The sequence below is a fragment of the Dendropsophus ebraccatus genome, chromosome 3 (genome assembly GCF_027789765.1).
Source record: "Dendropsophus ebraccatus isolate aDenEbr1 chromosome 3, aDenEbr1.pat, whole genome shotgun sequence".
In the NCBI taxonomy this organism is placed as follows: domain Eukaryota; kingdom Metazoa; phylum Chordata; class Amphibia; order Anura; family Hylidae; genus Dendropsophus; species Dendropsophus ebraccatus.
In genome coordinates, this window is record NC_091456.1 from 41,926,311 (window position 1) to 41,998,399 (window position 72,089).

Below are 72,089 nucleotides of genomic sequence, written 5' to 3' on the forward strand. Positions count from 1 at the left end.
CAGAGCCTGGTTATATACAACATTGTCAGTGTTATATACAGCCTGATTATATGCAACATTGGCAGTGTAATATACAGCCTGGTTATATGCAACATTGGCGGTGTTATACAGTATACAGCTTGGCATACAACATTAACAGTGTTATACTGAGCCTGATTATGTACAACATTGGCAGTGTTATATACAGCCTGGTTATATACAACATTGGCGGTGTTATATACAGCCTGGTTATGTACAACATTGGCAGTGCTATATACAGCCTGGTTATATACAACATTGGCGGTGTTATATACAGCCTGGTTATGTACAACATTGGTAATATTATGCTGAGCCTGGTTATATTGTAAATTGTAGCTAAAAAGTTTAAACATCCTAAATACCTAATAGCCAAACTGAGATGTCATGTGATCAGACTGAATACAGAGCCTGGTTATATATAGCATTGACAGTTTTATATACAGAGCCTGGTTATATACAACATTGTCAGTGTTATATACAGCCTGGTTATATGCAACATTGGCAATGTAATATACAACCTGGTTATATGCAACATTGGCAGTGTTATACAGTATACAGCCTGGTATACAACATTAACAGTGTTATACTGAGCCTGGTTATGTACAACATTGGCAGTGTTATATACAGCCTAGTTATGTACAACATTGGTAGTGTTATGCTGAGCCTGGGCACCCAATGTATCTGTGGGGCTAATTTGGGGTCAAACGGTTCAGGCGTTTGGAAGTCTATAGAGGACAGACAGACAGACAGACAGACTTTCAGTTTTACGATATAGATAACCACTTAATACAAGACATTTAAAAACACTAAAAAACAAACATATAACATGGACAGAGCCTGGTAAGGTTCATTTTGCACCACCCACCTCCCAACAATACAACTAGGCACTGTCTGTAAATGACCTGTGTGACATCCCACACTCCACCAGGAGTACGGTCAGCTGGGTATTGATTTACACCGCCACCTCGTCCACGTGGGCACAGGAAGACTGGTAAAGCTGCCACCAGATATAATAATACTATATCGGGCCAGAAGCCAGCCCCGAGTGATAGCTTTAGCTTGAGAACAAGGGCGTGTGGGTACGTTGATCGAGACAAAAGAACAGCCATAGATTAAATAGGATATTTAATTGCCTTAAGGGCGCACTAAACAACACAAAATATACACAGACTAATATATACAGTGGTCAGAGACAAAGTACAGGTGGTAGCACAGACAGTGTTAGCAATTGATCGTTACCGTAATTTGGGTGGTAAAGCGAAGCATGGGAGGCGTGTGCTTGCTGCGTTGGTTTTCAGGAACTTCTCTGACCTATTGTCATGGCCTCCCCGGACAAAGAACAATGGGTCCTGCTTGGCCCCTGGGATATATACACCTGGCCAACACGCCCCCCTCCCAGGTGTGGGCTGGTCTCAGCTACTCCCCCTTGGGCTTACAGCCCAAAACCCCTGTAACCCCAAAGTGGGTCATATCTTCCTAACACTGGGTCATAGCGAGATGGTTCTGGTACCATTGGGTCCGGCTGGGCCCCTAAAACGTTTGGAGACCAAGCACGACTCCTTTACCCAGCTCGGTCTACCAGTTCTCCGTATCTCCCTATCCCGGGCTCCCAGAGAGGAGTGAGATGCAGAGGGACATTCGGGTGGGTCAGACGATTTAGAAAATATACTTTTCATATGACTAGGCCGCACAGAAATTCCATAACTCGTTATGTAATTATTGTGCCATTCAGTCTGGAGATATTTGCTATGATCTAGGTAGGGGGAATTTGTTATCAGGGTTTTGGATGCCTGTTGGCCTTCAGGAGTGATACTTTTCACACTTAGGGACCTGGAGGGCTCTGGACACTAGACCCCCCTGCGGAGTATGGCTTCCTGGCAGATGGTGAGCCATGGGCTTTATTGATATATAGTTATATCAATATATCGATGAACCATACTCCCTTTTCCTCACAACCTGTGATGTGGCCAATTAAAAAACTGTATGTGGTACAGGGTGGTCCAAAAGTAGTTGGACAGTATGTGTAATAGGGTTATAAGGGGGGAGATTGATCAAACATGGTGTAAAGTGAAACTGGCTCAGTTGTCCCTAGCAACCAAACAGATTCCACCTTTCTTTTTCCAAAGAGTCTGTGGAATCTGATTGGTTGCTAGGGGCAAGTGAGCCAGTTTCACTTTACACCATGTTTGATAAATCTCCCCCTTTATAACCCTATTACACATACTTTTGGACCACTATATATGTATGTGTGTGTGTGTGTATGTAGTTAAACATATTTTCTCTGTTTGTGACAGAACTAATGGGTACCAGATGGTCTCATTCCGTATGGAGGGTTGCATACCTTTGCACAGGACCTTATCTGTGTTTTCCCTGGTATTTTTAAGCTTCTTTGTTTCCATATTACTTATACTTTCTTTTTGTCCTCATATAGCCTATCTTTATGTATGCATACATCATATATAATGGCCAGTTCAGACTGGAAGCAGTATCCTTAACCTCTTAAGGACATAGGACGTACCGGTACGTCCTATGTCCTCACTTGCACTTCAAAGCGGGGCCGCGCGGCGGCCCCGCTTTGAAGTGCCGCGATCCCGGGTGCCGCGTGTAGCCCGGGACCGCCGCTATTAGCGGGCACGGTCTGATCGCCGTGCCCGCTAATTAGCTAATCGGAGGCAGCTGTCAAAGTTGACAGCTGCCTCCGATTACCGGAGGCAACGTTTCCCTGGTGTCTAGTGGGGGAGATCGCTCCTCCGGGACCTTGTCCCGGAGGAGCGATCTCCGTTACTGATGCCGGCCGGGGACGCGTCCAAGATGGCGCCGTCCTCGGCTCGGCACTCGTTCACTTCCGGCTGCAGCAGCCGAAAGCAAACGAGTGCCGATCTCATGGATCTCTGCAGCATATCTATGCTGCAGAGATCTCAATGAGAGATCACAGTGTATATACTAGAAGTCCCCCAGGGGGGCTTCTAGTATATGTGTAAAAAAAAAAGTGTTGTTAATAGTAAAAAGCCCCCTCCCCTAATAAAAGTCTGAATCACCCCCCTTTTCCCAGGTTTTAAATAAAAGTAAACAAATAAATAAATAAATAAACATGTTTGCTATCGCCGCGTGCGTAATCGCCCGAACTATTAATTAATCACATTCCTGATCTCGTACGGTAAACGGCGTCAGCGCAAAAAAATCCCAAAGTGCAAAATTGCGCATTTTTGGTCGCATCAAATCCAGAAAAAATGTAATAAAAAGCGATCAAAAAGACGTATATGGGCAATCAAGGTACCGATAGAAAGATCACATCATGGCGCAAAAAATGACACCTCGCACAGCCCCATAGACCAAAGGATAAAAGCGCTATAAGCCTGGGAATGGAGCGATTTTAAGGAACATCAGATACAATATAAGTTATACATGTTATATATCGTTTTAATCGTAACGACTTGAGGAACATGCATAACAAGTCAGTTTTACCCCAGGGTGAATGGCGTAAAAACACATTTCCCCCAAATAAAAGAAATGCGTTTTTTTTTTCAATTTCACCACACTTCGAATTTTTTTCTGGTTTCGCAGTGTACTTTATGCAAAAATTCAGCCTGTAATTGCAAAGTACAATTAGTGACGCAAAAAATAAGGGGTCATGTGGGTTTCTAGGTGGAAAAATGCAAGTGCTATGACCTTTTAAACACAAGGAGGAAAAACCGAAAACGTAAAAACGAAAATGGGCCATGTCCTTAAAGGGTTAAAAAGTCACTGTCGTATTTTTTTTTTTTTTTTGCAGAAATCAATAGTCCAGGCGATTTTAAGAAACTTTGTAATTGGGTTTATTAGCCAAATCTGCCATTATCTGCATGTAAAAAGCCTTTTCCCAGGTCCCCCCCTCCTTCCTCTTTTTCATCCACTCTGAAAAATCTGAAAATTGTGACTTGTTGCATGAGTCGTACCCTGTCCGAGGAGGAAGGAGGGAGTTAGCCGGCAGCAGAAAGCAGATAACAGAGGATTACAGGCACGGAGCTGGGTGACAGCTGTAATCCGAGCTCAGACAGGTCACTGGTGACTGTCACAGGAGATATCCCGTATCTCTCCATAGGAGAACAATGAAGACAGGGGGGAGAGCTTCAAACTGCTTTTTCATGATAAAAATGCATTTTTCGGATAATAAACCCAATTACAAAGTTTCTTAAAATCGCCTGGACTATTGATTTCTGCAAAAAAAAATTTCACGACAGTGACACTTTAAGGCTGAACCCAATTGGATGGACGGCAATTTGAAATGTAAAGACACATTCCAGAGCTCGTGCCTATAAATAAAGCTGATTTTTGGAGGTCAAGGGGAGAAGAGCATGCACATGCTAAAGGAGCGATGTGTCTGTCTTCCTGGCCAGATTAACCCTTAGGGTATGTTCACACTGAGTAAAACAGGCGGAATTCTGCAGCAGAATTTTCCGCAGCAGAATCCCGCTTGTCTCAGTGTCCCATACCCCATCTATGGGAGAGCGCGCGCTCCTCCATAACCGCAGCTGTCCGCTCAAAGAAGTGATATGTCACTCCTCGAAACGGAGAGCGGCGGCAGCGGAGGAGCACACGCCCTCTCATTCACTCACAGTGGGACACTGAGCAAGGCGGGATTCCGCCGTATTTGCTCAGTGTGAACATACCCTTAAGGCCCTATTCCATCAACAGATCTGACGACAGATTATCTGCCAAAATTTTGAAGCCAAAACAAGGAATAGATTTGAAAAGAGGAGAAATCTCAGTCTTTCCTTTATGACCTGTTCTCTGATTATAGTCTGTTCCTGGGTTTGGCTTCAAATCTTTGGCAGCTAATCTGTCGTCAGATCTGTTGGTGGAATAGGGCCTTAACCCTCCAGAAGGGTCTTTAAGAATGGGAAAGCACACAGACAATATGGTGACATCCCAGGGTTGTAGGATCATTACCAAATATTACCAACCTGCAACCAAAATGACAATGCTTCTACAGTGATAAAGTGCCCTAGTGCTGTAACAATACAATTAGTATCATGATAAAATATAAGAATATGATCCAAGGTGTACAGGAAGTACTAAACGTCACAAGTTATTACCCTACAACAGGTTACAAAAAAAGAAGACAAAATACAAAGACAAGAATCACAAAAATTAAGAAACCATTTAATAGGTCACATGGTCCAGCTAGCAGAGGGGTGAATGGAATGGCTATAACATGTCAGAAGTTTGTTTAGATTATAGGTACACTTTATAAAAATCATTGCCAGAAATAAATCACTTTTCCAGAAACAGCACCTCTCCTGTCCTCAGTTTGGGTGAAGGTTTTGCAGCTCAGTTCCATTGAAGTGAATGAAGCTGACTTGTAATACCACACACAACCTGAGGGCAGAAGTGGTGATGTTTCTGCAGATAGAAAATTAGCTTCCCCCCCCCCCCCCCCCAAGCCTGGATAACCCTTTTAACATCCATTTACATCCTGTGGCTTTTTTTTAGCCATTTACAGCTCTGTTAGTGTCCGACTTCTTCCTCTGCAGTCTTTATCCATTTACTGGTTCCCACTTCTAATAGCAGATATATCATCAGAAGATGTGGATTAAAGATGTGGGATGTTTTGCCCTGTTGAATGTCTGTATCAGGATTCTGTATCTGTTTTTTGTTGTATCTGTTCAGTCAGGGCCGGATTAAAGGGAGGGCACCAGGGGCACGTGCCCTGGGGCCTCCACCACTTAGGGGCCCCCACCAGCTCGAACCCTAGCAGAACAGTGCTGCTTACCCAGGATATCAGGCCATGTAATAGGGCCCTAACACAGTGGGCAACAGCGCGCAGAAAGTGCTGTGTTCTCACATTGCGTTATTAACACAAACACAATGTGAGAATACACTCTGATACTTAGTCCACCCCCCGACCCCCCTCTGCTCCTGTCTCTAGGGCCTGGCATCTTCCCCTGTACTGCAGCCTCTAGTGACCACGTGCATAACAGAGGAGGATGCTGACCCATACAGCCAGGAGCGAGGAGGGGCAGGGCCGTCTTATCCATTGGGCAGGGTAGGCGGCTGCCCTGGGGCCCTTGCGTCCTAGGGGGCCCCTGCCCTCTGTCACCTGTATTTTTAGCTTTATAAGACGCACTTATAAAACTAAGTGCGTCCTATAAAGCAAAGACGGCTCCCAAGCAGTGCCGAGCACCGCAAGGAAGCCGTCCCACCCGCCCCCTCTATTGCCGCTCACTAAGCATATGCATAGTGAGCGGCCCTGAGAGACCCCCTCCGCCCGCCCCTTCTATCGCTTCTCAGCTGACAGCCGATCAGAAGCCCAGGAAAGTGCAATGAGCAGCACTTTCCTGGGCTTCTGATCGACTCAGCTAAGCGACGATAGAAGGGGCGGGCAGTCCAGGAACTCACCCGTCCGGCGGCCCCAGCAGCTCCTCTCCCGGCAGCGCGCACTCCCGACATCCTCCGGCACAGGCAGTGGGGTACAGAGACGCTGCCTGTGTCCTGGATGTGTCATGCAGCAGGTCACTTCCGGCACAGGCAGTCTCTCTGTACCCCGCTGCCTGTGCCGGAGGATGTCGGGAGTGCGCGCTGCCAGGAGAGGAGCTGCTGGGGCCGCCGGATGGGTGAGTAACTGGTTTGTTGTTTTGGGGGTCACTGGATACTATGGGGGCACTGGCTACTATGGGGGGCACTGGCTACTATGGGGGCACTGGCTACTATGGGGGGCACTGGCTACTATGGGGGGGGGACTGGCTACTATGGGGGCACTGGCTACTATGGGGGCACTGGCTACTATGGGGGGCACTGGCTACTATGGGGGCACTGGCTACTATGGGGGGCTCTGGCTACCATGGGGGCACTGGCTACTATGGGGGGCACTGGCTACTATGGGGGCACTGGCTACTATGGGGGGCACTGGCTACTATGGGGGCACTGGCTACTATGGGGGCACTGGCTACTATGGGGGGCACTGGCTACTATGGGGGCACTGGCTACTATGGGGGGCACTGGCTACTATGGGGGCACTGGCTACTATGGGGGGCACTGGCTACTATGGGGGGCACTGGCTACTATGGGGGCACTGGCTACTATGGGGGGCACTGGCTACTATGGGGGACACTGGCTACTGTGAGGGGCACTGGCTACTATGGGGGGCACTGGCTACTATGGGGGACACTGGCTACTATGGGGGGCACTGGCTACTATGGGGGTCACTGGCTACTATGGGGGCACTGGCTACTGTGAGGGGCACTGGCTACTATGGGGGCACTGGCTATTATGGGGGGCACTGGCTACTGTGGGGGCACTGGCTATTGTGGGGGCACTGGCTACTATGGGGGGCACTGGCTACTATGAGGGGCACTGACTACTATGGGGGGCACTGGCTACTATGGGGGTACTGGCTACTATGGGGGACACTGGCTACTATGGGGGCACTGGCTATTGTGAGGGGCACTGGCTACTATGGGGGGCACTGGCTACTATGGGGGCACTGGCTACTATGGGGGGCACTGGCTACTATGGGGGGCACTGGCTACTATGAGGGGCACTGACTACTATGGGGGGCACTGGCTACTATGGGGGGCACTGGCTACTATGTGGGCACTGGCTACTATGGGGGGCACTATATGGGGGGATTGGCTACTATGGGGGGCACTATATGGGGGGGATTGGCTACTATGGGGGGATTGGCTACTATGGGGGGCACTATATGCAAAGATGTGGGGGATTTGATGGTGGCGGTTGGGGGGGGCCAATTCGCACCTCTGCCCAGGGGCCCATAATACTGTTAAGACGGCCCTGAGGAGGGGCCTGTGCTAATTCACCTACAGTAAGCAGCCATCTGTATAGATCGCGGTATAGTTTATTTATTTTTTTTGGGGGGTGGGGGATTATCGCCCGGGGCCTCCACCAACCTTAATCCGGCCCTGTGTTCAGTATTTGAACTCAACCATTTGTCCAGTAGATGCAAATTTAGTCTCATCAACTCTTGAATTTCTCTTTCCTTAATTCCAGTGATATCATTATGTCTTTTGGCAACTATATATAGAGGTTTAGCACCCGGATTCTGCATATTGGGTTGTACATCCCTTAGCCCTTCCTTTGTGTATCATTATGTCTTTGTTCACATCCTCCACAAAAGTTACAGTTTCTTACATTTAGGCCATGTTCACACTACGTATTTTTTTTTAAATTAAACAACGGCCGTTGTTGTAGGTTTGCAACAACAGCCGTTGTTTAATCACAGTGGCCAACTGCATTAACCCCTATGGATTACCGGCCGTAGTGTATAGACACTGTATACACTCTAGCCGGGATTCCCTGCGGCCGCACAGAAAACTGCCATGTCTATTTTGTGCGGACGCTATTTAGTGAACACTGGCCGCACCAAATAGACTGTGCACACAATGTAAAGCACGGCTTCCGGACTTATTTACATTGTCCGCTATGGCTATTTGAAGTGCGGGCACACCCTAATGCAGTGCTTCCCAACCTTTTCCACCTTGGGGCACCCCTTGGAAAAAAAATTTTCCTCGGGGCACCCCTACTAAATAATGTTCTACAAAATAAGAAAACCGTCATACAGTGACTCACAGGTGACATCTTCTTTGATCTGAGGAGTTACTTTCCCCTTTCCTCTCCATCCGCCATGATGATTTCTTCCAGCTACTTTTCATCTCTTCAGAACCTGCAAGACAAACAATTTAGGCTCCGCCCATTTCTAGCAACTTCCTTTCCTTTCTCCCTCCTATAGGCTCCCGAAGTAACTGCGCTGTTTGGTGTTATGTGCAGTAAAGCGAGTAGGAATGTGGGATTCCCCCTGTATGTAGGATCCCCTGCTGTGCCCCCATGAGCTAATAATGCCCCCAGAGGTGCCCCCATGAGCTAATAATGCCCCCAGAGGTGCCCTCATAAGCTAATAATGCCCCCAGAGGTGCCCCCATGAACTAATAATGCCCCCAGAGGTGCCCCCATTAACTAATAATGCCCCCAGAGGTGCCCCCATGAACTAATAATGCCCCTAGAGGTGCCCACATGAACTAATAATGCCCCCAGAGGTGCCCCCATGAACTAATAAAGCCCCCAGAGGTGCCCCCATGAACTAATAATGCCCCAAGAGGTGCCCCCTATGAACTAATAATGCCCCCAGAGGTGCCCCCATGAACTAATAATGCCCCCAGAGGTGCCCCCATATACTAATAATGCCCCAGAGGTGCCTCCATGAACTAATAATGCCCCCAGAGTTGCCCCCATGAACTAATAATGCCCCCAGAGGTGCCCCCATATACTAATAATGCCCCCAGAGGTGCCCCCATATACTAATAATGCCCCCATGAACTAATAATGCCCCCAGAGGTGCCCCCATGAACTAATAATGCCCCCAGAGGTGCCCCCATATACTTATAATGCCCCAGGGGTGGCCCCCATATACTAATAATGCCCCCTGAGGTGCCCCCATGAACTAATAATGCCCCCAGAGGTGCCCCATATACTAATAATGCCCCAGAGGTGCCTCCATGAACTAATAATGCCCCCAGAGTTGCCCCCATGAACTAATAATGCCCCCAGAGGTGCCCCCATATACTAATAATGCCTCCATGAACTAATAATGCCCCCAGAGGTGCCCCCATGAACTAATAATGCCCCCAGAGGTGCCCCCATATACTTATAATGCCCCAGGGGTGGCCCCCATATACTAATAATGCCCCCTCAGGTGCCCCCATGTACTAATAATGCCCCCAGAGGTGCCCCCATATACTAATAATGCCCCCAGAGGTGCCCCCATATACTAATAATGCCCCCAGAGGTGCCCCCATATACTAATAATGCCCCCAGAGGTGCCCCCATATACTAATAATGCCCCCAGAGGTGCCCCCATGAACTAATAATGCCCCCAGAGGTGCCCCCATATACTAATAATGCCCCCAGAGGTGCCCCCATATACTAATAATGCCCTCAGAGGTGCCCCCTATGAACTAATAATGCCCCCAGAGGTGCCCCCATGAACTAATAATGCCCCCAGAGGTGCCCCCATAAACTAATAATGCCCCCAGAGGTGCCCCCATATACTAATAATGCCCCCAGAGGTGCCCCCATAAACTAATAATGCCCCCAGAGGTGCCCCCATATACTAATAATGCCCCCAGAGGTGCCCCCATATACTAATAATGCCCCCAGAGGTGCCCCCATATACTAATAATGGCCCCGAGGTGCCCCCCATGAACTAATAATGCCCCCTGCTCTGCCCCTAAAAACAAACAAACATCCTAATCCGCGCTGTATGGCTGCAGGCAGCAGCTCTTCCTCCTCTTCGGGCTCCATCTTGCGAGCTGCGGGGACGGGACGTCCGGCAGGCGTGATGACGTCACATGATCACGCCTGCCGGAGAGGTCACGTCCCGGCCTCCCATAGGCTGCTGGCATGAAGTGCCGGCGGCCTATGGGAGTGAATATAGGAGCAGGATGCTGACACTTCCTGCTCCTGCTGCTTACTTTAAGGTTCCGCCCGCTCACAGTGCAGGCGGAATATGAAAGTGATCTGTGCATCCCGAGAAGCTGCGCGTCCGCAGCTTCTCGGGATGCTTAAAGAGACATCGCACATTTCCCACCGGGATCCTGCGGCACCCCTGGCAGGTTCTCCCGGCACACCAGTGTGCCGCGGCACCCCGGTTGGGAAACGCTGCCCTAATGTGTCGGCATTCCAATTAATTTTAAGTGATGTTAACTCACTGCAGTATCGTCCGGGTTGAACATCTCAGAACGGCCGCTGTTTTGCCATGTGTAAACATGGCCTAACTCTGTTTTGGACCCTTTGCAGTTGTCACTGTATGTAAAGGGAAAGTGTTCCACGCAATATGAATAAATGGACACAAATGTATATGTGTCCATATATTCATATATCACCAAGGCCACCTTTCCCAAATCTTCCTGTCTATGTGCCATACCCCCTACTTTACACAGCATCTCTAGATCTTCTGACCTTCTGACCCCTTTGTCTCATCAGCTGTTGGGTGCCGCTCTGCTTGATGCCCGCTGTTCTCATCAAACAGACGTCATGGAGGAAGGAGGCCGGGGACGTCTTAGTTTGGGGATCATTTCTGTCTGTGTCTGTCCAGTGGGGTACCTGGGGCCCACCAGAGGAAATGATCCTTGGGGCCCACCAATATAGAACCCGAGAGACACGACATGCTGACCCGCTGCTTTCCTGGATTCATCTGTATCTGTGACAAATCCCTTGTGAACAACATTTTCAGTCAAACTAAAACTCTCATAACCCCTACATTTATACAGCTCTCAGGGTATGCTGGGAGTTGTAGTTTCTGAGGGCACAACCTTATAATAAATCACTGTGTGCAGAGTCTCCTGGTGGCTGCAATCTGTGGGTGACAACCATCAGCCCTGAAGGTCCAGCAATACATCTGTCTAAAGCGGCAGTTATCAGAGGATTGCACTACTGTACTACAATTCCCAGCATATCCTGAGGGCTGCAGACTGTAAGGACATGCTGGAAGTTGTAGTGCCTGCAGCTGTTGTAGTTGGGTCCTAGGTGCATTATACACTGGATGCTTTGTGGCATATAAAAATACATAGATCTATGGGGGCTCAGTGTAGGGAAGTGACCCCAGAACAGCACTAATAGGTGATAGGGGGAGATGTTTTTGTTCTATCCCCTATTAGTGATGTTCTGGGGTCACTTCCCTGCACTGAGCCCCTACAGATCTATGTATTATGATCTCCCACAAAGCACCCAGTGTACAATGCACCTAGGACCTAACTACAACAGCTGCAGGCACTACAACTCCCAGCATTTACTGACAACGTGCAGCCCTCGGGATATGCTAGGAGTTATAGTGCCTGCAGCCGTTGTAGTTGGGTCCTAGTTTAAAAGTCTGCGCTAGTGTACTGTAGTTACCACGGTGCTGTTTCCGTAAACTACCGCAAACAATACACTGACCCATTTAGACACTAATGGTACACAGGCTCTGCATGCTTTAGAAGTGATTACAGTGCAGTTACTAATGACTCACAGGTGAAGTCTTCTCCGATTGCCGTCTCTCACTTTTTGCTTTCTTCTCCATCTGGTGCAGCCATCATGAAGACTTCTCCAACCACAACTCGTCTTCAGGCGGGCAACTGGGGGTGACTGGGGAAGGGAGGCAGCTTGGGGTGGCAGGGAGAGCTGCTGGGGTGATGGGGAGCAGCTGGGGGTGACTGGGGCAGGATGTCAGCTAGGGTAACAGGTTAACAGGGGAGCAGCTGGGGTGACGGGGAGGGATAGCAGCTAGGGGTGGCAGGGGGAGAATCTGAGGAGGCAGGGGGAGCAGCTTGGGGGGGGGGGCAAGGGGAGCGGCTTGTGGGGCAGGGGGAGTAGATGGGGCAGGGGGAGCAGCTGGGGTGAAATGGGGCAGGGGGAGTAGCTGGGGGGCAGGGGGAACAGCTGTGGGGCAGAGGGAGCAGCTGTGAGGGCAGGGGGAGCAACTGGGAGGGCAGAGGGAGTAGATAGGGGGCAGGAGGAGCAACTTGGTGCGACAGGCAGGGGGAGCAGATGGGGGGCAGCTAGGGTGGAAGGGAGAAGATGAGGGCAGCTGGGGAGACAGGGGGAGCAGCTGGGGTGGCAGGGGAGAAGCTGAGGGCAGGGGAACAACTGGGGTGTTAGGGGAGAAGCTGGGTGGCAGGGGGAGAAGATGGGGGCAGGGGGAGCAGCTGGGGTGGCAGGGGAAGCAGCTGGGGTGGCAGGGGGAGAAGATGGGGGCAGGGGGAGCAGCTGGGGGACAGCTGGGGTGACAGGCAGGGGGAGTAGATGGGGTAGGGGGAGCAGCGGGGGGCAGGGAGAAGATGGGGGCAGCTGGGGTGACAGGGGCAGGGGGAGCAGCTGGGGTGTCAGGGGAGAAGCTGAGGTGGCAGGGGAGAAGCTGGGGTGGCAGAGGGAGAAGATGGGGGCAGGGGGAGAAGATGGGGGCAGGGTTAGCAGCTGGAGTGGCAGGGGGAGAAGATGGGGGGCAGGGGGAGCAGCCTGGATGGCACCAGGAGTAGATGGGGGGCAGGAAGAGCAGGTCGGGTACAGCTTGGGTGACAGGCAGGGGGAGCATATGGGGCAGTGGGAGCAGCAGGGAGGCAGCTAGTGCGGCAGGGAGAAGATGGGCCAGCTTGGGTGACAGGGGGAGCAGTTGGGGTGGCAGGGGAACAAGGGAGCAGCTGGGGGGATTGGGAGGGGAAGCAGCTAGGGGTGGTTGGGGGAGAATCTGAGGAGGCAGGGGGAGCAGCTGGGGGGGCAGGGGGAGTGGCTCGTGGGGCAGGGGTAGTAGATGGGGGCAGGAGGAGCAGCTGGGCTGAAAGGGGCAGGGGGGCAGCTGGGGGGCAGAGGGATCAGCTGGGAGGGCAGGGGGAGCAGCTAGGAGGGCAGGGGGAGTAGATAGGGCAGGGGGAGCAGCTGGGTGCGACAGGCAGGGGGAGCAGTTAGGGGGAAGCTAGGATGGCAGGGAGAAGATGGGGGCAGCTGGGGTGACAGGGAGAATATGGGGGGGCAGCTGGGGTAACAGGGGCAGGGGAGAAGATGGGGGCAGGGGGAGCAGCTGGAATGGCAGGGGGAGAAGATGGGGAGCAGCTGGGATGGCAGGGGGAGTAGATGGGGGGAAGGGGAGAAGCTGGGGTGGCAGGGAGAGGAGATGGGGGCAGGGGGAGCAGCTGGGGTGGCAGGGGGAGAAGATGGGGGGCAGGGGGAGTAGATGGGGGGCAGGAGGAGCAACTGGTGGACAGCTAGGGTGACAGGCAGGGGGAGTAGATGGGGGGCAGCTAGGGTGGCAGGGAGAAGATGGGGGCAGCTGGGGTGACAGGGGCAGAGGGAGCAGCTGGGGTGGCAGGGGAGAAGATGGGGGGGCAGGGGGAGAAGATGTGGCAGGGGGAGAAGATGGGGCAGGGGGAGAAGATGGGGGGCAGGGGGAGAAGATGGGGGGGCAGGGGGAGAAGATGGGGCAGAGGGAGAAGATGGGGGGCAGGGGAAGCAGCTGGAATGGCAGGGGGAGAAGATGGAGGGGCAGGGGAAGCAGCTGGGACATCAGGGGGAATAGATGGGGGGCAGGAGGAGCAGCTTGGGGACAGCTGGGGTGACAGACAGGGGACCAGATGGGGCAGGGGGAGCAGCAGGGGGGCAGCTAGGGTGGCAGGGAGAAGATGGGGGCAGCTGGGGTGACAGGGGCAAGGGGAGCAGCTGGGGTGGTAGGGGAGAAGCTGGGGAGCAGGGGAGAAGCTGGGGGGGCAGGGGGAGTAGCTGGGTGACAGGCAGAGGGAGCAGATGGGGGGTTCAGGCGGAGAAGCTAGGAGGTGCATGGGGGGAAGAAGGAGCAGCTGGGGATCATCCAGGGGGCAGAGGAAGGCAGGCAGGCTGGGTCCCCCGCCCATGCAGCTTCGGGTTCGGGGTGAGCTTCCTGCAAAGACAGCCGCAAGCTCACAGCTGCAGCCCGCGGTCCCGACGTCATCGCGCCAAGCAGGAGAGAAGTTTGGGGGGCTGCAGCTGTAAGCAGGCTGTCTGTGCCAGAAGCTCACCCTGGCCCCGAAGCTGCACCCCGGAACCCCCCCCCCTCCCTCGGGCGTGGACTAGGCACCCGTGGTCCGGTGCCTATGGTGGTGGGGGCTAAAAAAAATTTTTGCAAAAAATTTTAATTTGTTCGCTGCGGGTGCCGGACCACGGACCACGGGTGCCTAGTGGCAAATACGACCTTGGATACATCCCCTGGATGGAACTTTGAGCTAGAGCATGTAAACCTCACAGCCTGTGGAATTGGTGTTAGTGGTCAAAGCACAGGTAACAGCACAGGAATATAAAATGACCATATAAAAGATCACAAAACCATGTATAAGAGCGATCAGTGAGGTGTTTTATTATTTAGTGTTTTATACGATGATCATGTTGAAATTCCTTTTCTTCAGGTCTCTTCTCTACATAATTGTCTTCACAACTTAAGACACTCTTTATGGCATGTTTTACCTGTTCATTTTTTAGAGTGTAGATAAATGGGTTTAAGAGCGGCGTCACAATAGAATTTAGAATTATAGCCACTTTGTTAAAATCTATAACAGAGTTTTTAATAGCCCGTAAGCTCATAAACACGTTGCCAGCATAGAATATGAACACAACTAAGAGGTGAGAGGAACAAGTTGTGAAAGATTTCCATCGTCCCCCTGATGAAGGTATCTTTAATATTGCAATAATTATATTTATATAAGATACGATTATCAATATAAGTGATCCAAAGACAATCACTGCAGAAACCATGAAGTTTAACACATTTAGATACCGAGTATCCCTGCAGGCCAGTTTTAAGAGTTGTTCTACGTCACAAAAAAAATGGTTAATTCTATTGGAGCCACAGAAGGTAAGCTGGGCTACTAGTATGGTTGGGGCTATGGTGTCCACAAAGGCACATACCCAAGAACCCGAAACTAGATATAGACAGACTCTGGGGCTTAACACTGCCATGTAACGTAAAGGATAGCATATAGCCATAAACCTGTCAAAAGACATGACTGCTAGAATTAATATCTCTGTTGAACCTAAAAGGAAATAGCTGTAGCACTGTATCATGCAGCCGACATAACTTATGGTTCCTTTTCCATTTGCCAAGATGGAAAGGAACTTTGGTGTTATGGAGGTAGTAACCAAAATGTCTAAGATGGACAAGTTGATGAGGAAAAAATACATTGGTGTATGTAGGTGTTTATTCTTAGAAATGATGAAAACTATGACAATATTTTCCAACACGGTGATGGAGTAGCCAATCAGGAGGAGGGAAACAAATATAACTGTACTCCCTGGAGAATGGTGGAACTCCATTAGGAGAAAACCATCACTCTTGTTAAACATGTTCATATCTAGAAGGCAAAAGTGGTTTGAACTGTGAAATAATATATTATTTATTCAAGAAAAACCAACAAACACAATTTAAGGGTCAGAATAGGACCTATAACCATTTTGTGGCTACACAGCATCATATGAAGCCATTTGTGACGCACTATTGACACCTTTTTAGCTGTAGTCAACATGAATCCCTTAACATAAAAAGTACAAGCCTGTCATCGGCATGGTGTGGTTCTCTGAGAATGCTATATATGAACAGCCAGGCTCCTGCAGTAACGGACCAGATTAGAGGTAACTTGCCGCCTAGATGCTTCCATCATTGGTGACTATGGCATCTGCAGGATAAGATGGGGGGGGGGGGGGTATCTATTTCTGTAACCCATCAAAGGCTGGGCAGCCTTTTAACAAGCTTTAAGGCTATGGAAATGCATAATGCCTTAAAATCATGGGGGGATGAGGGGGGGGGGGGGTAAAATTACGCTGAGAGCGCAATTGACTTAACCCCCCAGGGGCCAGACTGTCACTTTGTGAAATTTTTCAATGGGGCTTGTTACTCGAGTCGAGCACCCGAGCATTAAACAATGCTCGACTCAAGTAACAAGCGTTCAGGTATTTTAGTGCTCGCTCAACTCTACCAGCGATAACTGTATGCTTGTTGAGCTGTACCTTATAGATTGCGATCAGTTTACTATTATTAAGTGAACTGAGTAAGCCAAATCACTGTTTCATCTATGAGAGAATCATATCATGACCTCCCTAAAGGGACAAATAAACATTTAAATAAAAATGTTTGGAAAGAAAAAACAACAACATGATTTCATAATATCCTTGAGGCTATGTTCACACTACGTATATTTGAGGCTGTATATTTCAGGCTGTATAGCAACCAAAACAAGGAGTGGATTGAAAACACAGAAAGGCTCTGTTCACATAATGTTGTAATTGAGTGGATGGCCGTCATTTAATGGCAAATATTTGCTGTTATTTTAAAACAACGGCTGTTGTATTGAAATAATGGCCGTTATTTACCGTTATATGGCGGCCATCCACTCAATTTCAACATTATGTGAACAGAGCCTTTCTGTGTTTTCAATCCACTCCTGGTTTTGGTTGCTATGAGGACCTGACATGAGGACCAAATACAGCCTCAAATATAGAGTGTGAACCCAGCCTTAGGGTGCGTTCACACCTACAGGATCCACAGCAGATCCGCAGCAGATTAGATTTGTTGCTGTGTTCAGTTATGTAAATGAAATCTGCTGCAGATCTGCTGCGGATCCGCAGCAGAAAATACGCTGCGGATCCGGTAAGTGTGAACGTATCCTCAGACTTACATGTCAAGTGTTTAAATGTGGCCACCCAGTGGTTGTCATGGGAATTGCGGTCTGTTAAGGGTTTTGCTAGAGAATCCCGAAAGGCATAGGTGGCTACATCTAAACATATTTCCATTATCACTAGGACCCATATAATATAATTATGAAGACAAATACAATGTGGGAATTTTCACCATTCCATGAGGCAGTCTTAAGTAAACTCCCACCTTACAGCCAGTTCATGCCACAGGCTCAGGAATCCACACCAAATTGCAGTGAATTTAGCATGGAGGAAAGCAACATATTGTATGAAGCCAAATATGTATGATGGGTGCAGGGCTAAATAAATTTCTCTAACTATTAATAAATGGCAGAACTGCCCCCCCCCCCCCAAAAAAAAAAAAAAATATATAAAGCTAAGCTATTACAAAATAGTGCTACTAAAAAAGTAAAAAGTGATTATGGTAATTCAGCGATGGCTTATAAAGTAAAGAAAATCAAATATATTTATGCTGCATGTTGAATGGTACCAGGTTTAAGATGCAGAAGAAATTGTCAGAGTTGCTGTTCTTTTACATTACCCCAGAAAGAGTTAATAGGTAAGTGGGTCAGAAAAGACGTAGGCCAAGACCTACTGTATATCTGTATAAGACCTACTGTATAGATTGGCTCTCTGACTTCAATGGGTTTTCTGTTTAAAACCTTTTTTTTTTACAGCGTGTGTTGTGCAGTATAATTAATGATATACATTAATGATATACATTGGGTTATTACGGACGTGGCGATACCAAACATGTATAGGTTTTGTGTTTTTTAGGTGGTCTTATGTAACAGTTTCTTATATATAGGGAATATAATGCATTTTTATTATTTTTATTTTTTGTGTGTGTTTTGGTGCATACTTTTTTTTTACTAATACACTTGTGTACACTACCCAGTGATCTTTTCATCACTGTTACAATACACTGCACTACTACTGTTGTGCAGTGTATTGTCTTTGTCAGCACTGAGCTGACAGGCAATCTACATAGCAATGCCAGAGGCTTCACACTGACAACCCCGGGGTTGCCATGACGCAGATTGGACGCCGGACATCAGAGCAGAACTTCCGATCAGGTAAGTATACTACCACACCTGACCGGAACCAACTACATGCCGCTGTGATCACTTGACACGTCATCACGTGATCACTTGGGTTAAAACTACCCGGAGCGATAAATTACAGGTAGTTGGTGCAGGAGATCAGCTGTCATACTGACAGCTGATCTGCGGGACTGGCGCTCCTGCACAGGAGGCACTTATTCTGTCCCTGCCGGAAAAAGCTTATGGGGACAGAATAAAGCCCAATAGTGACTGCCGTAAAAGGCCGTATTGGCGGTCACTAAGGGGTTAAAGAGGTTATCCAGCAAAAGTCTTTTTCTTTCAGTTTAACTGGTTTCAGAAAGTTATATAGATTTGTAATTTACGTCTATTTAAAAATCTCAAGTCTTAACCATACTTAACCATACACAGTGGCGTAGCTACCATAGAGGCAGGGTAGGTAGTTGCTATCGGGCCTCTGCAGGAGGGGGGCCTGGGGGAGAAGGTAAGAGCGTGTGTGCTTCTGCTTAACCCCTTACGTACTGCAGTGTGTAAGTGACCCAGTGTTTACTTACATGCTGCAACACAAAAAAGGGTTAACAAGCTGAATAAAGAGACCTCTGCTTCACTGCACAGATAACCTCTGACCTCTGTTCTCCAGCTGAGCAATCAAGGAAAAAAATGTGCAGAGCTCCATGCAGAGGTCAGGGGTTATCAGTGCACTAGCAGTAAGGCAGATATCTCATTGTCTTCTGGACTTATGGCTACTTATACATTGCAGTACATAAGGGGTTAAGCAGAAGGTAGTCTGCTCCTGCACCAATGTATTTAACCAAAAGGGCTCCTAATGGGCCCTTATAGGTGAAAACAGTGGACTGCCAGAGCAAGCAGCCATTGTCTCTCTGCTCTGCCAGTCAATCTTGGCAAGTGTGGGAAGACTTGAAATTTTTAAATAGAACTAAATTACAAACCTATATAACTATCTGAAGCCAGCTGATTTGAAAGAAAGAGATTTTCGCCAGAGTACCCCTTTAATCGCCATAAAAACATGAACAATAAGATCATTATAAGAAATGCAATACTACATAACACAATGCTCACTTGAGGTAAAGATTCAGGACGCAGCTTACTTGTAAAATCTTTTCATCTCACTAAGGTTGTATTTTTGTGAACACATTTTGTAATAAAATAATAATTTCTCTTCATGATGACATAGTATGATGTCTAGTATTTATTATGTGTAGCCTTATATTTGCAGGTTCACTTTTTATATAGTGGGAGGTTTCATCTCTTGGGTAGCAGTCTGTGGATACCTGTAGGTAATGAAGATGGAAAATAATTCTCATTGGGGATGATTTTACAGAAAACATAACAGAAATAACTGAGGAAAAGGAGCAAATTATCCTACTCGCAGATCATGCTTATACCAGCAGTACTGTAATGGCTTAGTGCATGAGGAATCCATTATTATTTAAGTAATAGCTTTCTCCTATTTCTCAATTATTATGAAAAGTATGAGGGGTATAATAAGTTAAACAGTATAACAAACTAGATTTGGGAATGTTTTAACAGGATTCTGTTTTTATGAAATAAAAGGAATGTATCAGCTGTGTTTTTCCACTAACATCAGCTATTTTGCAAATTCATTCTTTCCAGAATTCCCCGTGGAGTAGAAAAGTCTCTACATGACACAATTTCCTCAAGGAGCATTAGGGTCCTATTAGACGGGCCTGATGGCGGCCTGATCAATAACGTAGACTGCACTCGTTTACCAAGCCTATTACATGGCTTGATTAATGTTTAGCAAGGGCTGCATGGACATTGTTAGCAATGTCCACTCAGCCCCTGCCCTTAAAGGGGTAGTGCGGCGCTAAAAAATTATTCACAGAATAACACACATTACAAAGTTATACAACTTTGTAATGTATGTTATGTCTGTGAATCGCCCCCTTCCCCGTGTCTCCCTCCCCCGTGTCTCCCTCCCCCACCCGTGTACCCGGAAGTGTGTGGTGCATTATACATTACCTGATCCGTGTCGAGGCAGAATTGCTGCCGCCGCCCCCCCCCTCCGCCGCGTCACAACTGTGCTCAGTCGCGATTGGCTGAGCACAGTTATGCTCAGCCAATTGCGGCTGAGCTGCTGATGACGCATTTGGGGTTCTGCAAACCTGATCTTACTGTAAATTCACTCATCTCTAATTGTTAGCAGAAAAAGACCACCTAGTCCATCTGGTCTGCTCTGCTCCTCTATTATCTTCTTTATAATTATTGTCTTAGGCTAGGTTCAGACTGTGTTTTTGCTGTCCATTTAACCTATACGTTTAAAGGGAAAAAACAGATGCAAAAACAGATTGTAAAAACTAGAGATGAGCGAACATGCTCGTCCGAGCTTGGTACTCATTTGAGTATTAGGGTACTCGAAGGTGCTCGGTACTCGGACGAGCATCTCGCGATACTCGAGTAAATGGCATCTTCCTCTTTCTGCATGTTTGGCGGCTTTTTCTCAGCCAATCTGTCACGGCCGCGGCGGCTTCCCGCGTCCCGGGTGGCCGCCGCGACCGCCTCCTGTCCCGTGCAGCCGCCGGGGTCCTTGTGTAGGGACCCGGCGCTGCTGCTGCTTCGGCCCCTGGGGCGCCTCACCTCTCCTCCGTGCATGTCGCGGTCTGTGCCGGCCGGCGCGCGCGTCCCCGCCTCCTAGGGCGCGCGCGCGCCGGCTGTCTCAGATTTAAAGGGGCAGTGCGCTCCTAATTGGTTAGTGGCACCAATCACTCCCCTATAAATCCCAACATGCCCTGTCCTTAGGGTTGGAGCCTCTACATGCTTCCCATAGCGTTGGCCCAGCCCCCTGTTGTTCCTGTGTCCTATTCCGCTACCTGGTCCCAAGTCCCTGTTCCTGAGTCCTATCCGTTACCTGGTCCCAAGTCCCTGTTCCTGAGTCCTATCCGTTACCTGGTCCCAAGTCCCTGTTCCTGGTTCCTGTTCCCCTGTCACTCCATCTGTTCCCGTGTTCAGCCTGTCACGTGCGCTCTCACCTGCAGACCATTGCCTGTGCCATCTCCTGCCACGCCTCGCCTGCCGACACCAGCAACCAAGCCAGGGGTAGCGACCTGGGGGTCGCCTGCCGCAGCAAGTCCATCCCGCCTTGCGGCGGGCTCTGGTGAAAACCAGCGGCCCCTTAGACTCCGCCCCCTGGTGAGGTTAGTGCCATCGCTGCTGTCGGTCCAGTGGATCCACTACTCCAGGCGTTACACAATCATCATGCAGGGGAGGCTTTAGGACCTCCTAGCATCACGTAGGAACCCCTGCACGTCGACAGCTGTGATTGGCTGGCCAGATCAGATGATCTTGGCATATAAGAATCAGGCCCCGCGATGCTCGCTTTGGACGCAGGCTGGGTGAGCTTAGGTAGAGAGCTGCTGTCTGTCAGGGAGAGTGTAAGGGTGGGGAAAATAGTGTCTGTTAGGCAGGAATCATCCACAAAGAACCTAACAGTCCTTCTAGGGGCTACAACTACATTTTTTTGGCCTCCTCTTGGCTGCTGGCTGGAACTTGTAGTGCAGCTACCCTCATCTTGGCTACACACTGTGTAGAGCGACTGGTGGCAGAAAGTGGGCAGCATGTGGTACACATAGACCCAAATGATTTTGCCCAAAGTCCTCTCAGTACTCATTTTTGCTCTGGAATCTGTAGTATTACACCTGTCCTGGCTCTACAGTGTCCATTTCAACGGGTGCCCTAAAACATACAGCACCTGGTACACACAGACTCCATAGACTACACCGAAAGTCCTCCCAGTACTCCTTTTTGCTGCAGCATTTTGACTTGCTGGGACCTGTAGTGTAGCTACACTTATCCTGGCTGTGCAGTGTAACGGGTGCTCTAAAACAGGGTTTCTCAACCTGCTGTACGCGTACCCAGGGCCGGATTAAGGTTGGTGGAGGCCCTGGGCGACAATTTTTTTGGGCCCCCCCCCCCATCCCCCCCCCCCCCTCTCAAAAAAAAATAAAAAAAATAACTATACTGCAATCTATACAGGTGGCTGATTACTGTAGGCGACTTAGCACAGACCCCTTCTCACTCCTGGCTGTGTGGCTCAGCATCCTCCTATGTTGTGCATGTGATGGTCACTGGAGGCTGCAGTGCAGAGGAAGATGCCAGGCCTAGAGACAGGAGCGGGGAAGGCTGACTATCAGGGTGTGTTCTCACATTGCATTATTATCACAAACACAATGTGAGAACCCAGCACCTTCTGTGTGTTCTTACCCACTGGGTAAGTAGCGTCGTTCTGCTAGATTGGCGCTCGCTTACAGAGCCTTTTATAAGGCTGGATCAGCCATCGGTCGCACATCACTATTAAACGTAGCGATGCACGGCCGGTGGCAGATTTTTGAACATGTGGGGACATTTTGCTAGGGAGAAGCAGTGTGGGTATTATGGCTTAGAGCAATATAGTCTAACATTTTTTTTATTTTACCCTGGGGCACCCCTACCGAATAATGTGCTAAAAAAAAAAAAAAAAAAAAAAAACATTCAGTGACTCACAGGTGATGTCTTCTTTGATCTGAAGTGTCACTTTCCTTTTCCTCTCCTTCTGGCCTGGACCACCATGATGATTTCTTCCAGCTACAATTCGTCTCTTTAGAACCTGCGAGACAAACATCTTAGGCTCCGCACTTTTTCAACAACTTACTTCCTTTTTCCCAACCTATAAGGTCTCAAGCAGTAGTAATTCCACTTTTTGGTGTGATTTCCAGTAAAGTGAGTAAGTACTGTATGTGAGTTGCCCGTGTATGTAGAATTCCCTTGTTGTGCGCCCAAATAGTTATAAAGTCCCTATGTCCCCATATAGTAGTAATGTCTCCCGCTGTGCCTCCATATAGTAGTAATGTCTCCTGCTGTGCCTCCATATAGTCATAATGTCCCTGGCTGTGCCTCCATATAGCAATAATATCTTATGCTCCTGCTGTGTCCGCACTTAATGTTATACTGTGTGCAGATGTGCTGTGTGTGTGGGTTAGCTGCACCTGGGGCAAGGAAAAGTACTTGCGCCCCAGTGCCCCTAGCATTGTAATTAACGATTTAGTGGTGCTCATGTAGCTATCCCCTGTGGTGTGCTGATAGCTGTAGTTCTCCCCCCCCCCCAAAGCCCTGTGGTATGCTGAATGCTGTAGTTCTCCCCCCCCCCAATCCCCTGTGGTGTGCTGATAGCTGTAGTTCTCCCCCCCCCCCCCATCCCCTGTGGTGTGCTGATAGCTGTAGTTCTCCCCCCAATCCCCTGTGGTGTGCTGGTAGCTGTATCCCCCCCCCAAAATCCCCTGTGGTGTGCTGGTAGCTGTATCCCCCCCCCCCCCCCATCCCCTCTGGTGTGCTGGTAGCTGTATCCCCCCCCCCAATCCCCTCTGGTGTGCTGGTAGCTGTATCCCCCCCCCCAATCCCCTCTGGTGTGCTGGTAGCTGTATCCCCCCCCCCAATCCCCTCTGGTGTGCTGGTAGCTGTATCCCCCCCCAAACCCCTCTGGTGTGCTGGTAGCTGTATCCCCCCCAATCCCCTCTGGTGTGCTGGTAGCTGTATCCCCCCCCTGGTAGCTGTATCCCCCCCCCAATCCCCTCTGGTGTGCTGGTAGCTGTATCCCCCCCAATCCCCTGTGGTGTGCTGGTAGCTGTATCCCCCCCAATCCCCTCTGGTGTGCTGGTAGCTGTATACCCCCCCAATCCCCTCTGGTGTGCTGGTAGCTGTACCCACCCCCCCAATCCCCTGTGGTGTGCTGGTAGCTGTACCCCCCCCCCCAATCCCCTGTGGTGTGCTGATGTAGTAAAAAAAACAAAAAACACTCCACTCACCTTTCCTCGCTCCTGAGCTGGCCGGGCCCTCTGCCATCTTCTGCAGCGCACGTCTTCTCCGGCAGGCGGCGCGCGATGAAATGACGTCATCGCGCGCAGCCCGCCAGAGAGAAGAGGCGTACGCCGCCTCACAGGAGCTCACTGGCACAGCGCTCTCCTGTGTCTAGCGGCAACCGGACACAGGAGAGCGCTGGATGCCATAGGCTGCATTCCCACGTTCCGTGATCCTGACGGATCACGGACGTGGAATGCCAGTACCGGAGTCCCCCCGCGGCCGGACAGCATCTGTAATTAGATGCTGGGAGCGGGGGAGACTGTTTTCATAATTGCCGCGCTGTAGTAACAGCTGATTTATTACAGCGCGGCGCTTATGAATACAGTCTCCCCCGCTCCCAGCATCTAATTACAGATGCTGTCCGGCCGCGGGGGGGGGGGCTCCGGTACATGCATTCCACGTCCGTGATCCGACAGGATCACGGAACGTGGAAATGCAGCCATAGATGCACCAATCTGAACCCGGAACTCTGCTTCCGGGTTCGGGTTGGTGGGGGCCCCTTTGTGGTGGGGGCCCAGGGGCACGTGCCCCTGGTGCCCATTCCTTAATCCGGCCCTGCGGGTACCCCAGGGGGTACGTGCCGCAGGTTGAGGGGGTACGCGGGAGGGGGGGAATAAACTTTTGCTTTTGATGCCCGGACACTGCTACCTGTCAGCAATGTCCTGGCCCCAATCATTGCAGCAGCTTTCTCCTTCCTTCCCCTAGCAGCAGCTTAGCAGCGTTCTGTTGGAGACGGGGCTTGAAAATGCTGCTAGGGGAAGGAAGGAAACACAGGGAGACCACATGCGGAGAAGACATAAACCCATGGGGGGATCGGGGGTAAAATTATACCGAGAGTGCAGTTAACTAGGAGAAGTCTGAAAATTTTTATTAAAGTATTGTATTGCCCCCCAAAAGTTATACAAATGACCAATATACACTTACTGTATTACGCGAAATGCTTATAAAGTGCTTTTTTCCCTGCACTAACTACTGCATCAAGGCCCATATAATATTAATATGAAAACAAATACAATAGTGGGGCTTTCACCAATTTATAAGGCAGCCTCAAGTAAACTCCATGTACAATGGGTGCAAGGCTAAATAAATTCCTGTAATTATAAATGGCAGAACTGACTGACCCCCCCCCCCCCCCAAAAAAAAAAAAAAAAGAAGCTATCTTAAAAAGCTAAGCTATCACAAAATGGTTCTCTTAAGAATATAACTTGGCCCACACAAAAAAAGTGATTAGGGTAATAATGCAGTGGTTCTTTTTTCTCCAGGAAATAAAAAAAAAGTATGCGTATTTGGTACAAGGTACAAAAGGTACACAAAAATGTCAGAATTGCTGTTCTTTTACATTCCCTCAAAAAGAGTTAATAATTTATTTTCCCTGTTTTTTTTTTTAAATAAAAAAGTATGCTCTTCAGCCTGCAGTAAAAATAACGTATTAAATGTATTCTCTGGGTCACTGCGGTTATGTTGATACCAAATTTGCCTCGTTTTTTTTTTATTATTACCCCTTTAGCACAATAGAAACTATCTTCCTATCTTTACATTGTGAGATCCAAAGTGTTCTTACCTTTTAAGCAACAAAGTTGGTTTTGTATGATGATGTATGTTTTTTTTTATACCAAGTTTTGTGAATATATGTCTTACTGTTTATTTTTTTATGACATATTTTCTGAAGTGGATTGATAAAATACAGGAATGCTGGTGCGTTTTTTTTTTTTATTTTACAGCGTGTGTCGTATGATATAATTAATGATATAGGTTTATAGATTGGGTTGTTATGGACGTGGCAATACCGAACATGTATAGGTTTTATGTTTTTTAGGTTGTTTTATGTAACAGTTTATTATACTGTATATAACTGTTACAAGACACTGCTCTACTACTGACAGACAAACTACACAGCCATGCTTCTGACGCGGATTAGAGGGCCGGACCTCAGTGCAAGACTTTTGATCAGGTGAGTATAGTACCGCACCTGACCGGAACCCGCTACATGCCGCTGTCCTCACTAAAATGGCTTAAAACCGGAGCGGTAAATTACAGGTGCTCCTGGCCAATGATTGGCTGAGCAGCCTGTCAGCTCATAGAAGTTGCAGCGCATGGTGCCGGGAAGAGAGCAGAAGGCAGGAGGAGAGGGGGAGCATGGAGAGGTATGAACAGTTTATTTAATTGATAGCTGTCGGCCACGCAGACTGTCTATGCACTCTGACTTCTCTATTTCTCAAACTCAACCTTTCTAAAACTGAACTTCTTGCATTCCCGCCCTCTAACCAACCCAAACCCAACATCACACTATCAGTCTGTTTTACTAGCATAACTCCTGTGCATCAGGCTCGATGTCTGGGGGTTATGCTAGATCTATCCTTCACTCCCTATATCCAAGCTCTAATAATAATAATAATAATAATAATAATAATAATAATTATTATTATTATTATTATTATTATTATTATTATTCCAACAGATTCCGCAGCACTTTACAATTCTGGGGGTACATACATAGACAAAAAAATCGACATTACAGAGATACATATAATTATCCATACATGAGGAGTGAGGTCCCTGCTCGCATGCATGAGCTTACACACTATCAGGAGGGGGTGCGAGACAAAATGGCAGAGGGGCAAAGTGCATCATTGTTACTATGGGCCGGCCATCTTTATGAATAAGGCAGTGCGGGTAAGGGGGGGGGTGAACCTGTCACCAGCCAATGCCTGCATGCACAGGTCTAAGTGCTTAAATGCTTGGTGTGTGTGTGCGCGTGTATGTATGTGTCTGTGTGTGTGTGTCTGTGTGTGTGTGTGTGTGTGTGTGGAGGGGGGGTTGAGGGTTGAGTCAAAATTAGGGAACCTGGTAAGCCTGTTTGAACAGATGTGTTTTGAGGGCACGTTTGAAGCTTTGTGTATTGGTGGTGAGTCTGACAGTCTTGGGTAATGTATTCCATAGAACTGGTGCAGCTCGGGTGAAGTCCTGGAGACGGGAGTGAGAGGTGCGGATCAAGGTGGATGTTAATCTTAAGTCATTAGAGGAGCGTAAGGCACGGGTAGGGCGGTAGACAGAGATGAGGGAGGAGATATAGGGAGGTGCAGCACTGTGGAGAGCCTTGTGGGTGAGCAGGAGGACTTTATATTGTATCTTGTGTTTAACAGGGAGCCAGTGTAGTGACTGGCACAGGGGGGAAGCATCAGTATAGTGGCTGGACATGGGGATGAGCCTGGCCGCTGTATTGAGAATGGACTGGAGAGAGGAGAGTTTAGAGAAAGGAAGGCCGATTAGTAAGGAATTGCAGTAGTCAAGACGGGAATGAATCAGAGCGACAATGAGAGTTTTAGCAGATTCGACAGGAAGGAAGGGACGGATTTTAGAGATGTTTTTTAGATGCAGATTACAGGAACGTGAAAGAGATTTAATGTGAGGAGTGAAGGACAGATCTGAGTCAAACATAACCCCAAGGCAGCGGGCTTGCTGTGTAGGGGCTATGGTCGCACCACAGACAGAGATGGAGATGTCAGGTGGAGGGTGTTTAGCAGAGGGAGGGAAAACAAGAAGCTCAGTCTTAGAAAGGTTTAGTTTTAGGAATAGGGAGGACATAGCGTTAGAGACGGCAGACAGACAGTTACTGGTGTTCTGTAGAAGAGCAGGGGTGATATCACGGGAGGAGGTATACAGCTGGGTATCATCAGCATAGAGATGGTACTGAAAACCAAACTTGATGATGATTTGTCCGATGGGTAAAGTGTAAAGTGAGAAAAGGAGAGGGCCCAGGACTGATCCCTGAGGAACCCCAACTGTAAGGGGGAGAGAAGATGACATGGAGCCAGAAAGTGATACACTAAAGGAGCGGTCGGAGAGATAGGAGGAGAACCAGGAAAGAGCAGAGTCCTTGAGGCCGATAGAGCGGAGCGTGGAAAGGAGGAGCTGGTGGTCTACAGTGTCAAAAGCTGCAGATAGGTCCAGGAGGATGAGAAGTGAATGGTCACCTTTAGATTTGGCGGAGAGGAGATCGTTAGAGACTTTAGTAAGGGCAGTTTCTGTGGAGTGGTGAGGACGGAAGCCGGACTGAAGGGGGTCAAGGAGAGAGTTGTCAGAGAGGTAGCGGGTTAGGCGGGAATAGACCAGACGTTCCAACAGTTTGGAGATAAAAGGAAGATTAGAGACAGGTCGATAGTTGGCAGCACAGGAGGGTCTAGAGAGGATTTTTTAAGTAATGGAGTGATAATGGAGTGTTTGAAAGCCGAGGGGAAGATGCCAGAGGAGAGGGAGAGGTTGAAGATTTTAGTAAGGTAAGTAGTGACAACAGGAGAGAGAGACTGGACAAGGTGTGAGGGAATAGGGTCACTAGGGCAGGTGGTGGGATGAGAGGAGGAGAGGAGTCTGGAGACTTCCTCCTCTGTTACAGGTTCAAATACTGAGAGGGAAGAGGAGGAAATACAAGAGGGAATGGGATCAACACTTCTTTGGGACTGGGAGGTGATCTCCTGACGGATGGTATCTATCTTTTCCTTGAAGTAGGATGCTAGGTCTTCAGCACAGAGGTTAGTTACGGGTGTCTGAACTTTGGGTTTGAGGATGGAGTTGAGGGTATCAAAGAGACGTTTTGGGTTATGGGATAGAGAAGAGATGAGAGAGGTAAAGTAAGATTGTTTAGCAGAATGAAGAGCGGAGTAGTAGCTTCTAAGCACAAATTTGTAATGTAGGAGGTTTGCATCAGTTTTAGACTTCCTCCACGAACGTTCAGCACACCTAGAACACCGTCTAAGAAAACGAGTTGAAGGTGTGTGCCAGGGTTGTGGTCGTCTGCGTTTTGCTGATTGAGGTGTGAGGGGTGCCATTTTGTCAAGGGTTGTTTTGAGGGTGTCGTGATAGCATTTGGCAGCCAGATTGGGACAGGAGAGTGAAGAGATAGGAGGCAGTGATGACTGTACAGCGTCTATAAGTTGTTGGGTGTTGATGGCACGTAAGTTTCTGTACATGACCAAGGTTGGGGTGTCAGGAGGAGAATGAGTATTAGTGATTAAAAAGGAGAGAAGATTGTGGTCCGAGAGCCCGGTAGGAATGTTATTAAGGCGAGAAACTGGGCAAAGTCTGGAGAAGACAAGGTCCAGGGTATTCCCACCCTTGTGGATTGGAGAGTCAGAATGCTGGGAGAGGCCAAGGGAGCAGGTTAGGGAAAGAAACTGAGAGGCCGATGGGGAAAGTGGTTTGTCAATAGGGATATTAAAATCGTCCATGATGAGGGCGGGAATGTCAGAAGATAGAAAGTAAGGAAGCCAGGTAGAAAAGTGGTCAAGAAAGCGTCGTTGTGAACCAGGGGGGCGATATACACGCTCCTGTCACCTACATCTTAAAACATATCCAGAATCCGCCCATTTCTCACCACTGACACCGCTCAAACTCTCACTGTCACCCTGATCCATTCCCGTCTTGACTACTGTAACTCCCTACTAATCGGTCTTCCTCTCTCTAAGCTCTCCCCTCTCCAGTCCATCCTTATCGTAGCAGCCAGGCTCATCTTCCTCTCCAGCCGCTACACTGACCTCTCCCCCCTGTGCCAGTCACTGCACTGGTTACCCATTAAGTCCAGAATTCAGTTTAGACTCCTTACCCTCACACACAAAGCTCTCCACAACTCTGCCCCTCCATACATCTCCTCCCTCATCTCCACCTATCGTCCTTCCCGTCCTCTGCGCTCTGCTAATGATCTTACACTAACATCTTCCATAAACAGAACCTCTCACTCCCGCCTCCAAGACTTCTCTCGAGCTGCACCAGTTCTCTAAAACTCCCTACCCAAAGAGCTCAGACTAATTTCCAACACCCACAGTTTCAAGCGTGCCCTGAAGACTTATCTCTTCAGGCTTGCTTATAACATTCCCTAATCTTGTTCCCCCTTCTGTTGTCTCCTCACTTTCTACTATATCTTCGACGGTTCCATGCACTTTATACGTCTTGCGTGTTTAACTGCATTTTTGTGTACTTTGTGCATTTTGATCCATTTTTCAATCCATTTTTTGTTGGCAAAAGAAGCTGAAAAAAAATTGACTGCAAAAAATGCAGTGTGAACCCGGCCTTAGGCATAAATTGTGCAATAAATTGATCAAGACACTTGCATCTACTGATGATTTTTGCGCAACAACTGTAAAATTTTGCGTAGCCCATAAAAACCTCCTTCTGCTAAAAAAAATTATGTAGATGATGCAGTGATGGGACAGCGCCATCTACTGTCAGTTCAATGTAAGCACTGTGCTGTATTTTCCAACAAGAGGAAGCAGCTGTGTATCCGAGTATGATAAAAAAATAAATAAATAAAAAGATCTGCGCACTTTTCAACAAATTAGAGATAAAGTGAGAAAAAACAGTGAAGTGATAACATTATGACCTGAAGGAATATAGTCTGGCCTAGGCTATTTTACACCCCCTGGTATAGAACATATCCCCTGGGGTATACTGTAGCCTGGGCCAGAACTGAGAAAACTAGTGACATTATAATTGATATTGGAGGGATATAAACTGGCCTAGACTGTTTTACACCCCCAAATATAGAGTTTGTCCCCCGGGGTATACTGTAGCCTAGGCTAGACTATACCCAGGTTTATGGCATGGCCTAGGCTATATTACACCCCTGGGTATGATAATATATGCCCTTGGGTATACTGTGGACTGGGCCAGGGGTGAAAAAAACCAGTGAAGTAATAACATTATGGCCCAGAGAGATATATTCTAGCCTAGGCTGTTACACCCCCAGGTATAGAGTTTATCCCTAGGGTAAACAGTGGCCTGGTTCGACATTAGATGAATATATTCTGGCCTAGATGGGTATACTCTGGCCTTGGGTATGTTACACTCTGGGGTATAGTGTGCTCTAGGCTATTTTACACACCAGGTATAGTTTGGCCTAGGCTATTTTATACCCTGGAGTACACTCAGGCCTAGACAGAACTATACCCGGGTATAATCTGGACAGGAGTTAATCTGGCATGCTACACCGGGCATGTCCTGCAACAAGTTCAGAAGTCACAATTAAGGTGGGAGAAGTAGAAGGTAGAGGAAGTGAGCAGGTCTTGTGGTCTTTCGGCATGGATCTTGTGTTATCTGCCTTCAGCTTTAGGGCCATATTACACGGCCCAGTTAGTAGGGTAAGTCAGCACTTAACTACTAGATGAGCGTTCACTTACAGAGCCTATTACACTGCTCAATTATCACGTGGTAAGGGCAGCACAGCCATCGTTACCTATGTCTGTGGAGCCCTTGCTTTATGTGTAAAAAAATAAAGATTATACTTACCAGTCCAGGCTCCCCTGATGTCCTGCTGCCTTTACCTCCCTGACTGCAGTCACTGATGAAGCCTTTTAAGGCTGTCTCTAGAGTGACAGGCCGCTAAGCCAATTACTGGCTGCCGCTCTGTCCTGTCTCGGCCAGTGATTGACTAAGCAGAGTGTTACTTTAGAGAAGCCTCAGAAGCTTCAGGCTTGGTTCAGACTGCATTTTTGATGTCCATTTAACACATAGGTTTAAAGGGAAAAACGGATGCAAAAACTAATGGTAAAAACAGATGCTGTTGTATGCCATACTTCCATTGACTTACATTTTTAAAAAAAGGTCAGTTTTTTTAACATACACAAAGACATAGTTGATAACATTTTTTTGTAACATACTGAAATGGACAGAGAGAAGCAGATGCAAAAACGCAGTGTGGACCTAGTCTTACGATAGAAATATGTTTATCCCAGGCATGGTTAAATTCAGGTACCTTAGATTTACCAAACACAACTGCTAGAAGTTTCTTTCAAGCATTGACTACTCTTTCAATTAGTTAATATTTTCTTATGGTGCTTCTGATCTTTTTTCTATTTATTCTGAGATTGGGTCTACATGTTCAACGAAAATTGTGAGTACTGTCTTTTCTATCCTTAGAGACAAGATGTATCTAACTTGATATAGCAAGACCTGATTGTACCTGTAATGCAAAAGAATATGCCTTATGTATTTATTTATTTTTTCTTTTCCTCTTTCTCCTTTTGTTTGCATATACACACAGCTGATAAAAATTGTAATACTTACTTTTAACATGTGACATACCTGAAATCCTTGATTGGCTATTGCAGGCTTTTTAATTTGTACATGCTTGTGCAGCTTAAGACATGACTGCAAATGCGCAAATCACGTTATCTAGCTGGCCTGTACACCTAGCTGGTCTTTTACTTTTTGTAATGGAATGAAAGCTATACTTTAATGCTATGTTATTTCCCTTTTTTTTTAAGTCCTGGAGCCACACTATCTTTTATACTTGATATTGTCATCCCATTTTCATATAAGGAGTTCTTAGCACCTTTCCCAAGTTTTTATTCTGGATATTTCAAATCTTACCGTATAAAGGATTTATAGGGGGGGGGGGGCATCTACTGTGACAATATAAGCGAGATGTGAAGCCCCGCTCACACAACACTGTTCACCAACAATAAAATGCATTTTTGAGTGGAGAGACCACTAAGAAATCCTTTATACGGTAAGGTTTGAAATATCCAGAATATAAGTTTGAGAAAGGTCCTATGAAAAGGGGGTGACAATATCAAGTATAGAAGAAAATTTTTCTACAGTTTGCACTAAAGACTGAAGTACATGTTAGATTTGTAAAACATTTTAGGAAAAAAGAATTGGGATTTAAGAAGAAGACAGGTTATATTTATCTCCCCCTTGTACAATTGAAAATGTAAGCTACTGTATAAACATACTGTAACTTTTTTATTTTGTTCATCCTTTAGGTTAGCATCGGAGTGGAGGAAAATGGGGCCAAGTTGAATTTATTATTATTATTTTATTTTTTATGAGACTGCCAAAGACCTCCCAGAAATGAGTATATATATAGCATTATGTACCTGGGTGTTTTTAAGAGTATAAATGAATGGGTTCAAAAGAGGAGTTACAATCCCTGTCATAAAAGCTGAAAGTTTACTCATGTCAAAATAAGATGCAGTAATTCCCCTCATACACAAGAAGAGGGAACTTCCATAAATGATAACTACAAGAAGCAGATGAGAAGCGCATGTAGAGAAAGACTTCCAACTTGTTTCCGCTCTTGAAATCTTGGTGACAGCCACTATTATGTAGGCATAGGATACGATTATACATATTAGAGACCCAAAAACGACCAAAGAAGAAGAACAAAGGTTGATGAACTGAATAAGCCCTGTTTTTGAGCATGCAAGTTTTAGAAGATGTTCTACATCACAGAAGAAGTGGTTAATCACGTTAGACTTACAGAACCAAACTTTAGATACAAGTAAAGTTGGAATAAGAGTATCTATGAATCCAGCTATCCAACAGCCCAGAGTAAGGAGCATGCACAACCTTGGAGTCATGACTGCCCCGTAACGTAAAGGATAACAAACAGCTACATATCTATCGAATGACATGGCGGCGAGAAGAAGCAATTCAACAGAACCTAACAAAAAGTAGAAGTAACACTGAGTGAGACACCCCCAGAAAGTGATAGCGTGGTATTCAAATGCTAAAATCGATAGAAGTTTTGGTATGATTGAAGAGGTAAAGCAAATCTCCAGGAAAGCCAGGTTGACTAGAAAATAATACATGGCGGTATGAAGAATATTACTTTTCCAGATGGTAAAGATTATAAGAAAATTTCCAAGTAAAGTAATAATATGAATGAAGAGAAGGAAGAAAAAAGAAACAACCCGCATAGTAAAAGTCAGGGAAAAGGCCACCAAAATAAAATGAGTTATGCAGCTTCTGTTTTCCATCGTAGTCTTATAAGTAATTGTGATCCTATACAGTTTGGTTCACATGGAAAATATTAGGACACTAACGGTACATTCAGTAGGTATAAACATACACACTGATGCTGCTGAATCATATACATTCTTTTGTGTATTATTCAGACGAGAGCAAGATAATTCATGGTTGACAATGTCCGTAGATAATAAATATTTCTAGAGATGGAAGTGTCTATTAATTCCTAGCATTAAATTATCTGGTGTAATTTATCATATATTACAGTGTTTCACTCACCAACGTGCCCTTTTAGATTAAGCATATGCTATTGATCTGTTGACAATTGATTCACTTATTGTACGAGCACATTACCAGAGCTATATATCTCTGAAGCATTAGGAGGACAGGCTATGTTATGGAGAGCCGACAGTAATAAACCTATTTATCTTGTCTCATGGGAACTGAACAACAGGGAAGATATTTAACCTGTTGGGATGCAACATCACTTATCACTTTTTTAAGTTATTCCCCTGCCTCAGTTTATTATGTTTAATATACTTCAAAATGTAAGAAACAGTCAATACAATTTTTTTTTATATAAAAATAGAGAACTAAGCGAAACAGTATATAACTCACATAAAGTGATCAGAAAATACACAATAGTAGGTGACAAATAAGAAGAATGTCTATACATTTCAGGCTTGAGCCGTGTATTGTGTTTGGCCTGCCGCTGCGTTGCTTGCTGCGGGCCGCCACCACCCAGGGGCCGAAGAGGAGGCTGAACTCTCCCTGCTCCTGTTCACCCATGGACGCCGGAGCCCATGTGCCCAGGCCCGGTGTTGCCTCCTCTTCGGCCCCTGAGGACGCTCTATGATCTGTCTTCTGTGCCAGCGTGTGTGTCCCCGCCACCTAGGGCGCACGCCAGCTGTCACAGATTTAAAGGTCATGTCCTCCTAGCACCTCCTTATAAATCCCAGCCTGCCCTGATCATAGTGTTGGAGCCACTGCATGCTTCCTACCGTGTGTGGTCCCAGCTCACCCGTGATTCCTGCCCATGGTTCCTGCCCTGTGTCTGTTGTTCCTGGTTCCTGCTGCTTTTGGCTATTGCCTGTGACTGCTATTCTGGTTTAAGCTGTGAGTCCTGCTGTGTCCCTGCTTGCCTGCCTACCAGTCTCCAGCTGCACCTCGCCTGACACCCCTATGAAGCCAAGCCAGGAGTCACCTTGGGGTCACCTGGCACAGCAAGTCTATCCAATCTTGTGGTGGGCGCTTGTGAACACCGGCAGCCTCTTACACTCTACTCCCTGGGGCGGCTTATGTCATCGCTAGTGGTAGAACAGCGGATCCACAACTGCAGTCATTACATTCTGTACATACACAAAAAAAAACAACTGATTGCAGGTGTTGTCCCACACAAACTTAATTCTAAAACTGGCATCTACAGTGCCTTGAAATAGTATTTATAACCCTTGAACTTTTCCAGCAGGGCCGGACTGGGACTAAAAATCAGCCCTGGCACTCCAACCTCAGCAGCCCACATACCATATTCTCCCTGATATATTATGGATAGCGGTGTACAATACACGCTGCAGCAAATTCTGCTTCAATTGTCCAAGTTCCTCACCAGTGATGAGCGAATACTGTTCGATCGAATAGTGATATATTCGAATATTCGACAAATATTCGATAAGTGTTCAAATCCCCCAGCTTCCGGTTTCACCCTCCAAATGGTCAAATAGATGTTTTTCACTAATCGAATACTTGTTCCCATAGACTTTAATGGGATCGAATATTCGATCGAATATTCGCGGGATATTCGTACGAATAGCGAATATTCGAATATATCACTATTCGCTCATCACTATTCCTCACTACTTCCCTTAAATATGCAAAGCCCATCATCAACACATAAAAATAAAGATATAACATGATCTGCTGTGAATTTGATGGTTTAGGTGTAGGGGGGAGATATAAGTGACAGGACCTTTAGTCCAGTCTGAACTTTTAAAACCCTTCTTTTTATTACCAGCTGAAGTGTCACAGAGGCGGAGCCGAGCCACAGCAGCCCCTCCTGTTCTGACTGATTGAGATACAGGGCAACGCTGTAGCTGTCGTCGAGACACTTTAGCTGGTAATTAAAAGATTTATTAGAAAAGTTTACACTGCACTAACGGCCACGGCTCTTATATCTCCCCCACACCTGTTTGCCGGGATCTACAACTCCATACCTGGTACGGACCTCATAGATTCCCTTTAAATGGGGAAAAACATGTCTGCTTTCTTCCAGAAACAATGCTACTGTCCTCCTCAGTTTGGGTGTGGTATTGCAGCTCAGTTCCATTGAAGTGATAGGAGCCAAGTTGTAATACCGCACACAACCTAAGGACAGGCAATGTTTTTGGTGTTGTGATGTTGGGATTGTACATGTATGTGCAATCAAAGATATCAAAGAGCTGCTAGATATCTGTTTTATACTGGATCTATCTTTCTATCTACCATATCTTATCATCTATCTCCTATCTCTCTATCTCTATATCTTTCTCTTATCTATCTATTTATCTTTTTCTATCAATCTATCTATCTATTTATCTCTTTTCTATCTATCTATCTGTCTGTCTGTCTATCTATTATCTATCTATCTATCTCCTATCTATCTATCTATCTATCATCTATCTATCTATCTATCTATCTATCTATCTATCTATCTATCTTCTATCTATCTATCTATCTATCTATCTATCTATCTATCTATCTGTCACATAACTATCTTTAATCAATCTCTCGCATATCTATATATCAATGCAGCTACAGTAGTGATCACAAGTGTAGGGACCCAGGGAAAAATTTAGGATATACAAAAAGCAAACAAATATATAATATTAACCCTGATAAGACAATTTTCTCTGCATGATAACGCTGTATATTTCTGAAATAACAGTCACAGCTACCAAATAACACCAGTATACAGGAGGTAAATATCACAATACATGTTACCGACAAAACCCAGTACAGAGAGACCAATACTACCTATAATACCAGTATACAAGGAGGAAGTATTATCACTATACATGTTACCTCCACACTGTTACTAAGCATAACCAGTAAACAAAGACCAATATTATCAATAACTAGAAAATGTACCTGGCGCTGCCCAGGTATAAACTGTCAGTGTGTTAATTAGATTTGTTCTAAGGTGCCCAGGAGGCAAAGCTAAAGGTATTGTTTCATCTAAGTTAATCAGTGGAATTAGTGTATACCTGTAGTGCATAGTTGGAGGGGTTCTGTATACCCACAATGTATAGTTTTTAGGGGTCTCGCATATCTGTAGTGCATAGTTGGGGGGGCTGTATACCTATAGTGTATAGTTGGGGGGTCCTGTATACCTGTAGTGTGTAGTTGGGGGGGCAGTATACCTGTAGTGTATAGTTGAGGGAGGTCCTGTATACCTGCAGTGTACAGTTGGTGAAGGTCTTGTATACCTGTACTGTATAGTTCGGGGGTCCTGTATACCTGTAGTATATAGTTGGTGCTGTATACCTGTAATGTATAGTTGGTGGAGGTCTTGTATACCTGTAATTTATAGTTTTATACCTGTAATGTATAGTTGGTAGAGGTCTTGTATACCTGTAATTTATAGTTTAAGGGTCCTGGATACCTGTAGTGTATAATTGGTGGAGGTCTTGTATACCTGTAGTATATAGTTCGGGGGTCCTGTTTACCTGTAGTGCATAGTTTGAGGGTCCTGTATAACTGTAGTATAGAGTTGGTGGAGGTCCTGTATAACTGTAGTGTATAGTTTGGGGTCCTATATACCTGTAGTATATAGTTGGTGGAGTTCCTGTATATCTGTAGTATATAGCTTTGGGGTCCTGTATACCTGTAGTGTATAGTTTGGGGTCCTGTATACCTGTAGTATATAGTTGGTGGAGTTCCTGTATACCTGTAGTATATAGCTTTGGGGTCTTGTATACCTGTAGTAAAGAGTTGGTGAAGGTGCTGTATACCTGTAGTATAGAGTTGGTGTAGGTCTTGTATACCTGTAGTGTATAGTTTTGAGGTCCTGTATACCCGTAGTGTATAGTTTGGGGTCCTATATACCTGTAGTATATAGTTGGTGGAGTTCCTGTATACCTGTAGTGTATATTTTTGGGGTCCTGTATACCTGTAGTGTATAGTTTGGGGTCCTGTATCACCTGTAGTATATAGTTGGTGGAGGTCCTGTATACCTGAAGTATATAGTTGGTGGAGGTCCTGTATACCTGTAGTGTAAAGTTTGGGGCACTGGCGGAACTACCGCCGTAGCAGCCATAGCGGCTGCTACGGGGCCCCACCGCATTAGGGGGCCCGTGACGCGGGTCCCGTGCTCCTCCTGACCCGGCGACTCCTTTCCGCAACTATAGGTAAAAGGAGTCACTGGGCCAGGAGGAGCACGGGACCGACCGACAGCGCTTCTGTCAGTCCCCCGTCTGATGCGCGGCTGCCGGGGGTGTCGCGTCCTATCCCCGGCAGCGCGCGTATCATAGAGCTCTCTGTGTGCCGGAAGTTGCGGCCGCAGCACAAGCCCACAGAGAGCTCTATGATAGGACGCGACACCCCCGGCAGCCGCGCATCAGACGGGGGACTGACAGGAAAAAGGCTCGACGGGGCAGCGCGTTGTAAGGTGAGTTTGTTAGTTTTTTTTAAACCTGCTTTCCGGGGGGGGGGGAGAGAGAAGGGGGCATCTATAAGGGGGATGGGGAGAAGAGGGCATCTATAAGGAAGGGGGGGAGAAGGGGGCATCTATAAGGAAGGGGGGATAGGAGGGCATCTATAAGGAAGGGGGGGAGAGGGAGACATCTATAAGGGGGATGGGGAGAAGAGGGCATCTATAAGGAAGGGGGGGAGAGGGAGACATCTATAAGGAAGGGGGGAGAGGGAGACATCTATAAGGAAGGGGGGAGAGGGGGACATCTATAAGGAAGGGGGGGAGAGGGGGACATCTATAAGGAACGGGGGAGAGGGGGACATCTATAAGGGAGGGGGGAGAGGGGGACATCTATAAGGAAGGGGGGGGAGAGGGGGACATCTATAAGGAAGGGGGGGAGAGGGGGACATCTATAAGGGAGGGAGAAGGGGGCATCTATAAGTGAGGGGGGAGAGGGGGACATCTATAAGTAAGGGGGGAGAGGGGGACATTTATAAGGAAGGGGGGGAGAGGGGGACATCTATAAGGGAGGCAGAAGGGGGCATCTATAAGGGAGGGGGGAGAGAGGGCCATCTATAAGGAAAGGGGGAGAGGGAGACATCTATAAGGAAGGGGGACATCTATAAGGGAGGGAGAAGGGGGCATCTATAAAGAAGGGGGGGAGAGGGGGACAACTATAAGGAAGGGGGGAGAGGGGGACATCTATAAGGGAGGGAGAAAGGGCATCTATAAGGGAGGGGGGAGAGGGGGACATCTATAAGGGAGGGGGTAGAGGAGGGCATCTATAAGGAAGGGGGGAGAGGAGGGCATCTATAAGGGAGGGGGGAGAGGAGGGCATCTATAAGGGAGGGGGGAGAGGGGGACATCTATAAGGAAGGGGGGAGAGGGGGACATCTATAAGGGGGGGCAACATAGGGGGAGAGGGGGCCATCTATAAGGGGACAACATAGGGGAGAGGAGCACAACATAGGGGAGAGGGATATTATAAAGGGACAACATTGGGGGAGAGGGGAACATCTATAAAGGGACAATATAGGGGGAGAGGGGGCCATCTATAAGAGGACAACATAGGAGGGGCCATCTATAGGGGGGGCAACATAGGGGACCATCTATTAGGGGACAACATGGGGGGCTTCTATAAGGGGGGCAACATAAAGGGGCTATTTATAAGGAGGGGCGACAGAGAGGAGGGCCATATAATAAAATGGGATCACATAGAGTCAGCCTTCCCACTAAATGAGGGTGTAAAGGGGCCAATGCAGATGTGCAGTATAGAGAGATGAGGATGGTGCCAGTGTGAGGAGACTAATATGTTTTTCTGGCAGATTCTGTGGATTTGTGGCTCGGAGAAGGAGATGGAGAAGAAAATGAAAAGGGAAGAACTCCGATCAGAGAAGACGTCCCCTGTAAGTCACCTGATATAACTGTACTGTAATTTATATGGTGTACAGGACCTGTGTAGAGCTGAGTGTGTTGATGGCGTAGTGGTCGATCGAGAGGGGGCGGGCGGGGGGGGGGGGGGCCCCCAATCAAAAGTTTGCTATGGGGCCCAGCCATTTCTAGTTACGCCCCTGGTTTGGGGTCCTGTATACCTGTAGTATATAGTTGGTGGAGGCCCCGTGCACTTGTAGCGTATAGTTTTGGGATCCTGTATACCTGTAGTGTCCTGTATACCTGCAGGGTCATATTTACCATTAGGCACCTATGGTCTGGTGCGTAGGGTAGCACCTTGCAGAGGGGCAGTACCCTCCCGTTCAGACTTGCCAGAAAATCTTTGGTCAGGTCTTGTATAGCAATGTTATCCAGTCACAGTATGGCGGTATTGGTCAGGTCTGGTATGGCAGTGTTATTCAGTGACAGTGTGTCGGTATTGGTCATGCCTGGTATGGCGGTGTTATCCAGTCACAGTATGGCGGTATTGGTCATGTCTGGTATGGCAGTGTTATTCAGTCACAGTGTGCCGGTATAGGTCATGTCTGGTATGGCAGTGTTATCCAGTCACAGTATGGCGGTATTGGTCAGGTCTGGTGTGGCGGTTTTCTCCAGTCACAGTGTGGTGGTATTGGTCAGGTCTGGTATAGTGGTGTTATCCAGTCACAGCATGGCGGTATTGGTCAGGTGTGGTATGGCAGTGTTATCCAGTCACAGTATGGCGGTATTGGTCAGGTCTGGTATGGCAGTGTTATCCAGTCACAGTATGGCGGTATTGGTCAGGTGTGGTATGACAGTGTTATCCAGTTACAGTATGGCGGTATTGGTCAGGTCTGGTATAGCAGTTTTTTCCAGTCATAGTATGGTGGTATTGGTCAGGTGTGTTATGACAGTGTTATCCCGTCACAGTATGGTGGTATTGGTCAGGTCTGGTATGGCGGTGTTATCCAGTCACAGTATGGCGGTATTGGTCAGGTCTGGTATGGCTGTGTTATCCAGTCACAGTATGGCGGTATTGGTCAGGTCTGATATGATGGTGTTATCCAGTCACAGTATGGCGGTATTGGTCAGGTCTGGTGTGGCAGTGTTACCCAGTCACAGTTTGGTGGTATTGGTCAGGTCTGGTATGGCAGTGTTATCCAGTCACAGTATAGCGGTATTGGTCAGGTCTGGTGTGGCAGTGTTATCCAGTCACAGTATATGGCAGTATTGGTCAGGTCTGGTATAGTGGTGTTATCCAGTCACAGTATAGCGGTATTGGTCAGGTCTGGTATAGTGGTGTTACCCAGTCACAGTATAGCGGTATTGGTCAGGTCTGGTGTGGCAGTGTTATCCAGTCACAGTATATGGCAGTATTGATCAGGTCTGGTATGAAAGTGTTATCCAGCACAGTATGGCGGTATTGGTCAGGTCTGGTGTGGCAGTGTTATCCAGTCACAGTATAGCGGTATTGGTCAGGTCTGGTATGGCAGTGTTATCCAGTAACAGTATATGGCAGTATTGATCAGGTCTGGTATGAAAGTGTTATCCAGCACAGTATGGCGGTATTGGTCAGGTCTGGTGTGGCAGTGTTACCCAGTCACAGTATGGCAGTATTGGTCAGGTCTGGTGTGGCAGTGTGGCAGTATTTCTGTGGATGTTGTGAGGCAGCTGCCCTAGCAACCATTGCTCCCTGTGAAAATGAAAGCAGTAATCCTATTGGTTGCTAAGGCTCCAACTGCTGTGTCTGCTGCAGCTAATTATATCACCTGTGTTTGCAGTGAGGAGATTTTCCCATTCATCTCTATGGGGCGCCGCTCTTCCCCCTCCCCCTCCTCTCCTGTACATCTGGCGGGGACGGGACCTTCGCTAAAACCTTCCCGGGCACCCAATGTATCTGTGTGCCAAATTTGGGGTCAAACGGTTCAGGCGTTTGGAAGTCTATTTGGGACAGACAGACAGACTTTGATTTTTATTATATAGATACCAGTATACAAGTAACAAATAATACCTCCGCACCATGACCATTACCATCATTTAATGACTAATACCACCATACTGACACTGAATAAAATCCACTATATAAGGACATATTACCAATAGTACCAGTATATACAGGATAAGTAATACCGTCATAGTATGATGTATAGTATGTATGTATGTAGTATGTATATAGTATGTATAATATAGTATATATATACATTATAGCAGGCCATCTCCCCCGACCGCTGTGTGTGAACACACAGCGATCGGGGAAACATCGGGCGTACGTATACGCCCGTTTGCGTTAAAGCCCACCCTGCGGGGGTGTATATGTACGCCCGATGTCGTTAAGGGGTTAAACACAATCCTTGAAGCACACAAAATATGAAAAATTAAAATAAAAGATGGCACTGTTAAAGGGGTTGTCCGGCGAAAAAAATTATTCACAGAATAACACACATTAAAAAGTTATACAACTTTGTAATGTATGTTATGTCTGTGAATGGCCCCCTTCCCCGTGTTTCCCCCCACCCACGCTAGACCCGGAAGTGTGGTGCATTATACTCACCGCATGTCGTGTCGTCCACGGTCTCCGATCGTCAGCAGTGACGTCTTCTTCGTAAGTTCGGCGGATCTTCCCGAGTGCCGGCCGCCCTCTGCAGCGTCATCCGAAGCTCAGCCGCGATTGGCTGAGCATAACTGTGCTCAGCCAATCGCGGCTGAGCAGCTGATGACGTGGCCGCGTCATCAGCCGCTCAGCCGCGATTGGCTGAGCACAGTTATGCTCAGCCAATCGCGGCTGAGCGGCTGATGACGCGGCCACGTCATCAGCTGCTCAGCCGCGATTGGCTGAGCACAGTTATGCTCAGCCAATCGCGGCTGAGCTTCGGATGACGCTGCAGAGGGCGGCCGGCACTCGGGAAGATCCGCTGGCCTCCCGAAGAAGACGTCACTGCTGAGGATCGGAGACCGTGGTCGGCACGTGACAGGTAATGTATAGCGCACCACACTTCCGGGTACACGGGTGGGGGTGGTGGGACACGGGGAAGGGGGCCATTCACAGACATAACATACATTACAAAGTTGTATAACTTTGTAATGTGTGTTATTCTGTGAATAATTTTTTTCGCCGGACAACCCCTTTAAGCAATTAACTTCTGGAGTCGAGTGCGGTTGATATATACTTCATTTATGTGTTTTTGGGGTTGTGCTCATCCATCTTCTTCCTCCAGACATGGCAAGTGAAGTTGATACCAAAAAGTTTTATATTGGTCTCATCTAACCTTCTTCTATGAATCCTGATGATCATCCAGATGGTCATTGGCGAACTTCACACTGGCCTGGACATATGCTGGCGTAAATAGGGAGACTTTGGGTGCCCTGCAGGATTTTCGAGGTCCTGGTACTTGAGATTTCAGGGGAAAGGGCATAGCTACTCCAAATAGGAATTGTTAGGAGTCAGCCGTCATGCTTGGCCCCCGACACTGCTAAAGTATGCCGACGGCATCCCTGGCAACTGGTCTGGCCAGTTTCAGGGAGCGTGCTAATGGCGTCCCTGGCGACTGGCCTGGCTGGCTTCTAGGACATCCTTGGTTATTGTCCGGACCGGGAGAAAAAGGAGAGTTGCAATCATCCTTGGTTATTGCCATGGCTTCACTGCCCCCAGCTGATCGGCTCAGGTGTTTCTAGTGATTGCATGGTGACTGATGGCTGGCACTGATAGTCAGCTCTGTAAATAGTCTGGGGGGCTGGAGTCTCTGCCCCAATCATGGGGTTCCCACCTCTATAAGACTACTCCCCTTATCATCCTCCTTGCCTGTGATAGAGCCCCTTTAGAGTGTGACTAAGCTAGCCTTGTATCCTGATTCCTGATTGTGTATTCCCTGGTTTCCTGATTCTGGTTTAACTTTCTGACTTTTCCCCCCTGACTTGCCACTCTGTACTGCAACGACCGATAGATACCGATTCGGCTAGTTGACCCTGTGATTATTGTGTTTGTTTTGTCTTGTCTTTGTGTTTCACTTATATCAGCATAGTGACCAGTCTTCAGGTTGGGGCCGGCCTGCTAAGGAGCCGATCACTCCAAGAGGAAGGGACAGCGGGGCGGCTGCCAGCGTAAGGTCTTCACTTGTCCTGTGTCTCTGAGTCCCAGCCTGATCGGAATACTCCAGAGTGGCAGAATCCATGTCTGACTGTCGTATTTTTCAAATAGAAGACACGGGACCCCTGTTCTCATGTTCAGTGGTGGTTCCAGTGTTAGTGGGACCCCGGTTAATAAGTAGTAAGATTATTGTGTATAGATGGTATTTGTGGTGGAGGAACCTCTTTTATAAATTAGCTTATATCACCATTCCTCGCTAATTCCTTTTTCCAAAGGGCCAACTTCCACAACTTTTCTAAAACTTTTTCACAGTATTTAATATTTTTCCATTACTATATAGATGGCTAAAATTTGCCACTTACTCTATATGTAAGATGCACTTTTGTACTTGTGAAGTTTCTAAAGTAAATTATTACCTGCAGCATTTGTGAAGTTTCTAAAAAGTAAAGTCAGCTTATGATCACAATGTCTCACGGGAAACTGAAACTAAATTAATCATCATCTTGCCTATTATAAAACGACTCTGATATACTGTATAGGAGTGTTTATTTCACAGAGCCTGGAGAACGTGAAACCTTATACCTCACACAGTTTCTATGACATCTATTCAAGAACTGGACACATTGTGAATCAAAGTTGGAATATCAGGACCACTATTTCTCAGGCTGTAATAGGTAAGGTAAATTGAATTTTGGAATGATTATATATATATATATATATATATATATATATATATATATATATATATATAGGCTGGGTTCACACTATGTATATTTGAGGCTGTATTCGGTCCTCATGTCAGGTCCTCATAGCAACCAAAACCAGGAGTGGATTGAAAACACAGAAAGGATCTGTTCACACAATGTTGAAATTGAGTGGATGGCCGCCATATAACAGTAAATAACGGCCATTATTTCAATACCACAGCCGTTGTTTTAAAATAACAGCAAATATTTGCCATTAAATGATGGCCATCCACTCAATTACAACATTATGTGAACAGAGCCTTTCTGTGTTTTCAATCCACTCCTGGTTTTGGTTGCTATACAGCCTCACAAATACAGCCTCAAATATACATAGTGTGAACCCAGCCATATACTGTATATATAGATATATAATGCTTTGTACATGTTCTGTGTACAGTAATAATTCTATATTTTCAGGCATGGAATAATACACTAGTTCTTACTATATATTGGGTAAATTTAATATGTTGGCAATTATGAGCATTTTAACTATCTCCCCTATTTACAGCAAACATTTATTTATTACTCTCGAATGACATACTGATATTTGAGAAAGGACTTTCTGTAAAAAAAAAAAATAACTTTAATGATTTTTACTAAATATCATGAAAATAAAAAGTCTTTGTTTTACCAGAAAATCCTAAGACCTTTACAGATATTCAAAGAGAATTAGGCATCATTATTGCCATAAGGCTATGTTCCCGCACAGTATTTTTGGTCAGTATTTTGCAACCAAAACCAGGAGTGGAATAAAAACACAGAAAAGCTATTTTCACACACTGTTGAAATTGTCTAGATGGCAAATTAATGGCAAATAGCGTCCGTTATTTCAAAACAACGGATGTTGTTTTAAAGTAATGGCAGTGTGTGAGCATAGCCTTTCTGTGTTTTTATTCCACTTCTGGTTTTGGTTGCAAAATACTGACCAAATTACTAAGAAAAAATACTGTGTGGAAACATAGGCTTAGACATAATTGGACCTAGTAATACAGATTAATGAGCACTACAGGTAGAACTTCTAACTGTGTATGTCTATTACACAAGTACCCTTTGGTATCATAGATGTTTTCTTGATGCAAAAAGTACAACAAAGTACATGTTTTCTGACACAAAACATGTACCACGTCACCACAGTTACAGTTACTATATGCATTGACTTAACATTGGCTATTGTTTCTTTATTGTGGTTAAGTTACCATGAAATACCATCACTTTTTTGCTCTGCCCATTAATGCTTTCATGACCCAGCCCAAAATGGCCTAAATGACAAGGCCAGTTTTCATTTTTGCATTTTCGTTATTCGAGAGTTATAGCTTCTTTTTTTTAATATCTCCATCTACAGGGCCATGTAAGGGCTTTTTTTATCCAGGAACATATGTACTTTGCAATCACACCTTTCAATCTACCATAAAATGTATGACGGAGCCACAGAAATATCATTTATGGGGTAAAATTGTTTTAAAAAAAAAAATGCAATTTTGTAACTTTTGGGAGGTTCCCTTGTCTATGTAATGTACTTTACGGTTTTCATAGCTTTTCTTATGTTTTACTGTTTTTTTACAGTTAAACTTTTTTTTGCAAATAATTTTGATTAAAATTGCCTAATATTGTCCTAATATTTGTATTTTTTGACCTACGGGGCTGTATAGGATGGCATTTTTTGTGTCATGATCCCTAGTCTTTATTAGTATCTTATTTGTGTAGATCGGACATTTTGATCAATTTTTATAAATTTCTTTTTAAACAGTGACATGTCAGAAGTGCATTTTGGTTGGGGTCCGGCAGCTGAGAACCCTGCCGATAGCCAGAAGGAAGGGGCAGGTGGGAGCAGGAGCGCGCGCTCTGCCCCTTCATCCCCACTGCAGGGAGGTGAATTCCGTAGACTGCTCGTATTAGCAGTCTATGTAATACACCTCCCTGCAGCGGGAGTAATTCACCTCCCTGCCCCTTCGTTATAGCAATCGACAGGGTTCTCAGCAGCTGGATCCCCACCGATAAGCACTTCTAACATGTCGCTATGACATGTCAGAAACTTTATAAAAACCGTAGTTATACTTTAAATCCCCCTCTAAGAGATGTCATACAATTTAGCATAATATAACAGAGAATGTAAGAAAATACTTCTGCCAATTTGTCAGATCTTTCTGAACGCAGTCTTCACAGTATCACATGGTTTGCATCTTTTTTTTTAGGTTCTCTACAATAATGAACAGAAAAAATGTTACAACGGTGACAGAATTTATTCTCCTGGGGATACCACTGAGCTACGAGTTACAAATCCTGCTGTCTGTGGTTCTTTCTGTATTTTATATAATTACTATTGTGGGTAACGCAACAATCATTGTGGTTAGCTTGGCCGATGCTCAGCTACATACCCCTATGTATTTTTTTCTTAGTAACCTAGCCCTGTTAGATATTAGTTTTACCTCTGCTATTATTCCTAAAGTGATCTACAATTTAATAAGTGGAAGTAAAGCTATCCCTTTTCATGGCTGCCTCGCACAATCATATGTCTACTTTCTTTTGGGCACCACCGAATTTTTGCTCCTTGCCATGATGTCTTTTGACCGTTACGTGGCTATCTGTCACCCTCTACGCTATGGATCCATCATGAAGCCTAAGCTTTGCCTGAAGCTGATATTATGCTCATGGGTGGGTGGTTTTCTTGATACAATTGCTCAAACTGTTCTCACTTTCCGTTTGCCATTTTGCGGCTCAAATGTTATTGACCATTATTTTTGTGACGTTGCCCCTTTGCTGAAGCTGGTATGTGGCGACACACGACTCATTGGAATGTTGGATCTTATATTGGCATCATCTTTGGTGCTGGGATCTTTGATATTCTCCATGGTTTCCTATGGTTGCATTATATTTGCTATTACAAAAATTTCTTCTGTAGCTGGACGAAGAAAAACATTCTCCACCTGTGCATCACACCTTACCGTAGTATTCATAGTCTATGGGAGTTGTATCTTCATGTGCATCAATCCCTCCAAGAATTCAAAAATAGACCCCACCAAAATTGTTGCACTACTAAACAGCATTCTTACCCCTCTTCTCAATCCTTTCATTTATAGCTTTAGGAACAAGACATTTAAAGAGGCACTAAAACGCACAATGAAGAACAAAAATAATTTCTATAATCAAAAAGGCATAGATAGCTAACAACAACAACAATAAAATATTAATCATCAAAACTATATTCACACTTTGCTGTGGCTAAGACGTAATGAGAAGATAGGGGTTTCGGTGCATTTGTAACATTAACTTATTTTTTGTGAGTTGATCTGTAGTTTTATCAGTCCCACTTTTACCTGTGACCAAAAATCTAAAATTTCCACGCATAATCAAAAATGTGATAAATAAATTTTCAAAAGTTGTTTGGTTCAGAAATAAAATTTGCCATTTCTTAATGATTTTTATATGCTGAATTCAAATATCACAAGGAAAAATGTTAATTGGCTCTAGTTTCTATGATATGGGAGAGTTCTCATGTTACTGTTTTGTGAGTTGTATAGAATACAGTATAACAGCCTACATATTTATTACTTCTGCAATCATAAGGAAGCACGTTTACTGTTCATAAACTTTTGAAATGTATTTATAGGAAACTTAGTTCTATCTGAAATCAAGTACAATTTACAGGCAGATCCAAGAATTTTTACAAATTAATTATGTTTATTGAATTCTGGAATGTAGGTCCTTAAGGGGTTGTCCAGCGAAAATATTTTTCTTTCAAATCAACTGGTGTCAGAAAGTTATATAGATTTGTAATTTACTTCTAATAAAAAAATCTCAAGTCTTCTCGTACTTATCAGCTGCTGTATGTCTTATAGAAAATGTTTTATTCTCAGTCTGACACAGTGCTCTCTACTGACATCTCTGGCCAAGACAGGAACTGTCCAGAGCAGGAGAGGTTTTCTATGGGGATTCCTACAGAAAACCTCACCTGCTCTGGACAGTTCCTGTCTTGGCCAGAGATGTCAGCACAGAGCACTGTGTCAGACTGAAAATAAAACAACATTTCCTGCAGAACATACAGCAGCTAATAAGTATGGGAATACTTGAGATTTTTAATAGAGGTAAATTACAAATCTATATAACTTTCTCACACTAGTTGATCTAAAAGAAAAAGATTTTTGCTGGGTAACCCCTTTATTCAATGGCTACTCGGTGCATTTACAAATGTCTTTTGTATTCATACATGGGATTGTCTCTGATAACTGTCCAACAGTAATCTGCAAGCATTGATGGGTTCCATTTACCCCAATACCTTATACCATAACTATTGGTCATTCTAAGATGATGCAATATACCAGTTGATGATGCAATACCGATGATGCAAACTTTTCCCAGTATTGTATCACAGGCTGTAAGAAATATAGAAAGTATTTCTATATCTTGAAAATTAGAGCCAATTTCAGAATTTGAACATCATTTTCGATCCCAGCACCCCAAAATTAGTTAACTATTCAACTATTTTCATGTCGGAACCTTTTTGGCTGTTGGCCAGTGATTAGTTCAGACAATTCTGCACAGGGCGATAACAACTATTTTAAACTTTTGATGAAAAATGGAGGGTGATTAAAAATGTTATTGTAGTTTTGCAACATAACTGAATGTCTTGGTGGGAAATGTGGCAAAAAACAAAATATGAGGGCATTTTCAAATATGCCATTTTGATGCCGATTTTAAAGGGAACCAATCACTGACATTGCGCTTATAAAGGCTCTACCAGGGTACAATAGATGTGCTCATAATATTTCCTATCATATCTTCCTCTGACAATCCAGGAACTTTATATATTGAAAAGATGACTTTAAATGTGGCACACAGGATATGAAAATCCCCGCTATATAGGCATTAAGATTGAGAGACAGGGCCATAAGTCACAGCTTCCTGCCTGTCAGCTGTCTTCTCTGACAAGAAAAGAGGCTTCTACGGCACAGGCTGCCAAGACATAAAAGCTTTTTTAGTTGTTAGTCACCCCCACAGAGCAGACCGCTGACAGGCAGAGAGCTGTGACTTGTTATGGCCCTGTCTCTGCCCCAATGCCTGAGTGCCACATTACTGTACTTTACTGTGTATTAAGTTACTGGATTTTGGGAGGAAGATATGGTAGGAAACTTTATGGCCATATCTATTGGGCACTACTAGTGCCTTTATAGGTGCTATGTCAGTGATTGGTTTTCCTTGACGACCCAGGAACATCCTGGCGCTGCTAGGGGAGTTCAAAGGGGGGCCGCACTGGGACCTTGCTCTGAACCGCCCCGTTCCCGGCTGCTATCAGTACGCAGGGACTCCTGCAGTTAATGGGCACTAATTAAGACAATTAAATGCAGCTGTCAAACATGATAGCTGCAATTAAATTTATATGTGTGCCCTACACCGGAAATGTTGTGGTTTGTTTCTAATTTTTTTACATTAAAGTGTGGTTCTTACATGCTTTCTGTTGTGTAACTATCTATTCTGGAAAACAAATCTTTTACCTGTTACCCATTACTCTTACAGTTTCAATTCCTAAGGACTAGAGGTGAGCTAACCGAATCTCCAGAACCGATATTGATTACAATATTTTTGGAAAAGTTTGGTTCGGGAACTAACAGAATTTTTCAAAAAGTTCATGTGAACCGGATCCAAAAGGGCAGCCACACATTGCACGTTAAGTTACATCCAAAGCCTAGTTGCAAGGGGTTATCCAGTGGGCTCCAAACGCCCCCTTCAATAGTGACATTAATCAAACATCAGGTACAACGTGTAAAAGTCTTTTATCTGTGGAGTACCTTAAAAATAGCTGCCGACCACAGATGGATCAATAAGTGCAAATCTCTCTTTCAAATATAACCCACATACCTCATATGCAAGATAATAGCAGCAATAGGCATAAATATCACTATAAATAGAAACATAACTTATAAACTGGGATAGTTTTCTGCCCAATGGGAAACAGTGCTTCATAAGGCAATTGTAAAGAGCACTTGGAATCAGCATCCATTATGTTTTAAAATACTCCTTTAATACTCACTTGAAACAGTGTCCACAATACAGCTATCCTATAAACACCTGTAAACAAGAGTCTTATGACTGCCGTAGTGGTAAAGGGATAAAAAAAAGCCCCTAATACACGGGGTAACATAGAGGAACAAACAAGTACTGTCAGTGCTCGTTTGCTCCTCGTTCCCCGCTCGCTGCCAGCGCTATTACATGGGTCAGCAGCGAGTGGGTAAGTGAAAGGGGGGAGCGGGGAGTTGCGGGTGGGGGGGCTGCCCGGGTGGTCGCTAGATCGTCCGGGCAGCCCATGGTGGATAGCGGCGGCCTGCTGCCGCCGCTCCTGTTCCACAGAGCGAGGGCAGCAGATCGCTGCTATCACAGTCGTTTGTCCTTCAACATGTTGAAAGACAAACAACAGCATTTTTTAGCCGACATCGATCATGTTGGCTGATCGTTGCCTTTTATTACACGGGATGATTATTGTCCGAGTACGGCCGAAAATCATTTTGTGTAATAGGACCAGAAGAGTTCTGAAACTGTCAATCTGTTTAGTGTCCTTTGAATGAGAATTCCCTTTTTGTAAATAGAAGTCCTCTGGCACAGGACAAGTAGTGTCCTTTAGAGTCTCCACATAAAATGGTCATCAAACATAATCCCTTATAAAAGAGGGCAGTAGCAATCACAGTGGTAGCATGTTTTAACACGCTAAATCCAAAGAAAGCTAAACCTCCCGTGACAACAGGCAGTTATACTGCCACATACATGGCGTAATGACCTAGCACGTTTCATAAATGCTACATCATGTGCTGTAGCCAACATGCCAGAACCTAAAAACTTTGCTCAATTGGGCCTACACAAGAGAAACAATAACTGCCCAAAGGTTGCAATCCACCCAAGGCTCCATAACTGACCCTACTTGGCAGGATGCTGATGTAGGGCAAAGAGATAACCTTGACCTGTGGACTCTAAAAGATCTGGGTATCCTCTCACCCCTGATGGCAGACACAGTTGGGTACCTGTGGATGTAGATGTGTAGAGGCTGCCACTATGGGAGGTGATGAAGTATTGGCCCCTTGAGGAACTCATGGCTTGTAGGAAGAGCTGCTGAGGTGGAACCGGCCACTGCTGGGATGATCTCAGCTCCTGGAGCAGACCCTCAAGTGAATCAACTAGGGCTTGACATTGGTGCAGCAAATATTCTTGGTCCCAGTCCTTCCGATTCTATGGGGACAGAGAAAGGCTTCGGTGGAAACCCACCTGGTTGGGTGATTGCCGCAGGCGACCTCCTCAACGGGTTCCAGATTATGCATGAACTCTGGGAGGTAGCCCCTTTTTACACAGCTCCTGCCAACAAACAGGGTATGGTTATGTAGTAGATCTCTTAGAAAGTCATACCCTTTAACTTTGTTAAACTCCTGGACAGCTTGCCTTTCTCCAAAAAAGATGCACCTAACCTTGGTCCGGGTCTGCAGGAAGGGGTTGAAGGGTTTTTGCATCTTACAAGGTATCTCCTATCACAGGATTGGGATAACTATCTAATCTTGGGAGTTCAGTCTACTGGGGACCTATTAGAATGGAGCAGTGAGTAGTGCATGTGCAGCGCTGCTCCATTAGTTTTCTTTGGGAACCATAGGAAAAAGACGAGTACAGCAAATTTTATGTTGTGTTTAATTATTCTAGAAGAATGAATCAATATATATAAATAATGGAACACAACATAAAATCAGTAGTATTTTACATTACATGTGTACATACAGTAGCTGTGTGTTGGCAATTTGAGATCAGTGGCCAAAAGTCATATATTGGGTGCCCACATTGTCCATTTATGTATTAGCAATATGTGTTTTTCGGCTGTTTTCAACTGTATTTACCCCAGGACACCTGAGCTTGATGTAATGTATTACTTACACAAGTGCTCCCCATGCGCAAACCAGTAAACAAAATTTCACATGAACGAGAAACCAGCCGTCCTTTGAGGAATGATAATTCGCTTGGGCCTAACTAAAGCAATGTATTTATCCTGTTAATGAAAACTCTAGGGATAATGTAAAGCTAGTCTAATACAATAAATAAGACCAGGCAAACCAAGTAACATCACACTCTCCCTCTGGAAATGAAACAGATATAGTAGATCATTCAGAGAAATGGATCATAGAACAAATAATTGTACCAACAACAGATGAATTCTTACTACAGATGTACAACAACAGACTACAAGTCTACACTGATGCAAAGGCAAAACAGCTTTAAACTATGGACCAGTTTGTCATGTTTGATAATCTTGTTGGACCAGTAAATTTTTTTGTATGTATAATATCTCTGGTGCTAATTTGAATTCTGCCATAGATTGTTTGAAGTAGCCATGACGTCCTATAATCAGACCTCATTCATACTAGTGGGATTCACCACCAGCCCAGAAATAAAGATCTGTATATTTATTCTGATGTTGATGATTTATTTGCTAACTCTTTTTAGCAACCTGTCTATTGTAGCTGTCATTTGGGTAGAAAAATCTCTCCACACTCCAATGTATTACTTCCTCGGCAGCCTGGCTTTTGAAGACCTTGGTTTTATGTCATCCACTGTGCCTCTTCTCTTGGTTATCCTCGCAACTAACAATGGAGCCATCTCCCAGGCTGACTGCATTGCACAGCTTTATTTTTATATGTCTTTTGGTAGTGTAGAGTTCTTCCTTCTGGCTATCATGTCTGTAGACCGGTATGTGGCAATATCCCACCCGCTGAGATACAATTCTATTATGACAAGCAACAACTGTGTGTGGTGTGTCCTACTGTCTTGGGTATTCGGCTTCCTTATGTTCACCTATCCCACTAAACTGTTGTTCGGTTTATCTTTCTGTGGTCCTTTTGAGATCAATCACTTCTTTTGTGATGGTTCTGTGTTGGCGGAGCTCAGCTGTTCAGACCCAAATTTCTTTAATATGGTTTTCACTTCATTTGCCACAGCCATAGTTCTAATATCATTTGTCATTACGTTTGTATCCTATGTCTATATTATTTCTGCAATAATGAAAATCACTTCATCTAGTGGAAAGAAAAAAGCATTTTCCACCTGCACCTCACACCTCACTGCTGTGGCCATACTCTATGGATGTGTTATATTTCTTTATGTGAGACCTGCCGAAAGTATATCTTCAGATTTAAACAAATTTGTTAGTGTGCTCAACAGTATTGTTACCCCATTTGGCAACCCATTAATTTACACCCTACGAAATAAGAAAGTTCGACATATCTTTTGGACAACCTTACGGTGCAAATAAAAAGAACCTGAGGTATTATAAGCCAAATTCTTACATTTATTCCTTATTCAATTCAGTGCATCTTACGTTGTGTCCTGCTTGTGTCACTGGAGACGCGCACCCCGTTAATTTAGACCTCATTTGAAAATGTATGTAATTTTCTATATTATTATAATAAAAACACCTAAATGGGTTATCCCAAGATATTACACAATTTACAACCCATCCACAGTAGAGATGATAAGTGGTTTTGGCTCTGACTGCTGGAACCCTACCAGTCCTGGTTGCCCTTTTATAAGTGAAGCCTTGGTTGTTCAATGCCACTCCATTTAAACTTAAGGGGTCTGATTGGATCATAGCGTATACGATAGTGGAATACGGCTTCCTTGAGTGTGTGAATGTACAGCAGCCATTGTCCAGTGTCGATAGTTATAATCCATTGAATGAGAGGCATTCAGGAACCCCATGTTTGTGATTAGCCAAGGTCACAATGGTTGGACTCTCACCAACTGTCTTTTGGATATCATAAATTGTAATCTTGGTATAACCCCATAAAAAAACTGTGATTTTGCATCACCATATTTAGCCAACAAAAAGTTTCTTTTATTTTTCAGTTAATGGAGCAAAATACAAAGTAATAATATACAGAGAAGTAAACAGAAATAAAGCAAAAAGATATTATTAGCTATACAAGAACATTTTACGGTAAACCGGAGGATCCCTCTGGAGGATATTCAACACCCAGACACAGGTGTGAATAGCTTCATGTCGAAACTTTAACATTTCAATGTTCCTTGGGCTCCCTGAGGATGATGTGCTTCTAGATGTTATACTCCCTACGCATCTCTATGGGTTATTAATGCTCAGTTTTTCCAGAAAGACCTCCACCCCCTTATATTCCCAGTTCTCAGGTATGTGGGCAGTGCACACTAAACTAAAATAAAAATAACATTTCAACAATGAAATCATACAATTTCAACCTGTGGTGACTTAGGGTATATTCACACGGACGGGCTCGCAGCGAGATTCTCGCTGCGAGCCCGACAGGTCCTGGCAGTTCCCATACGCTACATACTTGCTGCGGTCTAAACGACCGCAGCGAGTATGTAATTATACCGCCCTTAGCCCCTTCTGCTCCCGCCCGGCTCCCCCGCTGTAAGCATACTTTACCTGTCCTTGCTGCACGGGTCCGGCGTCCTGCTCTCCCGCCCGGCCAATCAGTGGCTGCGGCTGGGAAACACACTAATTGGCCGGACGGGAGAGCAGGACGCCGGACCCGTGCAGCAAGGACAGGTAAAGTATGCTTACAGCGGGGGAGCCGGGCGGGAGCAGAAAGGGTTAAGGGCGGTATAATTACATACTCGCTGCGGTCGTTTAGACCACAGCAAGTATGTAGTGTATGGGAACTGCCAGGACCTGCCGGGCTTGCAGCGAGAATCTCGCTGCGAGCCCGCCCGTGTGAATATACCCTTACTTTGAATATGTATCTGCCAAAATTTTTCACTCAAGAATGTACTGTTTCGAGAAGATTTAATGTGTTAAAACAATAAAAGATACCACTATTATACAGATTTATCTCAATTAAGGTGGGACTGGGAAGATAAAGCAATAATACGTTTACACACTGTGATTTTTTGCCCATTTGACATACGTCTTTTTGGACATCCATTATTTTGAGGCCAAATAACATCAGTTATTTTGAAAGATGGCCGTTAAACAGGCAAAAAATGAATATGTGTGAACCTAGCCCAAGCATGGAGGCATGCCAGGCTGTGGCACCTAAAGGGGTTATCCAGCACTACAAAAACATGGCCACTTTCTTCCAGAGACAGCATCTCTCCTGTCTCCAGTTTGGGTGCAGGTTTTGCAACTCAGTTCCATTAACCCCTTAGTGACCCATGACGTACCTGGTACGTCATGGTGCCGCGGGGGGTGTTCAGAGCGGGGTCCTGCCGGGACCCCGCTCTGAACGGCACCGCTCCCGACTGCAATCTGCAGCCGGGCAGTGCCTCTATTACCTGACAGCTGCACTGAAGTGCTTTATTACTCACATCCTTGGTGTCCAGTGGGTCGGATCTCCCCCCGCGATGCGATCTCGGGGGGGAGATCCGTTCTTCTGCGTCGCGATGACTCTGATCCCGGCTTGGCAATAGATTGCTATGGCCTGCAGCAGGCCAAAGCAATCTTTGACCTATGTAATTGATCTTTGCTGTGTATATACACAGCATTGATCTCTATGAGAGATCAGTGCTGTGTATATACAAATCTGTGTATATACACCTCTCACTTTACTGCTGTGGTAATACTCTATGGGTGTTTAATATTTCTGTATGTGAGACCTGCTGAAAGCGTACCTTCAGATTTAAACATATTTATTAGTGTGCTCAACAGTATAATAACCCCATTCATCAACTCATTAATTTATACCCTTAGAAATAAGAAAGTTTGATATGTCATCTGGACAACCTTACAGTCTAAGGCTATGTTAACACTGCGTATGAATCCGTCCGTAGTGCGAACCGTGAATATACACACGTAGTTTTGAGGTTGATGCGTTCGCTGGAAAGTATACGATACATGCCCGCACAATGCACACTACGTATGAGCTTACGGCCGGATCGTATACGGCGCCGTGAAAAATGAACAAGACCATTGTTTGAGGACGGAAATGTTGAAACTCACAGCCGTGGATTTCCATGCGGTCCCGTACAAAGTACTTATTTCAGCCAAATGGAACTTGATTTTTCGATCCAAAAGGTTCTGTGAGTTTTATTGGGCTGGGCGAAGATTTCCAAGTAAATGACCTGCCTCAGATCGCTTCAAAACAAGTTTAACTGTACTACGGGCGTATGTTCGCGGTTCGTACGCATCCGGCCGCATGTCAATTTTTCCCACGCCCGTAGTTTCAGCCGCACATGTACGCCGGCGTACGATCTACGGACGGATTCATACGCAGTGTGAACATAGCCTAAATAAAAAAGAACAAATTCTTATATTTTACTGAATTCTTATAGCTGATGAGATGAGATGTTATGCTGTGGGATGAAATAAAAAAAACTTTCCTAAGCCATGTATGTTTAGTACATAGTGGAGAGAGAGGCCATGTTCACATGTTGTTAAAATAACAGCCGCTATTTCATACTGAAAATAACGGCCGTTGTTTTCAGTCTTCAAGAATTTGCTTTAAATTAAAAGAAACAACGGCTGTTGGTTTACACAATGCATAGAATAACTGCCAATGCCATCAAATTAACGTTCAGGACATTTATTGGAGGACGTTATTTAGCAAACAACCGTTATTTTCAGCTGTTTTTTGGTTGTCCTTTCACCGTCTTTTAAACAAAATTCAATAGACATTTAATTATAGCCAAACCCAAAAAGGTGCCGAAAGCGGCCATCATTTAAGCTAAACTTAAAGGGGAACTCCAGGTAGAGGTTAAAAAAATTAAACTTCTACAGAAGCATTGCTTACCTGTGTATCCCAGTTTTGAAACTACCAAAAATCCATTTGTTTGGGGGGGGGGGGGGGGATTGTTCTGTATTGTGTTTCTGTCCTTCCTGGTTGAGCAGTTCCCAGAATGTAATGCTTTCCCTCAGCTGATCATCACAGTCCCCCACCCATCACAATCAGTGAAATTAGTGCTGCACCTGCTTCTGGCCATTCAAAGATGGGGGATTGGGGGATCCAACCAAGCCTCCTGTGACATCACGCCCTGCCCCCTGTCTGCATCATCAGCCTGTGCTCACCAAACACACACAATGTGAGACAGAGGCATGGAATATTGTGTCTCCTCAGGTGGGAGAGCAGTGGGAGCAGGAGACAATGTGAATTGGCACAGAGGCCTGGATTTCTATCAGCTACCAGTGTGGTAGAACCGTACAGATACGGTAATACATTGTATAGACACATCTATACATATAACTTTTAATGTACTTTTAATAGAAAACAAGTTTTTCTTATCCGGAGTTCCCCTTTAAATAGTGTACCAATAGCCGTCATTGCAATGACAGCCGCCAAAGTATGTTAAACAGTGGCCATTATTTGGTACTCAAAACAATGGCCATTATTTTGAGTATGAAATGACGGTCCTTGAAAATTGTTGTGTGAACATAGTCATACTGTGTAACATGCTGTATAGTGCCTCCATTAAGGAGATATTCATTCATAAAAGCAATAAGGAAAGGTAGTCTCCAGGTCTATGCTGTCTTAAATGAAGACAGTATAAGCTAGCGAGAGAAATGTTAATAATGGTGCTTATTGTCCGTGTTGTTCAGGAAGATATCTCTGAATCAGCTGCACAGAGTACATGATACATCATTCTGTCCAGCTTCTCTGTCACAAGTTTATGCTATTCTTGGATAGGACAGCATAAACCTACTGACAGAGTTTCTTTAAATATTTGTAATCAAGACAGGTGAAAACAGACTGCATAGGGCCCCTGTGCAAAAAATTTGGCCGGGCCCCCCATAAGCAAACCGTGCCACCACATCCCTGGCTACCCCTCATTCCCATATACTACCCATCCTGGCTGCCCCCCATATGTGGTATTTGGTGCGGGCCGCAGGTGGAAGGACGTCTGATCAAGCGCCTGGTACATGGGTGGATGGATAATACATATCACCTATGCGGAGGGGCCCGGGGCAGTGGAGGGGCCCGTTAGGCTGAGGCTCAGAGTCCGAGCCGGAAGGGCCCCTCTGTTGGCCCGGGCACCTGTGCAGCAGAACCGTCTGCACAAGTGATATGTCTGCCACTGAATCCAGACTATTTGCAGACATGCACATTTTTTGGTTTACTTATATTAAAACTTGTAAAATATGATTGGCAGCTGTTATTTTTACTGTGGGTTCAGAAATTGAAAAAAAAAAGGACCCTACACAGTAGCTAAGTGAATATTGCATATACAAAATATGTGGTAATTTAAACAACTACAATTTACTTCCCTTTTATGTTGCCTCCATATGCAGTGTTTTGTGTCCCAACAACTAATGGATGTATTTATTTATTTAAAAAATAGGTTCCCCCTATTTTCATAACCAGCCGGGTTAAAAACCAAAAAACAGCAGCCTAGTAACACCAGGGTGGGAAGAGCCATTGGTTTAGGCCCTCCCCAGCCTAATATTACCAGCCTGCTGCCGCCCCGTCCAGGAGCGCCAATTTTGACGCTCCGGGACCACTGGCTCCCGGCTCTTCCCAGTAGCCCTGGTGGCATTGGGTACTGGGGTAATAATGGGGGGGTTAGTGTTAGCCATTTTATACCAGCTAACACTAAGCCCTGACTTAGTAATGGATTCCGTCTATTAGACGGCTTTCACTAACAAGTCTATATAGTAAAGAAATAAAGACAAGACACAAGTGAAAAATGTTTTTTATTCAAATAAAAACACCCCCACATCTCTTGTTGACCATTTTATTAAAGAAAAATCCCAACAACCGCTGGTCATCTACAGTCCACCGAATCCGACGTAATCCACAGGATACCGATATCTGAAAAACAAAAGGGAGAAACACACAAAAAAACACACAAACAGGAGCACAACACCCATCATTGTGAGCGGTGTTGTGCACCTTACAGTATGCAGCATCTTTACAGATTGCTGCTTACAGTGTGGCACCCAAGGGGTTAAGGGAGGATGCATTGCATCCCTCTTAACCCTTTGGGTGTCATACTGAACAATATGGCCCCCAGGGGGTTAAGTAAGGGTCCCCACTTAACCCTTTGGGGGTTAGACTGATGTCAGACTGCACACATAAAAGCAAGGAAGGGGTTAAGTGACCTCCCTTCCTTGCTCGGATGGGTGTAGTGTAGGGGAGGGGGAGAGCTTTCTACTCACCCTCCCAGGTCTTCTCTCTTTGCCGCATAGGCCACGCCCCTCAGCGGCCATTGGTGTTAACCAATCTAGTGGTGGTGGGGCCTAGACCTTTAGGCCGGTCCTTCCAATGGCTGCTGAGGGGGCGGGGCCTATGCGACGATGATGTCACAAAGGGGCATGGCTAAATGGTGCTGGGGCGTGGCTAAGTGGCGCTTCGGCCGTGAAGCCCCACCCAGGTATCCCAATCCCAGATGATAAAAGATGACTTTTTACTGGAACAAGCATCATGACGTATGATATAAAAGGAGGCATGAAAACTGCTAATTTTACCCTTTACACTTGTGTAGAGCAGTCATAATGCGAAAAAGGGGGTGACAGTGTCACTTTAAGCTATTGTACAACGAAAATAGCTTTATTAGAACGAAAATTTATTAATTTAATATATTAACTATTACAGAGAGCGGTATTATTGCCAGCAATTGCTATTGCCGGTAATACCGTTACCTGTAATACTGATTCCCTGCTTTCCCAGGGAGCATAAACTTTATTAAAACAGCTAAACAATTGCTTAGCTGTTTTAGTAAAGTTCATTTAGATTCGAATATTTGATCACATATTCCATTGAACTCGAATCTTTTAAATAGTGCAGTATTCAATCGAATAGCTATTTGATCGACTACTATTCGCTCATTTCTAGTTATTACATGCAGGCATACAGTGTAAGGCTATGTTCACACAACGTATAGAGAGCGGCCGTTCTGTGACCCGGCCGGGTCACGGAACGGGTAGTCTCTGCCCGGATGCCCGGATGATCTTTCGGCCCCAGGGTTCTGATGCGGGCGCATTAGCGCGTGCCCGCATCAGAACTTCCCCCTGCACACAGTAAAGCGAGCGGATGGAGCCGCTTGCTTCACTGTGTGAACTGACAGGGTTTCTTATGGCCGCAATTCATTGAATTGCAGCCGCACAAAACTGACATGTCAATTATTTGCGACCCCGTGCAAGATCCCGGCCGGAGCGCATGCAATGTGTATATGCTCCGGTTGGGATCCCATAGAACAATAGGCATTGTTCACCCGTACAAAGTATGGCCGTTGTTGCCGATGGCAACAACGGCCGTGCTTTTACGTAGTGTGAACATAGCCTAAGCCAACGACCAATTGATGGAGCAAAACATTAAACAAGAGTCGCATACATTCAGAATGTTAGAAATCAATGATTACTTAGGTGATGTTTCACCAGGACATACAAACCCACTGTTAAGGCCTATTAAAGGGGTAATCCGCCAAAAAATAAATGATTTCAAATCAATGTAAGAAAGTTATATAGATTTATAATTTAATTTTATTTAAAAATTCAGTACTTCAGTATTTCAGTACTTATCAGCTGCTTTATGTCCTGCAGTGTAGTTTTCTTACCAGTCTTACATGGTGCTCTCTGCTGCCACCTCTGTCCGTGACAGGGACTGTCCAAAGCAGTAAAGGTTTTCTATGGGTGGCAGCAGAGAGCACCGTGTTAGACTGAAAAGAAAACACCACTTCCTGCAAGACATAAAGTACCGGAAGACTTGAAAAGTAATAAAAGAAGTAAATAGAAGTAAATAAAAAATGTATATAACTTTCTGAAAGCAGTTAATCTCTTTTTTTTTTTGCCAGAGTTCTCCCTTATGTCTAGCTAAATACAGGTGGTACAATTCAGTGTTGTAAAAATACAGTTGAAAATGGCATGTCCCTGTGCATCACCCCGGGGACCCCTATGTGGATGAGGGCCTAGGTAATTGCTTAGCTTGTCCAACCTCCCCCTAAAGTTGACCGTGCATACCAACAGCATAAACCTTTATATAACATATTTCAAAAGTACAAAAAATAAAAAAAACTGCCATTTTATGTTCTATTTACAGAAAGCAGTAAAACATGCATACCTGAATGGCTGAATGTTCACTATAATGACTGGCTAAACATTTAGAGTCAACAGGGTAAAGAAAGAGATAAGAGCAGAGGCACTTAACTCATAAAAGGTATCAGGCAAATCGATGAATAAGAACAGTTCATACTCAAAAAGGCTGCACAGGTAAGCTAATAGTAGATTAAGAAAGAAACAAAAAATGTAGCAATTTACAGCACCGAAATTCAAGGGACTTGCAGGGATTCATTCAACTGTACACAATGTTATCTGCAATTAAACCATTAGAGGCTTTGCAGAAATCACATCAATGTCTTTTAATGACAGAGTAAACTGAACACAGATGCACTTTCTTACCTGTTCAGTGAACCGAAAGTCCAGAAGCTGGTGACAAATTAACAAGTGACCTCACAAGTGACCATTAATTATATCAATATTTTCCACCATGTAAGAAATCTTCAGGTGACAAAATTGCTGCATTAAATTTAAAGAATCGCTGTCATTAAAAGTAATTTTTTAGATGAGTCAAAAGTTATTGATTAAGCAGGTCTCACTGCTGTTATTAGCAGGAGATAAAACCCAGGAGAGAAAGTAGCGGTTGCATGATACATTTCCCGGGTAGCCACTACGGACTATAATTGTTTTGTGTAATAAAAGGAAACGCTCAGCCGACATTGTTGTCTCTTAACGTCTTCCAACATCCTTCGCAGCTGAAAGACGAAAGACAATGATAGCAACGATCCGCTGCCGTTGCTCCATGTAATCAAGTCTGAGGAGCACCCGCAGCCCCAACAACCCCCCCTCCCACACACACTTACCCGCTTGCTGTCGGCAAGTGTAATAGCACCCACAGCGATTGGGGAATGGGGAGGAAGCGAGCACTGACCTGACAGGTCTGTGCTCACTCGCTCCCGGGGATCCGGGAGCGAGTAGGTCTAACACGGAGATGTTATAGGGGCTTTAGACCTACATTGCCGAAATAAGCAAGGAGATACAGTCGAGGGGTCGATCGAGCTACTGCCATGCTTATATCTCCTGATCAATGCTAAAACAATTAATAATTTTTAACATGCCGGATGACATATCAATAGTTATTTTTAATGACAGAAACTCTTTAACTCTAGTCAAGAAGGCCCCAGATCTTGGATCTGAATGTGTTAACGGGTCTGCGTTTAGGTCTATATTTTATTTGGGTGTTTGGTCTCGGGCCTATTTGTGCTGCAGAAGAGTGAGCTGCAGAATTGAGAGGCCAAAAATGTCTCCAGTCATAAGAAGTTTCTACTGGGCTTATAGAGATGCAAAGGGCCTGAAAGGAATTGAAGAGAAAATTTTCCTGAGACGGCGCAGAATTCGTGAGGAATTGGTGCGGAACTAGAGTGGAATTTGCATGGAATTCGAGCAGAAAGTCGAAATTCGAAGCCCCAATGACTTCTATGGGATTTCTTTAGTGGAACCCGCCCAAACAGTTGAAATGTCAATTCTTTGGGTGGAATGCGGATCTACGACAGAACATTCCGTATGTAAATTCTGCCGTGTGAACAACAGAGCGGAAACTAAACATAATGAAACATTGCTGTTTACAAATTTTTCAATTTCAAGCAGTTTCACCCACTCACAGCACACCTTACATGCGCTGTAGAAAGGAAGTCACATGGGTAGAGGAAGTGTAGGGTCTTTTGCCTTTGGATTCTGTAGAGGAAGGATGCAAGTTAGAATACTCTCTACATCAGTCATCAGGGATCATTCTAACCCACCCCGTGGAGCAGAGAAACACAGTGCAAGACAGTATCCACAAAGAAGTAAAGGAACTGATCCGGATAGAGTAAAGTTGCTAGAAGCCTATGCACTCTATCTTGCAGCGTGGGTGTAAGCAGGAAACCCTCAGCATACCGTTCATCTCAGGTAAAAAGGTCTGCGGCTTGTGTCACCCTCTAGGACAGGTCTCTTGACACTGGTGGGCAAAAGGTGGTGCAAAGAACAAAGAGTCAAAACACAGCCACAAGTATTCTCTCTACTCTGAAGTATTCTTCTATTTCTACCTCTTTGGGAAGAGCACAGTACTACTTGGGTTGGGACTCTCTCAACATCCTCCTCTCTGCTCTTCTGATCCTCTCTTCTACCTCTCATCATGCAACGCAACTAGCACAGCTGCATCACTCCTTCTACTCTCAGTGCAGATCTGGACTCTAAAGTATTAAGTAACCTATCAAGTGTAAAGTATTGTATCAAAGCAAAGCTGAATCTGCTGCCTGCCTCAAGTTTCTTCAGAGTAAATAAGATTATATTATATTGAAGAGACTCTGTGATTCCTTGTTAAGCACCGACACAGCACACACACACCTTCCTTGGGTCATCTCCCCTTTCTGTGGGTCACTATTCCACTCCGGACCACTGTGATAATTGCCCAAGGGACCCTGCAACAGCCTGGCAGGTCACTGTCCACATGGGGAACAAGGTATAGTTAGCCCACTAAAATAAAAGCAGATGTGCCACCATACCTGTGTGCCCAATCGGCACTGACGTCACGACTACCTCCGGGCAGAGCTATACCTCGGCCAACCACCACAGGACTGGAGTCACACTTAACCATCTGGCAAGTGACCGGCTGCACCTCCACACCAGGGGTTACCACAGTTGCACTATGTGTGGCCAAGCACAGCAATATTTGCCACTGTAAATGTCACCATTGGTGAAAGTTTTGTAAAGTCAAGTACTGCAAGTATAGGGATAATTTTAGATTTCTTGAAAGTAGCATTGCAGCCAAGGACAGTCCCAAATCAATTTGAAAGTATAGAAGTCAGAGATAATTTGGACAAAGAAAATAAAAAGAAATTTATATCTTACAAAGAAATTCTTTAATTGCTCCCATGGCTTCTATTTATGTTGCTCTTTAGAGACCTGTCTTTTACAGACACTTAAGATGGAAAGCAAACGAAAGAAGATGAAATAAATACCAGCATGTACCAAGTCACACTGGGGATCCCATACAGGTCCAGCTACAGTAAGGTATGTCAATGATTGTATCGAGAGCTTAACACAACTTGCTCTGTCCCTGCTTGATAAGTCAGCTGTGAGATGTATTGTCTGTGGGGGTTCTAAAGCATTTCTGACTAGACCGTGGCTACGATTACATATTAGAAATATGTGTATAATTATTATATAGAATGTTACATAGAGTGTTTAATGTGTATACAGGATACAGTATAGGAAGATCGATGCTAAAAAGTTCCAGAGACCTCACCTAAAAAAGATATGGATAAAATAGAACGGGTCCAAAGATGGGCTAAAAAATGGTGGAGGGTGTGAGGCATAAACCATATCAGGAAAGACTTAAGAATTTGAATCTTTATAGTCTGGAGGAAAGGGGGGACATGATTGAAACCTTTAAAGGAAAAGTCAGGTGGAAAATTTTATTAAAGTATTGTATTTTCCCCCCAAAAGTTATACAAATGCCCAATATACACTTATTATGGGAAATGCACATAAAGTGCTTTTTCTCTGCACTTACTACTGCATCAAGGCTTCACTTCCTGGATAACATGGTGATGTCACTTCCTGGATAACATGGTGATGTCACGACCCGACTCCCAGAGCTGTGCGGGCTGTGGCTGCTGAAGAGGATGTTGGCAGGGGGACACCGAGGGACACAAGACACTGGAGGGACACTGAGCATCCCTCTGCCATCATCCTCTCCAGCAGCCACAGCCCGCACAGCTCTGGGAGTCAGGGCGTGACATCACCATTTTATCCATGAAGTGACATCACCATGTTATCCAGGAACTGAAGCTTTGATGTAGTAGTAAGTGCAGGAAAAAAAGCACTTTATGTGCATTTCCCGTAATAAATGTATATTGGGGATTTGTATAACTTTTAGGGGGCAATACAATACTTCAATAAAAGTTTTCGCCAGACTTATCCTTTAAGTATATTAATGGACTAAATAAGGTTCAGGAGAGAAGTGTTTTTAGAAAGAAAAACTGAAGAACAAGAGGACAAAGTGAGAGGTTAGTTGGGGGAAAGATCAGAAACAGCGAGAGAAACATCACTGAAGGAGTAGTAGATGCTTGGAACAAACTTCCATCAGATGTGGTTGGTAAATCTACGATAACAGAATGTCAACCTGCCTGGGATAAACATATATTTATCCTAAGATAATAGAAAAGGAAATACTAAAAGGGCAGACTAGATGGACCCAATGGTCTTTTTCTGCTGACAATCTTCTCTATGTTTCTCAAACTGAAAATATATTAATGGTAAGTTACCAAATATGTGTCAGTAACATACTGTGAATTATTAGCTATAGCCCAGTTTATTGGTGTTTGTGTATACAAAGATTTCAAGGTTATTGGCTTCACTTGATAGTTTAACTGCTTGTTAATGACTTGTATAGTATTTACTTTCAACACATTCAGTTCTCTAAAAAGTGACTGTACACAAGCCCATTGATTCTTAAACACTCAATTTATTCAATCCCAATGTAATAGTCTCTTTTCTGAGAACTGTTTTCTTCTTTACTTTGTTCTGTATCATACAAATAATGCCCATTGTTCCAAAATAACATCCGTTATTTGCTGTTACAAGGCGGCTATAAAAGAAAAACGGCCGTCATTTTGATGCTTTGTGAACACAATCTTTTTTTTTCCTTGTTATAGTGGGAATGATAACTATTACAATGATCAAAGCTATTTAAAAATTTTTTACTGGTATGGCTAAGTTCACACTATGCAGAAATGATGTCCGCCTTTCATAACAATGGCTGTCATTGCGCAAATAACGTTAGTTATTTTTAAAATAACGGACGTTCTTTGGGCAAAGCTGGCCGTCATTGACATACATACTGTGAACCTAGCCTATTACTAAATACATGGATTTACCCACTTTGTCTGATTATGTGGATTTTGTGATCAGCGAACATGAACAATTACGAATTACATACGAGCATTTATGAACATTTATGAACTGCTTTGTTTGCCTTGTGAATCCTTTACTTGTCAAATTATATATTTGAACTTCAATGTTCGCCTATGATTCTTGGTAAACCACTAATGTTTGTAATGATTTCTCTTCCATCACAGGATTACTGGATGTGACATACGCAAAAAACACATATTATTCAGTGCCATCTCTCTGCACATACATAGTGCCCATTGTGTTAGCTATACATTTGGCTTTTGTTATCAGTATTTCGCATAATGTCACCACACGTTCAGAAGATTTCTGCAGATACGATTCACGTCAACCAAACAAAATTTATCCTTGTTGGTTTTACACTAGGACCTCGGGCACAGAACTGTGTCTTTTTATTGTTTTTTGTCCTTTACGTGATATCTTTGATGGGAAACCTGTCAATCATTCTTGCCATCTGGTTTGACAAGCAGCTCCATGTTCCCATGTATTTCTTCCTCAGCAGCTTGGCTTTCTTGGACATTTGGTTTATATCCTCTACGGTCCCTAAATTGCTCACTATCCTGGCGTATAACAACAGAGTCATTTCGATATCTGGCTGTATTCTGCAGCTGTATTTCTATGTGTCACTGGGGACTATAGAATTTTATTTGTTAGCTGTCATGTCAGTGGACCGTTACGTAGCAATTTCTCATCCATTGAGGTATCATACGATCATTACCAATAAGGTCTGCCTTTGGCTATTATTAATAGCTTGGGTTTTTGGATTTACTACTTTTATCTATCCCACCATTCTATTGTTTGGTTTGTCCTTCTGTGGTCCATACGAGGTCAATCATTTCTTCTGCGACAGTTCGGCTATTGTAAAGATAAGCTGCTCCGATATACATCAGTTTGATATGGTTTTTGCCAGCTTTGCCTCGGCTGTTATTATGGGTTCTTTCTGTCTGACATTCATTTCCTATTGTAATATTCTCTTTACTATAGTGATGATACCCTCCACCAGGGGGAAAATCAAAGCTGTCTCAACCTGCACCTCCCATTTCACGGTGGTCTCTTTAGTGTATGGCAGCGCTATCTTTATCTATGTGCGCTCGGTTGATAGTTCCTCTCCTGATCTTAATAAAATTGTTGCCCTTCTTAACAGTGTCATGACACCAGTACTTAATCCATTTATATACACTTTGCGGAATAAACAGGTTAAACAAGTGTTCAGGAAAATGGGAATGAAGCTTTTGACTAATAAAAGTTCAATTCTCCTAAAGTAATGAAGAAATAATTCACATCTACGACCTATTTCATATGCTTTCTATTTTATCTACAAGTAAGACCTTCTACTGGTATCCATACCATCAACAGAGGGCAGTGCAAACTTACTACTAAGAAGTCCGACGAAAATTTTTATTAAAGTATTGTATTGTCCCCCAAAAGTTATACAAATCACCAACTTTTGGGGGGCAATACAATACTTTAATGAAAAATTCCGCCAGACTTCTCCTTTAAAAGCTCCACTGGCTAACCCAAGAATAAGTACTGTACAACAGAATGGATGCAAAAGTGCACAAGGTCTGGGAAGTATTTTTATATTTGTCTATTTTCTAGGCTATGCCTGCCTAAAAAATAATATTTCAATAAAAGAGCTTTGTGTTATATGATTGTTGTTCACACTGCGTTTTTGCACTGCGCTTGGTCAACCATTTCTTTGTGAACGTTAAAAATAAAAATAAAAAAATAAAATAAAAATCCATCAATCCGAAATGTGGATCTTGTGGATCTTTACTGTTGGGAAAACATCAGCTGTTGAATAAATTTATCCCACTATGACTTCTTCCATTGCTTCTATACGGCTGCCTTCACACTGCCTCTTTCTTTTAGTCAAAACGATATTAAACATTAAACTTTTTTTTTCCCCACAAAAACGCCTGCAGCCTGATGTTAGCTGGGAATCAATGGAAGTTTATGATTTCCCTTGCACATGGCATTTTTTATTTTTTATTTCTCTTCTCTCTGGCGTTTTTGCAGCTCTGTGGCATTTTATGAAAAACTCAGCATGCTGAGGTTTTGCTTTTTTTCCGGGAAACTGCAGCGCTTCTGTCCCATAGATTTTAATAGAAGTCTTCAGCTCCACTAAAAAACGCCATAGGCTATGCATATGGGGCTTTTCAGTTGCGCTTTTCATGGTGAAAAACGCCACTGTCTGGTCCCAATTGGGTTAAATTAAGCCTCTGTGGGCCAGAGTGTGGGGTTGACAGTCTGGTCCACAGGGGGTTAAATAAACCCCCTGTGGACCAGACTGTGCTCCGTTCTGAGGGGAAGTAAGGGGGAGCAAAGGAGGGTTAACTTACCCTCCGGTCTTCTCCCCATCATCTTCTCAACAATGGCTGCTCGTTGTCACCTCAGCCAATCAGCAGCTGCAGTGTCTCAGCTGCAGCAACTTTTTTAAACAAAATACTTTTCTCTATTGTGTTGTGTTTTTTTCATTTACTTCATACTTAGTAGTGGCTAACACTGACCCCACAATATTACCCCAGTACCCAGTTTTCCAAGCTGGAACGGCCACTTTTATGTTTTTTATTGTTAAGCCTATTAAATTTTATATTCCATATTATCTGTCACTTGTGGTGGACGACCTATGCCTACTCACCTGTGATTTGAATTAAGTGGATTGGAGGTGTGGTTGCTGTTTCTCCCCATTGAGGGTTAACAGGAGGACTGCAGTCCCATAGTCCCGCATACACTATTGTGAGAGTTGTGCCTGGATCTGTACAACTCCACCAGGTGAGGGGGTCCACCTGTACCTCTGTTTGTATTCTTCTATTTGATACTTCTACACCATGGATATATATTAATTTTTATATATATTTTTGCTTGTTCCTGTAGTACTTTAAATCGAGAGACCCTATTTGCCCATAAGGTAATTGTTAGGGAAAATGTAATATACAAGATTTACATTTTTCTGCTCCGCCTTGAAATCAATCCTTGATCTAAAAATATTACTTGACAATGGCAACAATCTCAGTGGAGTTATTAAAAATAATGTGTAGACACATAACCAGACCCATAACTTTTTTTTATTGTTCTCATGTTAAAGCTCTTAGGGGGACTTTTTGACTTTTTTTTATTTTTATGCTTTTTAGGATTACAGCCGTTTCTGTATATTTTATTTATTGATTTTACAGAGTTCACTGGATAAATAAGAATATGATTTTATAGTTTGGGTTACTATAGATGTGGTGATATAATCATTAGTGAGGCCCTTCTAACCCTGGTACAAATTGGCTACAGCTGCTTAGTGTTGTATATTGCTAGTTTTAAAAAATCAGGGGAATCACATACTTTTTTTTTTCTTATTACTTTTTTTTTTAAGTGTTGGTTCCCCTACTTTTGATAACCATCTAAAGAAAAAAAAAAAGAAAAGAAAAACTACTGTAGCTGCCAGTTATCAACTAAGATGCTGAGATGGGAATACCAAAAACCACCTGAAGAAGGCGATAGATCATTGCTGAAACATGTCTGAACTCTGCAATAAAAGTGTGGTTGTGAATCTACAGAGAAGGTCTGTGCTGTCTGTGCAGTCAGTTTCTGGAAATTTGTTGGGACCATGAAAGAATCACTCATTGTTGTTCATTGTGGGTGTGACGTATTCAGAGTCCACAGCAGTTTTCTATTTTCTGATCAACTGCTCTATGTGGTTTTGTGCCTCTGTGTAAAGTATCTAACCTCCTGATATCTTTTTATAGTGCACAGGGTGCTGAGGATGAATGCAAGTTTGTTACCTTCATCCTTGGTGCTAGGGATGGTCCGAACCGAGTTTGGTTTGGGTTCGTACGAACCCAAACTCTCGGTAATGATTCCCGCTGTCTGGCCGCTCCGTGGAGAGGTTGGATACAGCGGGAGGACCGCCTGGAAAACTGGGATACAGCCATAGCCATGGGCTGTATCCCAGTTTTCCATGCCGTCCTCCCGCTGTATCCACCCGCTCCATGGAGCGGGCAGACAGCGGGAATCTGATGCCGAGCGTTCGGGTTCATTCGAACCCGAACCTCGGCAGTTTCGGACCATCCCTACTTGGTGCTGTTTTGATGATATTAGGTTTAATCCCTGTTATTAAGTAATTTTGGTGCAACCGAGGTTGGACTACCTTCCCCAGTGCACCGATCCGGTCCCAGCCAGCCCGCTCCTCCTAATGAGGAGCAGAGCGGGCCGGCCCCTTCATCCTCAGCTCCCTGTGCACAATAAAGACATATAGTTACTTGTAACCTGCTGAGACTCTTAGAGCTTTGACATACGTCTTCAATATACTGTCCTTGCATGGACCGTATACTGTGGACCACACCTCGGAGCTCCCGGCATCAGCATTCATTATGATGTCGGTAGCGCAATTCTCAATTTTTCAAATAAAAAAAATGTCAAAATCTGAAATTGTCTGATCTATTAAAATGTTGCTAAATAAAACTCTAGCTATGTATAAAATGAGTATTGTCTGTAATCATACGGATGAAAAAAACGGATTGCAAAACGTAGTGTGATCCCTGCCTTACAAGTAGAGAATTTTAAATTCCCAAAAATGTTTTGCATAATTTTTTTTTTTTAATCGCTGAATGTTTTGCCTAAAATTTAGCAATCTCAGAATCACTTGGATATATTAAAACATCACAAAGTTACCACCACTTAAATTATGAGAGGTCAGATTTGAGAAACAGGGCTTTATCCTGAGGGCCAACATTGTGTGGGCCATTTCAGGGTTAAAAAAGCAAATCAAAACATGATACCTATATATGTAAATGCTATATATGTTTAAACGGAGCCATCTCGTGGCCATGACCAGTATAGCAGCTATTTGGTGGTATCAAACCATGTTATGTATCATCGAGCAACCTCTTGTAACATATGCAGCAACACAAAAAAGCGATTAATTTGAAACGTGAACCATATCAGAACAAATAACAACTGCTGTATAAAAACTATTTAGACAGCTTGCAAGGGCCTGCAATGCTGCTTATATAGGGTTTTTTTTTTTACAAACTACCTCTATTTATATCACAAGATATACCACTCTGTATCATTAAATTTATTTAGCATTATCTTATTATTCTATTTAGTATTCATTTTGTTTTTGCTTTTTTATGCAATTTTACATAGATGAAGGTGTCTTCCTCTGCATTATTGCTATTTTTTTATATTTTATTATTTTTATTATCATTAAAAAAGGAGTGTTTTAGAGTGCTTACCACGGCAACAACGGCTGTGGTTAATATAAACCTTCCATTGTGCTGCCGTCTATGGAATCCTGGACGGAGTGTATACACATAGTGCCACATGTATCATCCTGCGAACGGATGATTCTCGGCGGAAAGTGCCGATTTGCGTATTTTTTGTATACGCAAATGGCCGATTTGTGAATAAAATATTCGCAAATCGGCACTTTCCACCGAGTACGCCA

At 44.8% G+C, this 72,089-nt stretch overlaps 4 protein-coding genes across 4 annotated transcripts; 2 read left to right on the forward strand and 2 right to left on the reverse strand.

Annotated features, from left to right (window-relative positions):
* Positions 1–14,871: 14,871 nt before the first annotated feature.
* Positions 14,872–15,855, reverse strand: LOC138786471 (olfactory receptor 6M1-like). Its single transcript, XM_069963459.1, has one exon. The coding sequence runs from the start codon at positions 15,853–15,855 to the stop codon at positions 14,872–14,874; it is 984 nt and encodes a 327-aa protein (XP_069819560.1).
* A 15,209-nt stretch (positions 15,856–31,064) lies between these two features.
* On the reverse strand, positions 31,065–33,883 carry LOC138786472 (olfactory receptor 6M1-like). The gene is made up of 2 exons (XM_069963460.1): positions 33,002–33,883; positions 31,065–31,121 (listed from the first exon to the last, which is right to left on the reverse strand). Exons 1-2 carry the CDS (start codon positions 33,881–33,883, stop codon positions 31,065–31,067), a joined length of 939 nt encoding a protein of 312 aa, XP_069819561.1.
* Positions 33,884–46,983: 13,100 nt separating this feature from the next.
* LOC138786473 (olfactory receptor 6E1-like) lies at positions 46,984–47,943 on the forward strand. The gene has a single exon (XM_069963461.1). The coding sequence runs from the start codon at positions 46,984–46,986 to the stop codon at positions 47,941–47,943; it is 960 nt and encodes a 319-aa protein (XP_069819562.1).
* An 18,990-nt stretch (positions 47,944–66,933) lies between these two features.
* On the forward strand, positions 66,934–67,914 carry LOC138786474 (olfactory receptor 6F1-like). The gene has a single exon (XM_069963462.1). The coding sequence runs from the start codon at positions 66,934–66,936 to the stop codon at positions 67,912–67,914; it is 981 nt and encodes a 326-aa protein (XP_069819563.1).
* Positions 67,915–72,089: the final 4,175 nt, after the last annotated feature.

Excerpts from the sequence above, each read along its gene's own strand:
- LOC138786471 (XM_069963459.1), bottom strand. The coding sequence starts at position 15,855 with ATGAACATGTTTAACAAGAGTGATGGTTTTCTCCTAATGGAGTTCCAC.
- LOC138786472 (XM_069963460.1), bottom strand. The coding sequence starts at position 33,883 with ATGGAAAACAGAAGCTGCATAACTCATTTTATTTTGGTGGCCTTTTCC. Across the intron at positions 31,122-33,001 it reads ATACTCTTAAAAACACCCAG|GACATGCCCGGTGTAGCATG; the intron begins GTACATAATGCT and ends AACTTGTTGCAG.
- LOC138786473 (XM_069963461.1), top strand. The coding sequence starts at position 46,984 with ATGAACAGAAAAAATGTTACAACGGTGACAGAATTTATTCTCCTGGGG.
- LOC138786474 (XM_069963462.1), top strand. The coding sequence starts at position 66,934 with ATGTCACCACACGTTCAGAAGATTTCTGCAGATACGATTCACGTCAAC.